Source organism: Thalia democratica, chromosome 7 (assembly GCF_965202585.1).
Source record: "Thalia democratica chromosome 7, ktThaDemo2.hap1.1, whole genome shotgun sequence".
Taxonomy (NCBI): Eukaryota; Metazoa; Chordata; class Thaliacea; order Salpida; family Salpidae; genus Thalia; species Thalia democratica.
In genome coordinates, this window is record NC_139171.1 from 49,799,292 (window position 1) to 49,868,805 (window position 69,514).

Genomic DNA, 69,514 nt, shown 5'->3' on the forward strand with positions numbered 1-69,514 from the left:
TTATGGTTTATGTAAGGGTTATACTTTAAGGTATTTTTATCCACCAACAAAAAACTTTTTCGGTTCAATTAATTAGCTCTAAAGTAGCATATTTTTGGTGCTAAATGCTTAATCTTATTAGGGTACTTTAATGTATTTAAATACAGTTTATGTATAATAATAGAGAAATTCTTGATTTACCATACTTTTTATAAGTGAAATATTAAAAAGCTAAACTAAAAACTGCTAAACTATTGTTTAAATGAGTATTATCATACTTACGTCTCACTACTAGTTTTACTGAAAAACATGCTTAACTTAGAAGTTAGTATCAGTTTTACATAAATTGTATTTATACATTTTTTTTCCAAAAGGACAATTTATTGCAAGTTAAGAGTTTCATTAAAATTTACATAATGTTTTTATAAAGAAAAAGGGAAATACGAAGTTATTTATTTTTTAGGTTTTTCTGCAACTTTTATAAATTTTCAATTGTTCAACCCACTCTAAATATAAAAATAAGTGGTACGCAAACAAATTCTAAACTTATAAAAACGACTTACTTCATAATTAAATATTAATTTAGTTAGAATTCGGAAAAATAATATATATGTGTAGGTATTTTTCAGAAATTGTTCAGTAACTTGTTTTTTGTTATTTAAAACGCCTATTGAATATGAAACGACATGAAATTATATTAAAACTGTACTTATAAATAAAACCAAAAATTCTATCAAAATAAATTTCGAACAAAACGATTTTTATAATAATACTTGTATCTATTTTTGAATAGAGATTTAAACACTTAAAAGCTTTAATATTTTTATTATAAAAATTGGTCAATAACTTACAGACTGATAAAAAAATAGAGTAGATTTGAAAGCATACTGGCAAACTTGGTTGATTTTATTTTATTTCAAGTTTTAAAAATAAAAAGCTGAATTATTAATTTAGTCACAAAACAAAAATTTGCTTTAAGTTAAGTTAGATAGTTTAATCATTAAACAATGAACCTGAAACGTACATAAATAACTGTTTGCTTTTATTTTAAATACAGATATGTCTTTTTTATTTCTAAAGCATCAAGCAATGTAATTGGCTACTTGGCGTTTTACACGCTTAAAAAACTTGTTTTAAATACCCCCACTTTGATTTTTCTAAATTTCTTAGCTGTGATTAAATAATTTTACATTAAGCTTTTAACAATTAAGACTTTTTTTGTATTAAATAGTAATAAAGCTCAACAGTTTAAGAAGGTTAAAGTATAAATATTTAAAAAACTTTTAGACATACACTTTTAAGCTTTTTGCCTTTTTTTTTCTTTAAAAAACTAGCTTTAAACTTTATCGTTATAAAATATGTATAAATCTAGGTTTTTAACACTAAACTTAAAATATTGTTTAAAACTATATTTCACATAGTTAAACTTTTGACCCTATCTTAATTTAATAGTTTTAACTAAACAATTTATGTTTACGAACTCTTTTAATAGATAGTTTAGAGAAAAACTTTATTTTTAAATTTTATTAACCACATAGTTTATTAACTTTAAAAACTTTATATTATTAGGTTGTCATAAAGTAAATAAAATTACTTATTTAGTTTTGTTTAAATCGACTGTATCTAAATTTTGTTTAATTTGGCTTATACTGATTTATTTTAAACCTCTTATTAAACAAAAATGGATATTAAAATATAACTTTGTTATGATTTATTTGGGTTAAAAATTTTTATTATTGTGATTTAATCTATTTGTTTCTAACTACTATATAGATTATATGCTAATTATTTTATATAACACCTATGTACGTAAACTATCGATGAAACTTGATAATTTATTTTTATACCAATAAGATGTTTTATATATACAGTAAATCTTTTTAAATGTATTTATATTAAGTTAGTTCAATATTAATAACGTTAAATCAAAAGTATTTGTAGAAACCCTATTTTAATACAATTTCTAATATTTTAAAGAATTTTAATTTTTCATGTGATAATAATCTTCTGTACCTTTGAAACGTCTTTAATTAAAAAACTGTAAGTAAGATAGATTTGTTACCTTAAATACTTACCGAAATACAAAATATTGCAAAAATCATAGAAGCAATGCTTTACTTGAACAAACATGTCGAACAAACTTACTTCTTTAATAAATAGTAATCAATTTTTTTAATGTATGTCGTAAACATTTTTTAATGTATGTACTATTTAATCAATTTGATTTCCTAATAATAGTAAATTTTTTGTATTACATAAAAGTACAGATTTATAATAAAAAACATCATAAACGACTAGTTTTAAGTAATCTTTACAAGAATGTTTTTATTCAGCTTGTAGTAAATTTTTAACTGTGATAAACAACAACAACTTATATGTTAAATATAAAACAATTAGAAAATAGTTATGACGTATGCTAATCGTAAGGTTGATAGAAAATGTTTAACAACTGAACTACAAAACTATATTTAACTTTTTTTTCACAACAGAAGTGCATAAGTAGTAAAAATAATCAAACGCATTTATTAGGAAGCTACACATTTTCGTTACCTTTTAAAAATATTTGTGAAGCAAATACGAGGTCAAAAGTTTATTTCAAGGGCAAAAAACGCCAGTATGTTGTAAAACGTGAATGTTTTGTAAATTATTAGCGTTTAAATTTCAATGGTTTCCATCCATTTCAAAACAACGTTATACTTAAAGTATATTTTTAAGTTGTAAAAAAGTTTAATAAGCCTTCATCTCTGTAGACTTTATAAACTTTTTATACTTTTTTTTTTTATAATTAATTACATACATTTATTGACTTTCTATTGGAAATATTAACTTTGTTGAAAAGTTTGCAACCTGTATAAGTTATTTTTATAAGAATTTAAGTAATAAAAGTTTAAATTGTGATTATACGAAAATCAAGTGTGTAACTTTGTTTTTTATTCTGCGTTTATAAGATTATATCTCAGTTACAACAATTTTTAACTTTTGATCTTTCTACGATTTCTCGAAATATAAAAAAATATATATTTCAAATTTCTTGCAACAAACAAGCTTTTGACAACGTTTGCATATTTAGTCAAACTTACATAAACTACAGTAAATTTCTACAATTACAAAAATAACTAAAGAAAATGTTTTTAAAATACCGACTAAAATTAAAAAAAAAATTTTTTTTGGTAAGGCAATATAGTTTATAAACACTCACAACAGTTTTTGTTAGTGCTAAATAAGCATTTTTAATTTTTTTGAAAATGTTAGAATTGTTAAATTTTCGGTAGTAATGTTTGTATGAACGCAAAAAAAAAATTTATATTAACTAAAATACAGTGCATCATTTTTTATCTTGCCCCTGCTTATCCGATCCCTCAGTTATTCGGCCGATTTCAGTCAAGTAGCAGGTTCAATTTATACAGCTACACTCAATGTTTTCACTTTATATTCGAAAGCAAATTATAAATACGGTTTGATTTGTTTTTGCTAAATTAATTTTAAACTTTATAAAGTTTTGTTTCGTTTATTTTTGTATGTTTTTAATTGTTTGGCTTGTTATCTAAACTAACAATAAAAATTAAATGCGTTTTGTTATATGCATTGCGTAATATAAAACAGACAGACTATTAAAAAAAAAAAGGTTTTTTATTATTTTGCCAAAGGCTTATCCGGTCACAGTTACGTGGCTGACATGTCCGGATTAGCGAGGACGCACTGTAGTTAGTTTAAAGCAGGGTTTCCCAAAGTGGGCCAAGTGGCCCCCTAGGGGGCCATGACAGATACTCAGGGGGCCAAGAGCAGCAAAGGGGGAAGAGGGGGGGCCATGAGCAGTAAAGGAGCCACAGGGGGGCCATGAGGCCATAACTTGAAACTTGCCCTAGATATTCTTGAGTTGCAGATGAAGAGTAAAAAAAAAAATTCCTATGTGTAATTTATGGTAGTTTAGAAACTTACACTAGATATTCTTGAGTTGCAGATGAAGAGCGAAAAAAAAAAGGTCTTTGGTGTTTTTTATTGTAGTTTATGAGTAATCTTGCTGAAGGGGGCCATTGCTTTTTCAATGTCTTTAAAGGGGTCCATTTGCAAAAAAGTTTGGGAAACCCTGGTTTAAAGTGTTTTACACATTTGATCAGTAGTAACAACCTTGTTTTTAGTCAATTTGTTAGACTTTAAGTTTTATGAGAATCAAATAACTTTGATACAATCGTTCATAACTTAGTAAATATATAAAGTAAAAACTAGCAAATTTGTAGCTAAATGGCTTAAGTAAGGTTTTATCAAACTAATATTGATATTAACATATTACAACTGAAAGTATAAATGAACTTTTTTTAACAAATATACTAACTCTTTAAAACCCAGCAACAAAACTAATAACCTATACTAAGTTAAATAAAATATTTTTTATTAAGATGCTATATGAAATAAAAATGTTTATATATAAGCTGTAATAAAAATTTCTTAGCTATGTTTGATGACTTCCTTTCAAAAATATTATTTTACTTCTTATTTCAATAGTTAAATTTCAAGAAAGGAATTGGACTTTGTTAGAATAAATACAAATTAAACATTAAGCTAGCATTGTAAGCTAGAAATCATAGGAGTTACTAATAGCAATATCAGCGTAAAAATGATCAATCAAAATAAAATAACAAAACCATTCAATATATGTTTTCGCTGTAAAAATTTTGCGGAAGCATAAGTAGGTGTAACCAAAACATATGTATTTATTCAATTAATTGAATTTTACTAACAACAATAGTCTGAAGCTTTTTTTTTGAGTATCATTAGCATTGAGAGACGTATAAAGTATTTTCTCAAAACAATTAGAGTTTTATTTAAATGTTACAAAAGCTATGCAAAGTAATTTCTTTTTATTTTACGTGAAATTTAACCACAAGAAAACTAAGCAAAGTTTGATAATTTTTATCTAATTTATTTTTTACATTTTTATAAATGTTTAAAAGAAAAGGTTAATACTTAAAAAAGACTAAAATCTAAAAATAAAATAACTAATTCTAAGGTTGTTAATGGCTTACATCGAAGTCTAAACATATTAAAAAAAGTCAAGTAAAACTTGAGTTAATACACTTCTGCTAGTTTTGGTGTGGCGAATTGCTGGAAGGTGAGCCACTAATTTGTACACGTTAAACTTCTGAAAAGATAGACTTTGACTGCAAAATATTTAACTATTAGTTGAACGTGAAGTAAAAAAAAACTGTTGTCATAAAGGATAAAACATAACAGTGCTTCTTAAAATATTCAAATTCTCAAAAAATTTAAAATTATATTAATAATAAACTAGAGTATAAGAGTACAAGTTTACACTATGTGACTTTTTTTTAGTTGCTTTTTTTTTAATTTGTTGTTGCTTTTTTATTCTATAACATAATATTTAAGTATTATTTCATTTAAAAATATACTATATTTAAAATAAAAGCAAACTATTGGAATTATTTATTAAATTTAGTTTAAGTCATCTAAAAGTTTTTGATGATCAAATACACTAATAAAATTTTTTAGTAATATATTTAATTTAATTCACTACGGTCCGCATTAGAACTTTTGTATACATAAGGCAGCCCGCGAGGTATTTGTGTTTAGAAAAATTGGCCCGTAATTTCTAAAGGCTGTCGACCTTATTAATAAGTGAATTTAAATATTTACGTTTAGAACTTTAGTCTCTGCTAATTAGCTTTTTATTGTTTTTTGTTGTAATAAAAAAATCTTTATTTTAACAAAAGCAGTAAGTTTTGCATATCTAAATTTTACTTTTGTTTTTTTAAGTAAATAAAATTAGATTCATCGTTTTAATAAAACCAAGTTATATATTTTAACCCTATTTATAGTTTATTCTTTTAGCAAGATGTTTCTACTGTTAGACTTGTTTACCTATTTAACGAGATCGATTTATTCCATCTAGTTTTTGTTTGACTTATTTATCTAGTAGTATGTGAAAATTTTTAATATTTTTTTTTTATTTAAAAATTTTCAGTTATGATAAAACTCTTTAAGCTTGTAAAAAATTTTCACGCAAAACAAACATACATAATGTTGTGTGAAGCTATCGAAATAAACTCAGTTTAATCTTTTTATTAAGTATTACTTAATATTAACGATTACAACACATCAACGTCATATTAATGTTCAATGTTATACTAATTAGTTTCATCTTTTACTATATAAAACTATTTTAAAAGATTCAGTTATAAAGTATAACATTTTTATGTAAGCATAGTAAAATACATGTAGTAAAGATAAATTTTTAGGAATTTTATAATTAAAATAAAATTGAACAGTTCAAAAATATAAAACATAGTTAAACTGCTCATTTTTTAAAATATTAAAAATGTATTTCATTTCAATATTTCATATATAGTTACATTTTAATTATGAAAAATATTTCAATAAGAGTTTTTAAAAGTATTAAAAGCAAAACTACTTTATTTGAAATTTGGATTTTATAAAAAAAAACTGTTTTTTAAACATTTAAATCTTGGTTAATTAAATATTTTTTAAATACTATATTAAATCTTTACCACTAAATTCAAATCTTTAAAACTTTTCTATACATGTTTTATAATTTGTATTTTTCGAAGTTCATTAAAATAGTTAAACTTCTAGAAACAACTTAGTTTAAATTGCTTTGAACATAATCTTGTTAAAAAAAATTAACGTTAAGCTTAGTATTGGTAGCGAAATTTATAGAAACAACTACATACTATCTATCTACAGAGTTGCCACCTACTCGGGGAATTTTCAAGTTATAGAAAATCTCAGGGAAACTCAAGGAATTTTGATACTTTTTATTAAACTCAGGTTAGTTTTGAATATTTTTATATAAATTTCAGGGAAATTTTAAGATTTTAAAAAAGTCCAGGAAAATTTATTTTTTAGATCTAGAATAAGATTTAGTTAATCCAGTTTTAAAATTTCGCTCATAACAGTTAATTATATTTATTTTCAAGTGCTTATTTAGAAATTTTCAAGCCTGCGGCTAGTTCTTCAATAAAGCCAGCCTAAATATTCTTAGAATTAATATTATAATTTTTCATTAAGTTGAAAAGTTTTTAAGGATTTGAAAGAACTCAGAGAAGATTAAATTTACGAAGTTTCTAGTCACTCAGGGAAGATTTTTTGACCCAAAGAGTGGCAACCCTGTATCTATATACATATATATATATCTATATTGGGTGCACGACTATTTAAGTTCTGACAGCTCCAACTTTGACAAGTCTGATTAATTATTTAGCTGTTTTAGTTATAACATTTAAAATAAAAACTAATAATAATCTTATTGACTAAACCTACATACGCTTTTTTTTTTTCTAGAAGGTTCATCAAATGTTTGAGATATGAATCATACAATTTTCAAACCTTAAGGAAATGAAGTAAATTTAATAATTTTCTGCTTTTATAAAAAAATTATAGATTTTTATTATCATGCTAATTTTATTACTTACACCTACACAAGTATTGTTTTTCAGATATACATTACTTTTGAGGTATTGTCCCTCAAACATGTTTTTAAGAATTTGAATTGTCATGTTAGCAGCGATAGTATAGATTAAAAAATATAAATAAAAAAACTATTCATCAATTATTAGTTATAAGAAAATACGTAAGCATTGAATTGAATAAGTATAATCAAAACAAACGTATTCATGTGTATAATTTGAGCGATGATAATGGATTAAGCGCAGTTTATGAATAACCTAAACAACAGTGAGACATATAAAATGTTTTCTCGGAAAATAAAAACTTTTTTAAAATTTAACAAAAGCTTTAGTACGCTAAATCATTTCAATCATTTTTATAAAAATTTTAACCACATTTTTTTAAGAAAAATAAGTAAATTTGAAGAAATATTATGCGATTTTCCTAAAAGTTTTGTTATTTTGAATATGTTTTCAAGTTTTTATTAAAGTTTTTTCACAATAACCATTGTTTTGCTATTATTCCTACCAACTGGAAATTAAACAGGCTATAGTGTTTCTAAAGTACTCTTTCTAAACACTAATATGAAGATTTTTTTTTAATGTTTCTGGTAAATATTTTTTATAAACTGTTAAGTATCGAACATATATTTTTATATAAATTTGTAGAAATTTCTTTGTTATGATAAATGTAAAAACCAATCTGTTTTATACAAAATGTTCTCGTTGAAATAGACTTAAACACACTAAGTTTAATGTAAAAATTATTAATCAAAACAATTTAATACTTTTAAAATGACCGAAATACACATTGAAAACTAAATTTAGAAACAATTTTTTTTAACATTAAACAGTGTCAATCAAGCACAAAACTTATTTGGTTTTAAGTTGTAGATTTTACGTATTTTAGTCTTTGAGTTTTTAAATCGTGAAGGGAGGTTAGTAATTGTACTTCTTGTATAATAATAATGATAACAGTAATAACAGTATTATAATAAAATAATGATTTTGTTAAACAAAAAATAATAAAATTCTTATAATATATTGTTGTATAAGAACCTGACCTGGGTTTTATAAAAAAAAACCTCTCGATTATCGAGTCGTACACCAAATAATTTTTTAATTTAATACAAACTTGATCTTATTGTATTTAGTAGTTTAACAGAACTTTTTAAATATTACGTTATAAAATTCTTCTTAACTATTTTATTTTAAATTACATCTTTTAAAATGTACATAAAACAAATAACTCTTCAGAGCATCAGTTTAAATTAAAGTTTAGAAGCTGCCCTGGTTTACTTAGCACCCGTCGTTTTGCTTCAATGGGCTAAGTTACGCGACCGCAACCTCAACTTATTTTTACTTAAACTTATCATTTATTAAAAATCTCTTGATCAAAATTGCTTTAAATTTATTCTAGTGTTTTTTTTAAACCAGAGCCGTTATAGAACAAGTTTTATTAAGTTTTGCTTTTTTAAAATTTATACTTTTTTGTTTTTGATTCGTCAAGATTAGACGCTTGACGAAGAATGTTTAAAATATTTTGTCATTTACAGACAGGGTGGATTTTGAACGTGTCCCTTTAGATCAGAAGTCGGCTACCATTTAAAAAGTTGTCTACTAAAAATAATCAGTCCTGTTTTTAACTAAAAAACTAGTGCAGAAAAATAAAGTTCAAGTACATATATAGTAAAATATTACACATGTACTTTTTATTGTGAACTGTGTAATATACTGTGCTGTGAAATTTTTATGTTATTTTTATTTAATATTTGGTCTTATGTTTATTAACTTTTATTTAAGATTGAAATTTTGTGTAAATGTATTTTTAGTTCTTAGGACTATCTTCTTGCAAAAATATGTTTTAGTTTTGAAAATTTAGAATAATTTTACTTTAGTTAATTTAGAAAAGTTTGTGGAGGATGAGGATAACATATTCGAAAGTACTATAGACTTTTACCTTAAAAACAAATTTGTAGATTTAAAAAAAACATAAATCCTTTGATTGATTATTCTGTTTATGACAGTGTAAAATATTCACAAAATTTGACCGTGACTGATTCAAAAACTTTATTTCATATATATATAGTCTTCCCTACTTCTTGTTTTAAAAGATAGTAATAATCAACTGGTGGCTTGATTAAAAACCTGTTTAAGAAGAAAAATATATGATAGAATCTGTTGCGCTTGCCTTTCATAAGTATAAAAAAAATTATTGCTATGTTATAGCCACTGAGTATAGCACTAAATTTGTTGGTAAGATCGTTGTTCTTGTTGCTTAAAAGTTGCACAGAAAATGAAAAAAAATAATAGTTAGTTATTAAAAAATAAAACTTTAAACTTGTTTGTTTAATAATAAATAAAAACAATTGTTGTAAAAGTATAAAACCTTCACTTATTTAGTTTGTAGACAAGCATTTTACAATGCAATGAAATACTAAAAGTTTATTAACTTATTAATATCAAGTTTTTATATATTTAAGGATAAGATTGTTGTGATTTTTTAAATTCTAAAAATTAATTGCTTAATTTTGTTTTTGTAATTTAGATTTTATAATACTTAGTAAACACTAGGTATTCATTATTTACTATAAAAATGATAATTTTAACTTTTATTGCAAAACACTAAATACTTTTAACTACATATGAAGATATTAAAGACGATAAACAAATTATACTAGTTTATTATTGTTATAAATTAGGATCCCAGATTTTTTTTTACAAAATTAATACTGATCCATATTTTAATAAAATTTATTAATTGAAGTAGAAATATCAATATTTTTTTCAATAGAGTAAATAGCCAGTTTGTAACATTTCACCGATACAAACTTACTCAGAGATAAATTTAATAGTCAACTTTTAGAAAATAAAACATCTAAAACTAAAATATATTTATCTACTCTTATTATGCTATTTATGCTTTAGACCAGGGGTTCCCAACCAGGGGTGCGAGATGGCTTTTAATTTTCGTATGATAAATAAGGAGATTTTTACTCTCTGATAAAATTTATAAAGTAAAAAAGTACATTTTGTTATAAAAAGAAGTCAGCGCTAATTTTCTAAATAAATTAATTTTATTAATACGTCATACAGCAAAAACGCCTTTCTAGAAGTAACTTAATTTTACTAACTTCATATAATAGCTGTTAGTTTAGAATTTACATTTTAGTAAAGCATTCTTAGAGTTTTACACCTGTGAATTTTAATCATATTTTCTTTAAATATTTTATTTTCTTAACTGGCCATTAATTGTTTAAAACAGTTTATGAGTGAGCATATATTTTAATTGAAATACTTAGATAAAAATTAGTATCTTCAGAAAGTTTTTTTAAGAATAGGTTCTGATAAGTATATTACATTTATAATCTAATCTTTTATTAAGCTTAGTTGTGCAGAAAGTGCTGCTTAAAGGTTTAACATTAGTAAATTGTAAAATTCACTTAATACCATTTACCTTGTTTTTAGCTTAAGTGAAACCAACTTTTATAGATCAGCAAATGTATTCAATGCTTCAACTTTATTTCTATTCATTCCTTATTTGAACTAAAACCATTTACCTTTTTCAATCTACTTTTTTCTATTTGTGTTGTAAGCATACAAACTTTTATTGTATTTGCTTTTATACATATCTTTTGACAATTTAAGACTAAATATCTTTTAACTTTTAAAAATCTTAACTCAGACTTTTATTATTTTGAAATCTCCTAGCTGCTAACAGTTTTGAAAATAATACATTACATAAGCTTAACTTTTAACAGCTGATTTTTATTTTCAAGTACATATATTCATTACAAAATGTATAAAAAGCTTAGTTTTAATTTTAAGCCTAATATTTTTTACTTTTCTAGTGCTTTATAGTTTATTATGTTTTGAAATTTTCAAGTTTTTTATTTTTGTTAATGTAGTACACTATCATAAAAATTAAAATCCAAATTGTTAATTAATGAAATCAATGATTTTATAATCAAATTATTAATAAATAATTATAGCATACAGTGTTAGGGGTGCGAGATCAAATTAAGAGACTTTAGGGGTTCGGGGCATCAAAAAGGTTGGGAACCACTGCTTTAGACCTTAAGTTTTTAAGAAATTTTCCTTGCATAACTATAAAACCTTCTATTATTACATTAAAAAAGAACTTGTTGGATATAAAAACAAAATGTAAAATTATTTTACTTTAAATACAAAAATTGCTACAATACAATTTTTATTTGTAATAAATACTAAACCAAGGTTTCACAAAATTATTTTTAAGATCGGCTCCTTGCCAAAAATTTAAATTTCAAAAAGTTTGTTTCCCTTAATAGATACCTCCCTTTATTAGTTAATTACCCATTTAATTTGTTTGCTTCCTTACTAGTTATTGACCCATCACAGGCAAATTTGTCCACTTTAAAAAACTTTGTAATAGACTGAAAAAGTGTATGTATAAAAATCTGTTTTACCTCAATTAATGTTTAAAATGTTATATTTAGTTTGTAACTAATATTAAAATAAACGAAAACATTGGCAAAAGTCTGCAGAGCAGAAGCCTGAACTTTTGTATGCCGTGAGACACGCTCAAGTTCAACAAAAGGGTTGATCACACTAATTCGATCATCAGACCCAGGCCTTTGGTAGACTGAGACCTTTTTAAGAAATATTTTCTTAATGTTTGAGCTCTTTAGCTCTAAAAATAACGTTTTCCAGTGAATATTTAAATTTCAGAAAAAATTGAGTATAAAAAAATACATTTCCACCGGGAGCAATGCGTAATAATGTCTTTGGTGGGTCTAGAGAAATTTTTAGCTGCCTATAATATTAATGTTACTTGCATGCAACTATGTTAAGGCTGCAAAACGATAATATATTTATCAAGATTATTTTTAAGAAGTGAAATAAACAACAGTCATAACTTAATGATTTTCTTTAAAAAAAATTCTAAATTAGAGTTCAATATACATTAAAAAACATGCTTCTTTTTATTATGTTCACTTTTTTATATATTAAAGTTTTATTTCAAGAAGTATTAATCTGAAACAACTAAATTTTTCATCAAAAAAAAATATGTTAAATGAAAATTAAATTTTATATACAAAATTAGCAAATCTATGAAAAATTGCTATATTTGAAAACTTGCAAAACTAAAGTTTGTAAAATAACCTATAAACATTAATATCTAATCATTAATAAAAGGGCATTCAGGAGACAAAGGTATTTTTAAAGTATAGGGGTCCACCTTGATTTTTACAAGTTGATCTTATTTTATAGAGTTTTATCTGAGCTATCAGACATTTTTAACCGCTTGAAAAATTGAAAGTGATTTTTGAAATATGAAGAATCGAAGTCAGTGACCTCAGTAGGTTCCTAGTGGAAGGTGCGAACTAAAAACGCGAAAAAGACCATTTTACTAAAAATCTATCTCCTCTTTCATTATTTAAGCAATTTTCTTCAAATTTTCACAGTATGTCTATTATTAAAAGATTGAACGCAAAATTGTTTGATTTTTAAAAAATAAAATTTTTATCTAAAAAAACCACTTAGTTTTTTTTTTGTCTAAAATTTTTATATTTAAATTGCAACATTCAAAGTCTTTTAAACTATAAAATAAAGGTTTCCTGAAAGTTTGAGGTCTCTAGCTCAAAACATGAAGGAGAAGATAGATTTTTAGCGATTTTTTCTACACAGGACGAGCAACAGGATTCTATTGATGAAGAAAATGAAGCAGAAATAAAGGGCCTTTTTTCTACAGATAACTTGAATGCAGAAACTGAAGAGGATAAAGTCTTAAGTTGGTGGAATTTGATCAAGACAAAATACCCACATCTTTTCAGCTTTGCTAGGAAATAATTTGCTGCACTATCATCTTCTGCGTATTCTGAAAGATTATTTTCTAAACATGGGAATCTTTATCAGACTTTATGTTAGACAAATGAATGACAAAAAATAAATATCAGCCACATCATTCGTAATTTTTTAACTTCTTGTTTAAAATCAACTAATTTAGTTTTTAATATCTCATCTTAAATATGAGTTATAAAGACATAATGTGTTATCAACGAAAATTGAATAGTTATAGTATGAAATATATATTATAATTACATATACAGCATCTAAGACAGGGTTGCCAAATGTTTTGGGCAAATTTTCTTCATGTTTTTATAAGTACAGTGCTTATTCACTTATCCGGACAGTTTCAGTTGGAAGAAAATTCAAAAAAAATTCAATATTATACACAAAAATTCATTCAAAAAGTTTCACAACTTTTTAAATTCCTTGAGTTTACTGCTGAAAAACTATTAAACAAACGTTTATTTTTTTCTTATTTTAGTAAAACATCTAATAAAAACTAGTTTGTTAGGAATGATATGTTTCCGTTAAATTGAGTTTAAACTTGGTCAAAGCTTCTCGTTTTAATTATCTCTGTTTTTTTTTTCTTTGTTTGAAAAGATTTTTTTTTTCATTTAAAGAGATGGGTTTACATTATTATTTTTTTAAGATAGATTTAATTCATTTTATCTCTTAAACAAAAACTAGTTTTTTTCAAATAAATAGTTAGGGCAGGAAGAATTGCAACTTGAAATAATGAATTTTACTTGCTTGACCCTTAAAAAAACGTATATAGTTGCAGAGGGTTAGTAAGTCTGATGTTTTTCTACCTTAGAAAAAATAAATTAATTAATCTTAAGTTTTGATTTATTGTTTATCATTTTCTTATATATAACTCACAATTACTATGTATTTATTTTTACCACAACACTTTTATTATGCATTGCATTATATGCAGCAGTTATATTATATGAAAAAATTGTTTTTTTACACTTATCCGGAATTTTGGTTATCCGGACATGTTTACAGAAAAATATTGCCCAACGTGTCCGGATAAGTGAATAAGCACTGTACACGTTTTTGGGTCTATTTTTAGTTCAAAGTGAAGTTTAAATTTAAAATATATGTTAAATAGTCTAAAAATATTGAAAAAATACTGTGAAGCTACTTCAAATGCGTTTTTTAATAAAAAAAATATTGAAAACAACAATTTTTCTTTATCTATATGTTAGATTTATTCTGTCAAACCCAAAGTTTTTCTACTTAACATGTAAAAATTGTGTAAAATTCCGGGTTTCTAAGTAATTTTTGTTCAAAAATTTTAGGTTTTTTAGCTTAAATGGTCATTTTCCAGGTTTCCAATATTTTTGGCGACCCTGCTAAGACCTAAGAATTTAATAAAATTTCTGGCTTAAGTGGTGTTTCTTGTTATCTTCCTACTGGCGTTGGTAGTGAACAGGTTAGAAGGTACTGTTTGTGATCTGCTTGTACTTATTGATTCTACGTTTAGTGCTCCTATGACTTCTATTCTTATTTGTGCTATCATTTTCCCTTGGAAATCATAACAAGTTCTTACCAAATACTTTTTTGCACTTTAATACTATAAATTTTTAGCATTTTTAAAGAATGTTTTTTATTAAGTTTTTTTTTACTTATTTATTGAATTATTTACAACAATTTTCAGATGATTCACACTGAATGATTTGACTAATATATTTTTATATAAAGTTTTAATAACAGGAAGACATTGGATTTCAAATTCAAAATAATAAAAATGAAAACTAGTAAACTTATCAAAACTCAATTTTTCAAACTAATAATGTAAACATATAAGGGTGAAGTCATCAGTTTTGTGATTGGTATATTTCTCAATGCGTGGATTACTATTAGTCAAAAAGTGTGGGGTAAAACTTATAAATATTTCAGTTATGAAAGTACAGCAGAAAAATACGAGCATAAAGTTAATTTTATTGGCAAATTTTTAAAAAAACATAAAACTTTAATGTCAATTATTTTCCTTATCTTAAAAGCTATCTAAATTTTTTATTTTAGAGAACGCACCTATGTCTTTAATTTAAAAAAAAATTGGTTTGGGGTTTGAATTATTTCATGGGGTCCCTCCAAAAATAAAGATTTTTTTTATTTTTTTTTTCATTAATATGATAATATAACCAAAAATAAATATTATTACTTTTTTTTCCCCTTAGTTTGCATGTTATTTAACCTAATAAGTGTTTATTTTATAAATAATGTTAATATCTTTTACGATTTGGCCTCAATCAAGGACCGGATTTGCTAAAACTTAAAAACATAATATAACAGAAAAAAAAAGTTAATTAAATTATTTTAGTTTAATTAAATTTGTTGTAATCCACACTACTATTATTTTTTTTATATAAATTCTTTTTTTTTCCTTAAACTTATGAAATAAGAGGAGCAAGCAAAATGATGTTTATTACACTATCATTTGCCTTGGCCATTTGCTAGATAAAAAATTGAAAAAAAAAATTAATAGTAGTGTGGATTACAACAAATTTAATTAACCTAAAATAACTTAATTAACTTTTTTTTTTCTTTTATATTATGTTTTTAAGTTTTAGCAAATCCGGCCCTTGATTGAGGCCAAATCGTAAAAGATATTAACATTATTTATAAAATAAACTTTTAGTAGGTTAAATAACATGCAAACTAGGGGAAAAAAAAATATTTATTTTTGGTTACATTATCATATTAATGAAAAAAAATAATAATAAAAATCTTTATTTTTGGAGGGACCCCATGAAATAATTCAAACCCCAAACCAATTTTTTTTAAATTAAAGATAAAGGTGCGTTCTCTAAAATAAAATAAAAATGTTTAGATAGCTCTTAAGATAAGGAAAATAATTGACCTTAAAGTTTTATGTTTTTTTTTAAATTAATAAATTTGCCTATAAAATTAACTTTATGCTCGTCAGAAAAATGTACTAATGTGGTACAAAGTAAAACAATTGAACCAGCTTCTGATACCCGTAAGTTTTTAACTAAATTAAATACTAGTGTTAAAACTTTACACAGTAAAGTTTTGTAAATTGAATGTATCTTGTAAATTAAGAAAATATCTATGCTCTGAAGGAGTTGTTCTTTTGTCCTTACTCTTAGCTATCAACCCCGATAAAGATTTTTTTAGCAGATAAATTAGTAAAATATTATACTCTGTTTAAAATTGGATATCGTATCTTTCTCAGGGTTTTTTTTATAGTGGTTTTGACGTGAAGATAACTCTTGGGTTTGATGCATATCAAGTAGTTCTGATCAACTGTATTCTCTAAAAAATTAAGAACGTTGATCTATAAACGGAAGTTTCAGAAAAGTACGTATTTATTAAGTTTTAATTTGTTTCTTTCATCCAAATTTTTTTAAAGTAAATAAAGTGTTTTGTTTATCTACGGTATGGACACTTTTTATAAAATATTAATTTAATCTGGTTTCTTTCACTTAAAAACAATACATTAATGTTTGAATATTTTGAATAAGAAAAAGACATAAGGACCTGAAAATAAGAATTAACTTTAACAATTATAAAAATCCAATTTATTTTAAAAAATCGGATACTTAAGAGAAAAAATTAAACGAGTTGATCAGAACTACTTATTACGCAACGAATACAAGACTTGTCTTCACGGGAAAACCACTAATATTACCAGGTGAGAATAATACTATACAAAACTTTAAACAGAGTATAATATCTTAAACTAGTACAGAAGTTTTCAGTGTTTCAGAATATAAAAGAACTTGTACTCGTTAAAACTAAATTGTAAGTTCTATATTATTTATTACTACTGTACTTAAAAAATACAATCTATATAACATAACAACAAACTTTATATAGTAATATATATTATTTATAAGGAGATTTATTTGTATTACTTTTTAAACTATAAAAAAAACGATAAATTTGAGTTATCAGTTAAAAAAATTGTAGATCTTTTTTGCTGATTCACTTAACCAAAATCCAATATCTTATTTAGAATTTATTGGATTTTTTTGTACAATGTTTTGTGCGCTTTTCTTTTCATTTTTAATTAGGAGTTGTATATTTGTTGTATTTAATTATAAACATTATTATGCTTAGCTTAATTTACAAAAGTTTCAAAAAAAAAATTTGTACGACAAGATTGGTCATAGAAATGAAAAGTGTTTGATACTGAATAAACGTTTGTTTTAACATAAAATGTAATATTGAAGTATTTGTACAGTAATCTGCTCATAGAAATCTGACAATATAGTATCTTAGGCTTGTCAAAAGATTTTTGATAAATTTTTTTAATGTTTTCGAAACAATTTTTAGTATTCTGTAAGTTCAAGGTAAGAAATGTCTTATTAGTATAATAACATTTACAAAAATATCAAGCTACAGTAACCTCTCGCTTATTTACGCACATTGTATCAATAGAAAAAATACGTAAAGATACGAGAGGTACCAAATATACTTACTATAATGGCTATTTTTTGATATTGCTTCTAGTTAAAAGCAGACTGGGGACTTTTTCACTTTTAACAGTTTGTTTACTTTATTTATAAATATAGAACAAAAGATAAAACTACATATATATTAAGAAAAGGATTTAAATTTATATAAAATGATAATACTTATGAGAACAATTACTAATTTTAATAATAAGTAGATTTTATCTTTATCTTTGTTTATTATGACTATTTGATACTTAACATTCATTTTCTATTCTACTTAGCAAATTCAATTTATAATTAAGCATTTGTTACAATTAAGAAATGGTGTGGTGTCTATATTAAGATTTGTTTCTATAGCCTTTTACAAAAATATGCATTTGGTGTTGTAATGGCTTTCTTCTTTTGAAGAAAAATATATTCAACGCTTGCTGTGCAAAGCAAAAATTTCAGAAGAAGAACTTAAACTAAAAAAAAAGTAAATGAAAATTAGTGATATGTTTACTAAAAAAAAACAATTGAGATTGTGTAAGTGTAAGATCTAAATTGATTTAGTATCGCTGCTACTTTTTGCTAGGAAGTTTTATTACATTTCTTTTTTAGATGTCTATTCATATATATAGGGCAAGAAAGCTGTATTATTTGATGTGTTTTAAACTCTCATTATTTCATAATAATTCTAAATTTAACACAGTCATATTTATTTCAGAATTTTAATTTAATCTTTAATTTTAAAAACATTTCTAATATACTGAGGTATAACTAAATGTTTTTTTAAAGGTAGAAAAACATCGAAAATACTCACTCTCCCCTCTGCAACGATAAACGTTTTCTGAAGGTCAAGCGAGTGAGTTTGAGCTTATCACATCTTATTCCGCCTGCCCTATCTTTAAATTTACTAAGAAAAAAACTTTTCAACTAAAAATAAAACTAAATCTCTCCATGTAATAAAAAAAAACTATTTAACTGTAATACTAATCCGAACCCTTTATTGAAAAAACCTCTATTGACACATCACTTTTTATTTAAGTTTAGCAATTAGTCAAGGAACATAAGTTAACAAAGTCTAAAGATATAGACAGGTGATTTAACATTTAAAAACTATTTTAAATTAAAACCATACAATAAACGTAATTTGTGCACTATAAAAAATTATTAAAATTTATATTTTTGTATTTTTTAAAATTTCATATGCGTAACTAAACGAGAGTGCGTAACGTCACGAGTGCGTAGGTTACAGTACATTAAATGTAATATAACTAAACACATTTTAATGATAATAAAAAAGAGCTTTATTTGTAAAAATTGTTTAAAAAACCTATTTTTTTAGTAATTTATGTCCAAAACTCAAGGTTCTTTGACAACCTTTAGTGGGAACGGGTCTAAATTGCATGAAGACAAAATTGCACGAGAACAAAATTGCAGAGTGCACAAAATAGCACGATGACGATTTTGCACCAAGGGTCAATTTTACACGAGTTACATTTTTGCACGAGAGTAAAGAAAAGACAGAAAAAAAATAAAAAACGTAATTTAATTTAAAAAAAGTTGCTGACCGAGGGTAAGGGGTACCAGTGATAATAAAAAAAAACTTAATTGAAAAATAAAAATAATAACTCGTGCAACTTTATTCCCTCGTGCTAAAGTATCTTCATACAATTTTGTCACCTAGTGCAATTTTGTACGCTCATACAATTTATACAGCTACCCACCTTGAGTATAGCAAAAGGTTTTTTCTTAACAAAGTTTTTTTTTATATTTAATGTTATGTAACAAACTATTTTTTTTATACTTTTGTTCTACACCATGGTATTAGTAGCTGCTTAATTGATCAATAATGATACTTTTTTTTGCAACTCTTTTAACTTGTTATATAATACTTGTGGTTTTTACCTTAAATTATATTTAACTATTTTTAAACTATTAAAAATAATATTCTAAAGAATACCAAAAATAAAAAGATGCAAACTTAAGTCTTTTTATTTAAACCTTTCATTTGTCCGTGAGAAAGTTTTCAGGTTTGGAGTTACTGCAAATTATGAAACTAAAAAAAATATCGCTTTAACCATAGAAGATTGTTTTAAGTTGAGTTATCACTATAAAATTCGAAAAAAATGCAACTATTGAAGAACTTAGAACAAGGACCAAAACAACATAGTTATAATTAGTGATGTACCGGACTCACTATCCGGGTCCGGATCCGGCCTGACATTGCCATTTTTGTCTGATATCCGGATCCGGCTGGATTCTAATTAGAAAAAAGTCCGGATCCGGGTCCGGCCGGATCCTAACAGAGATCCGGCCGATTCGGATCTAGTTAGTAAAAAAAGAGCATACAGAAAAACAAACCCTGTGTAATTAAAAAGAGTCATTTTCGTCAGAAAATACGTTCGAAAATTAAACACCTACCGTGATTGGCTCATTTTGAATACGTGACTAATTTACATTTGTTTTCATTTAAACTATGAAACAAACATTTCAGAAATGCAACTCTTTACCTATGTTGTAAAATTAAAAACTTTACTACCAAATTGTCAACCTTATGGCTAGCTGTTCTACTGATTATTAGATTAAAGTAATTTTAGAACCAGGCTAGTTTATACTCACTCTAGCTAGTTTTTTTTTTTTACTTAAACAGTGGCAAGCCTGCTAGTTTAAAAATTTTTGAAAATCTAAGGCTGCCTCAGGTTGGTTTAGTTTTTTATAAAAACTCAGACTAGTTTTAAGATTCTTTGAAAAGTTCAGGCTAGTTTTCTTTGAATGAGTTTGAGATTATCTAGTTTTCAATATTTTGTGATTTTCTAGTTAGTTTTGTTCAAGAACTTGATTTTAGATTGTTAAGTCTATAGGGGGGTCCACCTTAATTTTTGCAAGTATATTTGATAAAATTAGCTACCAGATACTTTTTACAGCTTCACAAAATTCAAAGTAGTTTTCGAGATACAAGGGGTCAAAGCCAGCCAGCTCAATAGCTTTCTTATAGAAGGTGCAAACTAAAAAGGCGAAAAAAAAACATTTCATTAAAAATCTATCTCCTCCTACAGTTTTTAAGCATCTTATTTAAGTTTTCACAGTTTACTCTTTAAGTGTTTTTTTTGAATTTTAGACCTTAAATTTGTAAATTTCAATTATTTTCCAACACTCAAAATTCCAACACTCAAAAGCTTTTAAATTATGCAAGGAAAACTTTTTTGAAAATTTGAGGTACCTAGCTTAAAAAACCTAGGAGGAAATAGATTTATAGTGAAACGGATATTTCCGCGTTTTTAGCTTGCGCCTTCCATTAGGTCCCTATTGAACTCTCCGGCTTTGACCGCTTATATCTCAAAAACTACTTTGAATTTTGTAAAGCTATAAAAAGCACCTGGTAGCTAAGATAGTATTCTATTAAATAAGATCAACTTGTAAAAAGTGTTTAACCCCCCTATAGCCTTAATTGTAAACATTACTTAAAATGTTCAACCTTGTGGCTAGCTGTTCTACTGATTAATAGCTTAAAGTGATTTTTTTTTCAGCTTTTCAAAACCTCAATCTGACTCATAAAAGTTTATAATCACTCAGGTTAGTTTTTTTGAATCAAAGAGTGGCAAACCTAATATTAGCTAAAATTAGGTGATATTCTGGTTGCCAAAAATCATGGAAAGTTTATTAGTTTAGCAAAAAAGATATTTTAGTGTTTTTTACCGTTCTTTCAATTGAATTTTTTTTACTGTTCTATCAATTTCAGGTTTTTCTTTTGTTCTTTCAATTTTAATAAAATTTAAATGTAAATATTGTTCAGAAAATTAGCAAACATACCAGCTACTATTTTCCGGTTCCGGATCCGGCCGGATCTTAATTGGAAAAAAATATCCGGGTACGGTTCCGGCCGGATCTTAATTTGAAAAAAATCCGGATCCGGTTCCGGCCGGGTTCTAATTTGAAAAAAAAAGTCCGGATCCGGGTCCGGCCGGATTCTAATTTGAAAAAAAAGTCCGGATCCGGTACACCACTAGCTATAATACACAACCTTATAAAAAGCTTTTATCATACTATGAGTTTGATAGGACTTAATTTCCAAGTAGGTGACTCTTACTCTAAAGAAAAGTTAAACAATAGCTTTTATCACGAACTTTTGTAAGGTAAATATAAACAAAATCTGAATAAAAACTAATAAAAATTAACAATGATAAAAATTCAATCTAAAAACACAAAGAAAAATAAAAAATAATATTATTGACACAAAAAAAAATTACTACCCAAAATAAATTTCACAAAAATATTTTAAAACATAATTTATATATAATAATTCAATGAACTCATTTTATGTGCAAGACTAATTATGTTACATATTAAAAGTAAATTACTTTTGAAATCAAAATTAAATTGCTTGCAACAATTAAAATTCATTCCATATATTTATTTAGAAACTTACTTAAAATTGTCAGACATAAAACATGATAACAATGAGAATTGTTTGACTAGTATTTAGCTTTATTTTTTTAAATATTGATGAGATTCGTTGAAACAATTTATCGTATGCTTTATAAGCGTAAAAGTATACTCACTAAATAACAAATTTTATGGTATAGCAATTAAAATAAGCTACACATTCAGTTCAATTTCTGTATATGATATCAATACTTACAGTATTTAAGGGATATTGTACTACTATTTTAACTTTGTTTTATTCTATTGCAACCTGTTCTAATTCTACTGCAACATTTGTAATTAATTTCTTCGAATTTTTCTCATACGACTGTTCCAAAGTTAATATACTACATGAATAGCTATACAACCTAGTTAAAAGTTGTTGTTGTTTTAATTTGTTTTTTTTATTATCAATTATCTAAATTGTAGCCTAACCTGTCAAATTCCAGGTTTTTTCAGGTTTTCAGATTTTTTGGCAACCCTGTACATACTTAGCATTCAAAACAATGAAAATAAATGTAGAAAAAGTAGCTTCATTTTTACATTAGAAATAATTAAACAAATAATTTATCAACTACTACAAACTACAACAAATAATTTAAAAAAATTTATAAGTCTAAAAATGCTACAATTTATAGTTGTTATCACATGAAGAAAGCTGAAAAAAATATCTTTTATAACTCCAGGTTTTATCTATTATATTTAATACAAAATTCCAGCTTTTTCAGTTTTTTTATTGTCTAAATTATCCTAATTCCAGGTTTTGTGCCAACCCTGATCAAATAAAAAGTACATTACTTGTATTGAAGTTAATAATATCTACTCATGATTTATTTTATACATTATGAGACATCTCAAGCATTTGCACTGACATCTTATCATATTTATTAGAAATTGTTTTAGAAATTCACAATCTCTAAAGCATTTGTAATACTAATACTAAATACTAACTTTTTGCCTAAAAAAAGAAACATTTTTTTAGAAATAAATTCATATTTTTATGTTATATTTAAAAAAAATATTCTCAAGTTTGTTTCTTAAATTTCATCAACTTTTAGTATTTCACGAAAAAGATTAATTTAAGTCAACTTAAGGCTACAAAACTCTAGACCTTTACTTTCAAAGAAAATTACACTTTTAATAAACCGGAAAAAAATATTGTTCTCAAGTTTAGACAAATTTCCAGAAAATTTTAAGCATGTCGACTGACAAAAACTGACATTTTGCTATTAAAAAAAAAAAACTGATTTAGCCTGTCTCTTAAAAACCCTGGATAAATTTTAAGTAAAATTATCTTTTTTGGCGTAATACAAGGAACCTATAGAGTATAGATGCATGAACTTTTAATCCTTAAACCTCAAAGTTATTAGGGAATTCGTTAAATTGTAAAAAAGTGTTCCTTTAGAATACCTTAAAATAAGACAAGCTAACCAAAATCAAGGTGAATCCCCTACAGCTTCAATATATATTTTTACCTTATCTACTTGTCTTACATTTTTGAAATATACAAATATAATATATAATATAATATATAAATATAATATATAATATAAATATAATATTTTATAATAACATAAAACTAGTAAACATAAGCTCATTTATATTCAATGAAAAACTATTTCTTTAGTTATCTACTTTTAGTACAAGTATTAAGTATATATGTATTCTATGATATTTTTTTTTACTTAACATACATATATTTTTGATTAAAAAATATTTAAACACGTATACTTCAAAAGTTAAATTAAAGTTCAAGCAACAAATAATATTTTATTATACCTACTTTTTCAATTATGTATATTCATAGTGAAAGAAAACTTTACAGTTACTTAAAGTTATACTTTATTTTAATAATATTATGATTGTACTAACTAACAACTATTTTTTCAAGTTCAACTAAACACTATCTTACCTGTATGTTCTTTTAATAAATCTCCTGTCGTGAATTGAAATGATGTTTGAAATTGCTTGTTCTAGTTACTCGCTAAATGTCTATGATTTTCTCACTCATCATTCTGAGTAGCTTCTGTTAAAACATTCACTTTTTATTGTATCGTGGAATTATGAAAAGTTACAGTCCAACTTTATACTGCTATAAATAGGTCAAGTAATACTCTTAAGTATTTAAAAATAGACATGAAATTAATTTTAGAACTTTAATTAAGAATTTGATGTCAACGTTAGGGGCATAAGTGAGTAAGTGCATTTTTTTACATACATATACTTTGCCTTTTGTATAAAAGTTTAAAACATCAGCTTAAAAACACATCTATCCAGAGATGAAAACTTTAAATAAATTTTAAGTAGTCTTTCTTTAAAAATCTTCTAATACAGATATATCAACTATTATTTCGCTATTGTGAATTTTCTTGAAAACTTAAAAAATAAATAACAATCTGTCTACTTTTTTTCACCTCAAATTTTCTAGGAAAATTTTCAAGAGTTAAAAAAAGTTAACATTTCTAAGCAATAAAATATTAAAACATGAGATTAAAAAAAAAGTTTTTGCAAAAATTAAGCCTTTTAAGTGAACTTTTCATATATTAGTAAAAGACTAACCGTAAAAATTTGAAGAAGTTTGATTAGATCATGAAGAAGATTCACTTGAGTGGATTTTATTTTCATTGCTATTGTGATTGGCCCTTTCATAGGAAACCTATTAAACTCCTAACTTTGATCCAATATATCTAAAAAGCTACATAAAAGTGTAGTAAAATTATTTAAATATCCTGATAGCAAAGATAAATTCTACAAAAGAAATCAGTTTGTAAAAAAACAATGTGGAACCTATTATTTTTTAATCCAAAAAAATGATCACAAACAGTTTTTTGGATTTTTATTACAACTCTAATTTGTTTTAACTATTACAGCTTTTTGTTTAGTTTAGTTTTAAAAACGCTTTTTTATTTGTGTTAAGTGTATTATTAATTCAACTGGTTTAAAATTTTTAAGTCTTTATCCTCAATCTAAATTCTTATATTTTATACAAACTACTGTGGCTACTTTAAATTAGTTTAAAACATTTTTATAATTTAAAACATAAATTCCTTTTAAATTATTTTTTTTCTTAATTAAGTCAGTTAATTTTGTTTTTAACTCTTGTTTAAAATGTTTACTACTACTACAGTACTAATTTATAAAAACGAATTTATACTCGTTAAGATATGTCACTCATCAACTTTTATTAATAATATTATTAAGTATTATTATACTATTATTATTATACTATTATCTTAGATGTATACAGTAGTAGTTTACAAGTTTATACTTTCATTCAACATAGAAATGTAAAAAAATTTAGTTTTATTTTATATAAAATGTTTATCAAAAAAATGTTTAGAAAGAAGCAATCAAAAATATTACCAATTCTAAAATTAAAAATACATATATAGCTAATGTGATTAATAATTTATCTTTAATTTACAATATATTCTAATCATCAGCTAAAAACTACCTTCATCATTTAAATTCTCTACACAGGAAAGGATACAATTAATTACAAGTATATCTTAGAATAATTATTGGAATAATATTTTACTAATACAAAACTAAACAACTGCTATAGCAACAAAACTTTGCAGAAACTAAATTTAATTACTTCTCCAAAAAACTGCTAAAATTGCATCATACACAAAAAACTTATGTCTAGACCATGACTAAAACAACTTTAAAAATTAAGTACAGCAGTCTTAGACTACATAACTAAATTTGTAAATATATAAACATAAAGTAACTAAAAATAAATCTAATAAACAAATATAAAAAAATGACAAATATAAAATATGTAAAAACAAATAGATAAAACATTAACTTTTAATTTAAAAAATAAATTTCTTTAGGTTAATAATAACTCTTTGTTTAAATTATTAAATTTAAAAAAGTTTAATATTTATAAAACTCTAGCTTTAATTAATTTGCTTTGTTACAATTATTTACTTTAAAAAATTCTTATTGTTTTAGAAATTTAGGAGTAAGAACTAATTTTGAAACTTCAATTTAAAATAAAAAGCTTCAAAAACAACATGTTTCATAACCGACAAACAATAAACAAAATGAAAACAAAAAGTAAATTTTTTAATATATAACATATCTGTTTGTCTAAATATGAATTGTTTATCTACATTGGTTACAACATAAAGTAAAAAACAAAAAAAAAAAACTAATTAAACATATTTAAACGAAGTAATCTAATGAATATAACAAACAGTGATCTTAGTTTTTGTAAAGAACTGGATTGCCTAAATGTTAGTCTGTTAGAGTGGTTTGTTGTCTAGAACAGATGTTGGTAGCCATTTATAAGTCTTGGGCCAATTCTCTAGAAAAAGTTACACTCAGGACTTCTGCACGCCAATATAATTGTAGTAACCAATAAAAATACAATATAAACCGAAATTGTGTTAGAATAACCTATAACAAAGCACTTGTAATTATTAGTTACTGTAGCCTAGTTGTAAGATTTCACCAAAGACCTTTTTCGAAATTTTTTTTTTGCATTGCAGACTGCATTTTCCCTATAGGCGACAGTTTGCTGACTACTGGTTTAGATGGTACTTTTTATTATTTACAAGCTTCTTACAAAACTTTTTAAAAGTTATCAATTGTAGATTCTCCATTTGTTACCAACAACAGCCTGCATTTTTGCTGCAGAAGCTCTCTTCAAACAATGACAGACTCCTTAACTGACATATTATGTAAAATCAGAGTAATCATTTTACAGCTAAACAAGGAAAACTATATGGTGAGCTTTTTTTTGTTGAATTTTGAATTATAATACAAACTCAAGAATTAGACTACTTTATTAAACAGATTTTTTATAAGAAAATTTAGTTGCAATTTTGAGCAATGAAAGAAAATGTTTGTGTAATATTTATAAAATGTTTGTTTTGAGATCAGTAATAAAACTAGAAATTTATTTTATTTTAAAATTATAAAAACAGGGTTGCCATTCTACGAAGCAAAAACACCAGTCTGAGTTTAAAAGAAAATTGAAAATGATTAAAAAAACTGTTAACAAAGCTTAAGTAAACAACAGTAAAAAAGGAATTGATTAAAAATAACAAATTAGAAAAAAAATTCAACCAAAAAAACTTGCCTGAAATTAATGAAAAAAAAATAGCTTGAGTTTTGCAAAAAAAAAAAGCCTGAATTAAAAAAATATCCTAAGTAAAATCTAAGTTATGCTGAGTGTGTAACAAGCATGTACTAAGTATAAATCTTTAAAATAAGTTTGATAAAAATCTAGTTCTTAGATATATACAAAACCAACATATAAAAAAGAAGCATGTTTTTCAATGTATGAAGAACCCTAGTTTTTGAAAAAAATGTTTTGTTTGCTTCTTAAAAATAATCTTAACTAATATATTTTCGTTTTGAAGATTCAACATAGCTGCATACAGGTGACATTAATATTATAGGCAGCTAAAAATTTCTCTAGGACATTGATACGCATTGATACTGGTGTGGAATGCAATCTTTTATTCTTAACTTTCTATGAAATTACTAATTTGCTAAAAATCCTTATTTTTGTTTTTAAGCTAGAGAGCTCAAACATAAAGGAAATATTCCTTAAAAAGTTTGAAAACAATAAGTCTAATGTGTCAGGTTTTGAAAATATTAATTTTTTTATCATTAGATAAAAGTAAAAAAAAAGGTAAAACAATTTAAAGACTATTTTTTTAAACTTAAATTTTCTTTAATATAATTAATGTTAATATTAGTTATACACTTAACATAAAGTTTTAAAGATTATTGATTTAAAATTGAAAGCTAAAATTAAGTTTTATTAATTACTTTTTCAGTCTAGATCAGAGTTTTTTAAACTGGACAAACTTGCAAATTAGACCGTGATGGATAAATAACTAGTAAGGAAGCAAAAAGGTAAATGGGTAATTAATTAGTGCATAAGAGCATTTTGGAAAGCTTGAAAGTCAAGTATTTTTTCTGAACATACCTTTATTACTTTTTAATACAACTATGACGTCATAAAAAACGTTAAAAAATTTAATAAATTTTGTTGTTACCATTGTATTTTCCTCAGAGTTATTAATGTTGAATTTTACAATTATGCTGCCCTGGTAAGCTGAACATTTTGCCCTTTAAAGAAGAAACGTTTTGGTTTTTTTTTAAATCCAGAAAAGACATTTTGGTATTTTAGTAGTTACATTCTTATAATCTTTAGTAACAAGTACAAAGTTTTTTACTAGGCTATAGTTTTGTAACTGCACCAGTAATTTGTTTAAGAATTTGATATTAGATGATAGTTTAGAAGATTTTTTTTTAGTAAATTTTACCAACAAATGCTTTTTTTTTTGTTTATATATCGGAGCATTACTTGCTAGTTATATAAACAAACTTGATTTTTTTTTATTGTTTTAAAGAACAAAATATACTTTTAAATAATTGAGTAAATTTTAAAAAACTGCTAAATAAGAGTAAGACTAAACATAAGCCCTACACCTTGAATATTTTGGAAAAAACTCCAGGATTAGAAAATGTTAAACTAAAAGGTTCTAAGATACCTACGCATAAACAAGTTTTGATGTGACTTTAAGCTAACATAAAGAATATACAATTGTCTCATTCAGGAAATCCTGTAATAAAAAATCTCAAAAACTATGCAATGAAAGAAGTTATCAGACAAATAGTTGACTTTTATAAAAAGGCAGGAATTCCCGTAATAGCTCAAAGTATTATTGTATACAGACTTGAGGAATTACACAAAAAGTATGATAAACTTAGGAAGAATGCAAAAAGACTTTATGAATCCCCAAGTTTTTTAGATGAAACAATGCCTTTTTGGCCAAAAGTTCATGAAGAATCTCTTACAAAACAGTTAAAATCAAAGTTTTTAAGCAATTTAGAAAGAAGTAGCATATAAGAAGTCCTAAAGTTTCTTAAAGTATGATGAATGATAGAATTGCTCCATTTCAAGTAAAGATGTACGTTTGCATAAAATAAGAAAAATAAGCAGTGAAAGAATTTCTAAAGAAAAACAAATTGGTCAAAAGCCTTCCAACTGAAAAAAATATTTCAGGCAGTTCAGATAACCAACTTAATGATCATAACGAAGATGAAAACTTTATGCCACAGGAGAAATCAAAAAGCCTGAAAAGACTGGAGGAAACTTAACAACTAGAAAGAATTTTATGGAAGATGAAGTAATAACTACTGTTGCTAAAAGACTTGGTAAATCTAAATTATCTTATATATTCGAAACTTTTATTTAAGTTGGTGAAGATAACCCTGCAGCTTACAACCTTAGCTATTCTTATGTTGATAAAGGGTAGGCGCCAGAATGGCACAGGGGATCACTTTTGCACGATGGGTCACTTTTGCAAGGTGGGTCAATTTTGCACTAACCCTTATTTTTGCAAAAACTAAAGCTTTTAAATAGAAGCACTTATGAAACTTTTTATTTAGCTGATGAAAAATAAATATTAACACTCTAAATTTTTATGAATTTCAAGCTTAAATTTGAAAAAAAAATATTTTTTTTTTTTCTTTTAACTAATTTTATATTATTTTCTACTTAGTAGATGAAATAGTAATAAAAAATTTAATACTATTTAATATCAAACCTAAAAATGTTTTGTTCATTACTCAATAATTATATACATTTTTAACTAAATGAAAAGTACGATAAGATAGTGATAATAATAACTAATCAATACAATGAATTTTTTTTTTAAATTAAAAGAAAGCTGAGACTTTATATTTTGAAAAAATTCAAAAATACAAAGTAGCAAAATTGTTTAAAAACTAATTAAAGTCTGCTTTTAGAGACTTTTAGTGTATTATTATTTACGAATTATGTAATCTAGGTATAATGTATTTTAATTTATTTTACTATATGTGAATTCAATAATCTTAATATTCTAAACTTTTCATTTTTATTTTTTTTAAGCTAGAAATTTAAGTAAAACTAAGAAAAGCATTCGAGTAGTAACCATATTTCATTAAACCATAAAAATTTGATTAAATTGACCAAAAAACTTGAACACTTTCTACAATACTTAATAAAAAACTATTTCTTTCAGTATTGAATTTAATTTTATACAACATAAACTTGTATATAATTAAATTTTACTTTGTACTATATTTAAAAAGTTATTAAATTAACTCCTAAATAAAGTTGTAAATCAAGTTTAAATTTTTACAAATCTAGTGAATTTTATGCAGGTTTACTTTTAATTTTTAACTTAGTTTTTAAACAAGTGCAGGGTTGCCAAATGTTTTTGGTAAATTTACTCCAGTATTTCAAAATTTCCTCCAGTTTTTAAAAGTACACATTTTTAGGTCTATTTTTAGTTTAAAGTTAAGTTTAAGGTAAGAAACTGTGTTAAACACTATAAAAACATTTAAAAGACACTGTAAAGCTACTTTATATGTGTATTAAAAAAAAAATATTTAGTGATGAGAAAAAAATTTTATCTATAGGATAGATTTTTTATGTCAAAAATTTTCCTACTTGACATGAAATTAAAAATTGCAGGTTTTTTTAGTGATTTTTGTTCAACATTCAAGGTTTTTCCAGGTTTTGTGACAACCCTGCATGTGTTTTATATATTATAGAGTTTAAATAGTTATAATTAAAAATGTATTATTGAGGAATTTTCAAATAAAGATTTTAAAAAGTTTGGTTTGTGCAAAACAATGCTCAGTCAAAAATAAATAATTTTAAAGACGCTTCATACAAAAATAGAAGAGAAAGAAATAGTGAAAAATGAAGAGCTCCGTGATAAGCTCAAATAGTTTCTTTTTGTTTTTTTATCATAAAATTTTTGTTTTTTTAAATTTTGTTCGACAGAATTTTCTAAATATTGCAAGGAACATTTCCTGAAATTTTGAGGTATTTATCTCAAAAAACATAGAAGATATATTTCTAGTTATTTGCCGTTTTAGTTTGCGCCCCCCATAAGGAACCTATTGTGGTCTCCGACTTTGACCTGCTATATCTCAAAAGTTATTTTGAATATAAAAATTTGTAAAAAGCAGCTTGTAGCTTATTTAAAACTCAATAAAATAAGACTAAATTGTGTAAAAGGTGATTAACCCCCTTATGCCCTTAATTCGTGAAGCTTTAAGTAAGCTACAAGTTGGTTTTTACAGATTTTTCATATTTAAACAAAACATTTGAAATACAGCCAGTTAAAGACAAGGAGTACAAAAGGTTTAACATGGGAGGAGACAATAAAACAGTGAATTATACCTTATAAGTTCTAATTAAGAAAAATCTATCTCCAACATTTTTGAGATAAATACCTCATTTTTTGTGAAATGTTTCTTGAAAATTTTAGAAAATGCTGTTGTCAAACTTTAAAAAATTTACATAGTAAAATTTGATAAAAGGAACTAAATATTTTTTTTTTGGATATGATGGTTATAGTTTTATAGTGAAATTTTTTTATTAATTTATGCATAGAAAAAACCTTTATTGATGTATTTAAACCAGAAACTATTTTTATTTCTATACAAGTGAAAAAACCATTGTTCTAAGCATTAACAGTTTAAAAAACCTTATAGTTAAGAAAATAAACAGAGTGAACATAGTTTAATAAATCATACATTAATTTGACATTAACAATTTACAAAACTTGAGTTATTTAACAAAAAAAAGACTATTACATTAATTTTTTGAGCTACATATCTAACCAGTAGTTAAAATAACATTTAAAACTAGAATATCTTACTTTATTTAAGCTCAAAGTAAAAAAATTATTAGCTAACAAACTACACTATTTTACCTTAATAATGAATTAACATTTTTATGATATTTAGAGTCAATCACACTGTAACTATCAAAAGTAGTGCACCATATCTTAAATTTCCTAAAATTACAAAAACAAAACAACTTAAAGACATAGGGGTAAGGCACTTTTATAAATGCTGATCTTGTTTAAAAGATCTTCTTCTTAGCTAATTGTTGGTTTTAACAGCTTCTTAATTTAAAATAAGTTTTTGAGATATAAGAAGTTGGAGAATAGAATAGAATTTTTATGGAAGGGCGAAGATAATTAGAAAAAAATGTATATCATTAAAATTTATCTTCTCCTACAGTTTTTAAGCTAACTTTGTTAAACTTCTCAGTTTAATTTAAACTTAATTCTGATCTGATTTTATCAATTTTTAAAAGTGAATTTTTTATTTCAAAAAAAAGATGTTTTTATTAATTTGGACGTTTTTATTTTCAAAATGTTTTAACAGATTTTTTTTTCTTGAACTTTTCCTGAAAACTTGAGGTCAATAGTTTGAAAAATGAAGGAGTTGATAGATTTTAAGTGATTTTCCAAGGAAATTTAGAGTAAAAAACTGTGGTCCATACATTTGTTTTAGAAACTTTTTTTTTATATATTTAAAAACTTAATTAGTTATTTTCTTATCTTTAAAAACTAACTTATATTTTTATACTCTAAGCTTTAATATAAAAGTAATGTTAATTTTTGTAAAAAAAAAGCCTTTTATCTCCTTATGCCTTTAACAATCTAAGTAAATTATTTTTTTAGTATGTATCAACACCTTGAATTTAATCTTGCAAAGTTCTACTCTGATCAACTTCAAGATCTTGCAAGAGTTTTTTCATACATTTTCATAGTTAGCATTAGACTTAAAAACAGTTATGGCTAAATTTTGTTTATGTATCAATGTTATTTCCAAAAATACAACTAATAATAAGTTGTTAAAGGCAAATTTGATACTTATCCAAAATAACATTGCTGACAAACATTGGTAAAAATTGATAACTAAAAGTAGAAAATTTCAGTTCCAACAACTATCCATAACTTTCAGCCTTAACCCACACATGGTTGCCACAGATCAAGCTGAGAAAAATTTTCAGACTCTTCCTGACTTTATACTAAAATTTTCCGGACTTTTCTAAATCAAACTCTTAATTTAAACTTAATATAAACCACACAATCAAACACCTGAAGTTATCCAAAGTTTTCAATATTATTTTTAGACAGGTTATAACAACATTTTTTCTTTGCTGAACTCAATCATCTAACTTCCATTACATCACCAGAACCAGCTGTGTATGATTGATGTATTTTCAGTAAACAGCTCTATCAGCAAAAGATAGTCAGACTTAGCATAAAAGTTGTAAAATAACCTAGAAGGTAATAATATCTAATAATAAATTTTTTTATCAAAACCATTGTAATACTGTGGATGTTCACTTAGTTTAATAAAGTACTACGTAATCCATCTAATATAAAATCCTTAAATTAAAAATCAACTATAAAAGAATATACTTTAGTAAATGTAAAAAATACATAAAAAAGTAAACTATATGTCTGTTATATAAAATATTTTCTCTTATTATCTAGTATAAAATTTGTAACAAATAAGTCTAATCTTATTTGTTTTAAAAACGAAAAAGATATTCTATAAAAGATTACAAATAAGTTTACTTACCATGGAATATACCTCTCTTATAACTTATTATTCAAGTTTAAACAACTTTAAAAAGTTATAAAGAGGTTTAGTATACACATAAACTTGTTATATAAAATACTAAACTTATAGCTTAATTATAGAGAACTTAATTATTTACTTAAACAAAAACACTTTGTTATAAAATTTTGCAAGATAAACTTTTGTGTATATATCACAGTTTCACTATGGAAGTTTCCTTGCCACAGATCATCAATACTAAAAAGCATACAAAAAATACTTTTTCAAGTAGGGTACTTGTTCAATATGTTTTGAAAAATTTTGCAGTTTTATAAAGGATATTTTATTAATTTATGCCAGATGAAAGCATTGGATATTAATTAATTTTGTAAATTTAAAGAAATTTTTGCAATTTTAGTCTTGATAAAAAAAAATTAATATATTTTTACCATTTGAAAGCTTAAGAAAATAAGGAATTTTGTAAATTTGAAGTGACAATATCTAACTTTTTATTTTGTCAAATTTCCTGACTTAACCTGATTTTTTTCAAAAATCCCTATTTTTGCCTGACTTTTGTCATTTTTTTCAGTTTTTCCTGACTTTTCCTGACCTTGTGGTAACCCTGCCCACAACTAACATGTATTAGCTATGGTACATATAATTTTTTATATTATAACTAAAAAAAATGTTTGTTTGATTTTAAACTTAAATTATTTATATTTTTTTGAATGGTTTTAAAGATAAATTTATTTAAATTTGTGAACTCAAATTTTCACCATAAAAATGTTACATAGTACATGTTTTACATACATGTTAGTGTAAAAAACTATTTTTGATAAACATAAAACTATTGCTAAATTAATAATTCTATACATAACATATACTTGTTATTTACAAAAGTTAACTAACCATTCTAGTTTGATTTGATTCTGTAGGAAGCAGAAACTCCAATGTTTTGATATACTACTGACTGTGGTAATTGAATATAATTCGAATATTTGAGTTGAATTATTACATCATTAAAACAAAAAATGTATGAAGTGCTTCAAGCAAAATAATCAAAGCACATTAGTTGTGTATCAGGACCATAGATGTCAGAATTTAAGTATGGCATAAATCTAGCGATTGTAAATGCTGTAGTTTGTCAAACATACTTTGTCAAGCATCTAATCTTGACAAATTTAAAACAAAAAAGTATATTAAACAGCAAAACGTAATAAAACTTTTTTATAACGGCTCTGGTTTACAAAAAACACAAGAAGAAATTTATAACAATTCTTTTAGGCAACTTTGATCAGAACACTTTTAATAGATGATAAGTTAAGTAACAGTAAGTTGAGGTGGCGGCTGCGAAACTTAGCCCATTAAACCAATTTCAAAACGACAGGTGTTAAGAAAATATCAGTGGTTTCTAAACTTTAATTTAAACTGATGTTCAAAAGATTTCTTTGTTTTTTTGATGTACAGATAGATATAACTTGAAGTTTAGAATAAACTGAACTGCACAATTTTTTAAAACTTAATACTTAAAAATTTTTGCTTAGCTACAAATTTTGAAAAAATTAATAAAACATCTTGTTTGTACTACATTAAAAAATATATTTTTGTATACGACTCGATGGCCGAAAGGTATTTTCGTAAACCAGGTCCTTATACCAAAATGTTTTTAAGAATATTGGAAAAACAACTTTGGTTCAATAAAACTAACATTTTATTACTACTTTTAGTATTTTTTTATTGTTGTTATTATAATTTTTATTCTTATTATTATCATTTTTATTATTATTTTTGTTTTTATTAATATTATTATTATTATTATCACTATTATTATTGTAATTATTATTTTTATTGCTATTGTTATTACTATTATTGATATTATTATTGCTATTGTTATTACTATTATTATTATCATTAAAGAAGTATCAATACTAACCTCAACTAATTGACAGGAAAATTCATGAGCCAACAAAACCTGATATCCAAAACTTAAAGCTGTATAAGTTTTGTGCTTGATACTATTTAATATTTTTTAAATGTTTTTTTTATAGTTTTCACTGGGTATTTCGATCTTCTAAAAAGTAATTAATTATTTTAATTAACAAGGTACACACAACTTTCGTGCGTAATATGTTTTCATTGAAACATACAAATCTTATGTATGTTTCAATGAAAACTTTTAATTGATAGTAGATTGATTTGTTTTTCATAATAAAGAAATACCAAAAAACGCACAAAAATAAAAACTTATGTTAAAAAGTATGTTCGATGCATAACATTTATAAGAAATATTGACTATATAAGCAGTAAACAAAAATGTTCTTATGATAAATTAGATAGAGCACTTCACATTTTGAAATTATAAGCCTGTTTGGATCCCAGTTGGTAGGAGTGATTGCAAAATGCTAAGTATATAATATATACTTTAATAAAAACTTTGAACCATATTAAAACAACAAGTCCTTTAGGAAAATAACATAACATTTCTAAAAATTTACTTATTATATTTTTAAAACTGTGATCAAATTTAAAAAAAAAATTGAAATGACTTTGCATACTTCAGTTTTTGTTAAAATTTATAAAGACTTCAATCTTCCGAGAAAACATTTTATATGTTTTACTGTTTAGGTTATTCATAAGCTGCGCTTAATCTATTATCATCTCTTGAGTTAAATAAATGAATACGTGTGTTTTGATTATACTTAATCAATGCTTACGTAATTTTTTTATAACTAGTAATTTATGGATAGTTTTGTTATTTTTTTTTTAGATTTATCATTTTACCCTATTCTAATTGTTGGTTACATGATAATTCCAATTCGTAAAATGTATGTGGGGCAATATCTCAAAAAGTAATGTATATTAGAAAAAAAAACACTTAAGTAGGTCTAAATAATAAAATTATGATGGTAATAAAAACCTGGGAAAAATTGTTTATAAAGCAAAAAAAGTATAATCACTAAAGTTTACAGAACTTCATTACGTTTTGAAAGTTATATAAACTAAATCTAAAAAATTCTATAAACTTTTAGAAAACAAAAATGATTGTGTATGTTTAATAAATAAGATTACGGTTGTAAAATATTTTTATTTTCTGATGTAATAATAAAAATAGATAGCTAAAATAACTCTTACTTATTAAAATTTTGATAATAGAACTTGAATATTCGTGCACCCAATATAGATATTAGTAACTCCTTTAAGTTCCAATTTTACTAATGTCGAGCTTAATGTTGTTTTCAAAACTAAGACAATATTCAATGCAGTTTATACTAAAATCTTTAAAAAGTTTTTATTTTATTTTAATGAAAATCTTAAAATTATAGAAATAATCAATTGTGTTTAAGAAAATTTTCAAGAATTTAAATGTATTATATAAAAAATACTAAACAAGTAAAGTATAAAAACTTAATTGTTTAAATCAGTATCTAAAAAAAAAATAATAATACTTAAGTTGTATTGCTTTAAAATGTTTTAATAAGCCTCGTTGAAATATTTTATATAATTAAAATGTAGTTATATAGGGAATATTAAAAGAAAGTAAGTTTAAAATATTAAAAAAACCAGTAGTTGAATTTTTTTTTGAATTTTTAAACTATTTAAATTTAATTTAATAATAGAAATCATAAAAACTTGTATTTACTGCATGTATTGTGATACGTTTACATAAAAACGTTATTCTTTTTTTATAGTTTCTTACAGTAAAACATGAAAATAATTAGTATAACATTGAACATTACTATAACGTTTATGTGCTGCAAAACTTATTAAGTCATTTGGTATCTTTTTAAAGGACCGATGTTTTAATGTAAATTAATTTGTTAATATTAATTAACACCTACTAAAAAGGTTAAAATGAGGTTTTTTCTATAGTTTCTCATAATAGTATTCGTTTTGAGTGTACATTTTTTACAAACTTAAAGGGATTTTAACATAATTTTAAATTCGAAACCGAGAAAAGATTTTCAAACAATTTTGAAAATTTTATCAAACTACTAGATGAAAAAAAAAAAAAACTAAAATAGAATAGATTGAACTAGCTAAATAAGTTAACAAGTCTAGCAGTAGAAACACCTTGGTATTACAAAAAAAATTAAACTGTTAATATGATTAGAATATATTATATGGTTTTATTATAACGACGAATCAAATTTTGTTTACTTTTAAGCATAAAAAAGAAAAGTTTAAAATGCAAAACTTACTGATTTGTTAAAATAAAGGTTATTATATTAAAACAAAAAATTTAAAAGCTCAATCACAGAAAACTTTATTTTATTCAAAAGTTTTATTTGAAAACTGCTTAATAACAATTCTATTAGTTTCAAAAGGTCGGTTCAATTCAACTTACCGAAATAAGGTAATAAAAATGACAATAATACATTTTTACTTTCTTAGGTTCACCATATGTATTAGTCCAGTGTATTGATTATTAAACGACAAAAAAAAGCACTCAATAAATTTAGTTATTACATTCAGTTATTACAGTTAATTAAATATAGTTAGTGTACGAAAAAACCTTTTGGTTATCGAGTCGTATACCACTTGGATACTGACTTGTCCAAGACGGTAATGTATAATTTTTTTAATTAAAAGCACATAAGCTTAATGTTTTTTAAAATTAATTAATATAAAGCAACAAACTTTAAAAATAAAACTTAATGTTAATGTTATAATGTAGATAATTTATTTAGATACATAAAAGGGAGAGATGCTATTTAAACGACTGAAAACCGGAAAATATTCAATTATAATAAGTTTTTTCGTTATTTAATAGGTTTTAATAAACAGCTGTGAATTAAAAGTGTAAATATTTAAATCCACTTATTACAGATGTCGAAAACTTTTCAGAAATTACAGGCCAATTTTTTCAAGAAAATTACCTCGTAGGCTGCCTTACATATAATAAACGTTCTCAGCGGGCAGCAATGATTTAAAATGATTCATTGATTTAAAATAATGTATTTTAGTTAGCAATCAAGGGTAGCAGTTTGCTGACGTCTAATTTATAAACAAAAATAAAGTTTCATTATTTTTATAACATTTGTATTTTTTACCCTATCTTTTAAGTTAAAAATTCGGTAGAATGTGTTGGGTCAACAATAGTTTTCAGCTGTTTTAAACCACATCTGGTATATAGTTCTAAAATTTACATTTATTTTAAATAGAAAGCAATTTTAAAATGAATAAATTACAAAATTATGTGGTAAAATAATAATGCTCAAACCAAAACAAAAATTAAGCAATAACAAAATTTTAAAGTAAAAACAACTAAAACGAAGTCACAAGTAGTGTAAACTTGTACTCTCATACCTAGTTTTTTTTTAAATAATTTTATTTTTATTAAAGATTTGCACTATCTTAAGAAACACTGATATGTTGTATTCTTTCTGACAATATAAATTTTTCTTGAGTTTACGTTCAAGTAAACAATTAAAAATTTTGCAGTCAAAGTCATATTTTCAGCAGTTTAAGGTCTACAAAATAGTGGCTATTCTTTTAGCAATTCGCCTCACCAACACTTACAGAAGTGTTTTAAAATTAAGGTATTTTTTTTTCATATTCAATAATACTAGTTTTAAAATTAAACCATAGTTTTATTGGATTTTCTTTATTAGGCTTGAACATTACAAAGTATAAAAGTGAATTAGTTAAAATGCTTAATTATTAAAAATATGTTAAAACAAATAACTTTTGTTTAAAATATTTTCTATTAAAAAGTAAGAAATTAAGAGCTTGGTGCGATAATTTTTAATTTTTTGAAACTCTGTTTTAAATTAATTCTTGACAGAAAATACTTGAATTCAACTTGACTGTTTTCAATATGTTTAGATTTCGATGTAAACCATTAACAATCTTATAATTAGTAAATTTATCTTTTTTGAAGGTTTTAGTTCTAATCAATTACTATTCCTTGCTTATAAACATCTCATAATGTAAAATGTTTTAGTAAAGTTATATAAAAGTATAAACTATCAAACTTTACTTAGTTTTCTTGTAGTTAAGATTCACGTATAATAAAAAGTTATGGCTTTGCATACTTAAGCTTTTGTAACGTTTAAATAAAACTCTAATCGTTTTGAGAAAGCACTTTATACGTCTCACAATGCTAATGATACTCAAAAAAAAAAGCTTCAGACTATTGTTGTTAGTAAAATTTAATTAACTGAATAAACATATTATGTTTTGGTTACACCTACTTATGCTTCCGCAAAATTTTTACAGCGAAAACATATATTGAATGGTTTTGTTATTTTATTTTGATTGATCAATTTTACGCTGTTATCGCCATTAGTAACTCCTATGATTTCTAGCTGACACTAAAAGATAAATGTTAAATTTTTATTTATTCTAACAAAGTCCAATTCATTTCCAAAAACATAACTATTGAAATAAGTATTAAAATAATATTTTCAAAGGAAGTCATCAAACATAGCTGAGAAACTTTTATTATAACTAGCTTATATGTAAGCATATTTATTTTAAATAACATCTTAACAAAATATAATTTTTATTTAACTTAGTTTAAGCTAGTAGTTTTGTTGCTGAGTTTTAAAGTAGTAGTGGATTATTTTCAAAAGCCAAACTATTTTTATTGTTTATATTTTCTATTTTTTATATATTAGTATCAATATTAATTTGATAATTCCTTATTTAGCTATAAATTTTCTAGTTTTTGTCCATATTATTATTAAGTTTGTAAGTTTTTTGTCAAAGTTATTTAATTCTCATAGTATTTCAAGTTCAAAAAATTGACTAAAAGGGCTTGCAAACAAGATAATTACTAATGATTAATTGTTTAAAACATTTTACATCAATTACAGTGCATCCTCGCTAATTCGGGCAAGATTTTTTTGTGATTATGGCCGGATTGACATTTGGCCGAATAATAACAAAACCTTTTTTTAGATGATCGATCTGTTTTATATTGAGCAATACATATAATAAAACCTTACAAACTTTTTGTTAATTTAATTTGTTTAAATTTCTTCCATCAATGAAAACAATTAAACAAAAAAAACGAAACAAAATTTTGACAAAGTTTAGAATTAGTTTAGCGAAAACGAACCAAATCGTATTTATTACTAGCTTGTTGTATTTATTACGGAATTTAAATTTTTGCTCTAAATACATGGAGTGTAGCTGAATTAATTAAACCTACTTCTCGACTGAAATCGGCCGGATTAGTGAGGAACCGGATAAGCAGGGGACAAGTAAGCGAGGATGTACTGTATTATAGTTTAATAAAAAAAAAGTCTGCATTCACCCAAGCATTACTACCGAAAACTTAACAATTGAAATTTTGGTAACAAAAAACTCTAATATTCTTGAAATTGTTTAAAAATGTTTACGATAGGACCAACAAGAAACTGTTGTGTTTATAAAATGTAATTGTCGTACAATTTTTTTTTAATAGTTCAGTTGGTAATTTGAAAACAATTTTTTTTTAACTTTTTTTATAATTGTAGAATGATGACTTTTACTAGAGAATATTTTTACAGTAGTTTATGTAATTTTGACTAATTTTCAACAGCTTGTCTATGGCAAGAAATACAATTTTCCTTCTTTTTTTTTAAAGAAATCATAAAAATAGCAAAAGTAACAAGGTATTATAACTGAAGTCTAATCTTATAAAAGCAGAAAATTGCACAATTGAATTCCTTATAGATATAAAGTATGATTTATTCAAATTCCCTTAAAGCTAACTTATACAAACCGCAAACTTTTCAACAAAATTTAGTATTTACAATAGAAAGTCAATAACATGTATGTAATTAATTATTTTTAAAAAAGTATAAAAAGTTTATAAAGTCTACAGAGATGAAGGCTTAGTAAACTGTTTTACAACTTAAAAGTATATTTGAAGTATTTCGTTATTTTGAAATGGATGGAAACCATTGAAATTTAAACGCTAATAATTTACAAAACATTCACGTTTTACAACATACTGGCGTTTTTTGCCCTTAAAATAAACTTTTGACCTCGTTTTGCTTCACAAATATTTTCAAAAGGTAACGAAAATGTGTAGCTTCCTAATAAATGCGTTTGATTATTTTTACTACTTATGCGCTTCTGTTGTGAAAAAAAAATTAGATATAGTTTTGTAGTTCAGTTGTTAAACATTTTCTACCAACCTTACAATTAGCATACGTCATAACTATTTTCTAATTGTTTTATATATAACATATAAGTTATTTTTGTTAAACACAGTTAAAAATTTACTACAAGTTGAATAAAAACATACTTGTGAAGATTACTTAAAACTAGTCGTTGATGATGTTTTTTATTATAAATCTATTCTTTTATGTAATACAAAAAAATTATTATCATTAGGAAATTAAATTGATCTAAAAAAAAGTACATTTAAGAAATGTTTCACAACATCCATTTTAAAAAGTTAATACCTGGTTTTTTATATTTCTTTATAAAAGACGAAAATTTCTTAAGAAATTTGTTAAAGTAAAACATTGTTTCTTTAACGTTTGCAATATTTTTATTTTCGGTAGATATTTAAGGTAGCAAAAAACATTATAACTTACAATGTTATTAATTGAAAACGTTTCAACCGTGTAGAATTTTAAATACCAATTAAAAAAACTTTATAAGTATTAAAAAGTTATAGTAAAAAAGGTTTTCTACAAATACTGTAAGTTAAACTTTATTAACAATGTACTAAACTAATATTTTTACATTTAAAAATATATACTGTATTTATAGTAAATATTTTATTATTACGAAAATAAAATTTATCAAGTTTCATCGATAGTTTACGTAAATTGGTCTTATATAAGTGCATTAGTATATAATCTATTTATTAATTAAAAACAAAAGTATTAAATCACTATAATAGCAATATTAAATCACAAAAATCATAATAAAATTATGTTTCAAAATTCTTTTTTTTAATTATACATTCAAAATATGTCTAAAAATAAGTCAGTATAAATCAAAATAAACAAAGTTTAAATACAGTCGATTTAAACAAGATTATAAGAAAACAGTTCGGAATGTATAATTTTACTTAATTTATGACAGCCTAAAAGTATAAAGTTTTTAAAACTAATAAACTATGTGGTTAATAAGGTTAAAAATTTTTTTCTCTAAATTATTTACTAAAAACGTATGTAAACAAAAACTGTTCAGTTAAAAGTATTTAATTAAGATTAGGTACAAAGTTTAACTGGTAAAATATATTTTTAAACAATATCTTAGGTTTAAATATCAAAAACATAGTTTTATACATGTTTTGTAACGATAAAGTTTAAAGCTAGTATTTTTTTAAGTTAGTTTTTCTATTAAAACTAAAAGCAAAAAGGTTAAAAACATGTTTTTAAAAGTATTGAAAGTATTTGTACTTTTAAATTATTGAGCTTTATTATTATTCAAAGCAAAAAAGTGTTTTTATTGTTAAAAGCTTAATGTAAAATCACATTTAATCACAGCTGAGAAACTAAAAAAATCAAAGTGGTGGTAATTAAAACAAAGTTTAAAAGCCTTTTAACTACAAAGTTAGCCAATTACATTGCTTGATGCTTTAGAAATAAACTAGACCAATCTGTATTAAAAATAAAAGCAAACAGTTATTTATGTACGTTTCTGGTTCATTGTTGAATGATTAAACTATCTAGATTAACTTAAAGCCAAATTTTTGCTTGGTGACTGAATTAATACACCAGCTTTTTCCCAGTTAAGACCTAAATAAAATAAAATCAACCAAATATTAATAGTTTAAAAGTTAAAGGCAGTATGCTTATAAACCTAGCTATAAAAGCTGTAATGTATCATCAGTCTGTAAGTTATTGATCAATTTTTATAGGAAAAATATCAATTTACTGAAAACTTAGTTTTGATTGTTAAAAAATTAAGCTTTTAAAATATTTAATCCTTATTCAAAATATAAACAAGTTTTATTCTAAAATTGTTTTGTTTAGATACTATTTTGGTAAGAATTTTTTGGTTTTAACTAGTGATGTACCGGACTCACTATCCGGGTCCGGGTCCGGCCGGATATTGCCATTTTTGTCTGATATCCGGATCCGGCCGGACTCTAATTTGAAAAAAAAGTCCGGATCCGGTTCCGGCCGGATTCTAATTTAAAAAAAAAGTCCGGGTCCGGTTCCGGCCGGATTCTAATTTGAAAAAAAAGTCCGGGTCCGGGTCCGGCCGGATCTCTGTTAGGATCCGGCCGGACCCGGATATAATTAGTAAAAAATAGCATACTGAAAAGTATTTTTTCAAAAACAAACCCTTTGTAAATTAATAAGAGTCATTTTCGTCAGTTAAAATTTAACACCTACCGTGATTGGCTCATTTTGTACACGGGACTAATTTACATTTGTTTACATTTAAACTACGAAATAAACATTTCATAAATGCAACATAAATTGAAAACTTTGGAATGAATACTTGCATTATTTATTGTTTAAAGTTGAGCTCAGAGAATATTTAGAGTTAATACGGTTGAATGTACGAGCCAATGAGAATCATATGACGAAAAGTTTCAAACTAAATACTGATGCAACAAAACATCAGAACATGACAGGCAGTTTGTTTGTAAGCAGTTAGTTAGTTTGGTGTGCAGCTTGAAGCAATAAAATATCTTGAACTTTTTTGTGAATGCTTATTAAAAGTAGTGTTTTGTTTTGAAAGTGAATATTTCAACTGGTGTTTAATTGTTTAAATATTTAAGCCAGGTTTATAGTTTAATAATCTATTAAAAATTTTACAGTTTCTTGTTTGCTAAAATTTTTATTTAATTTTTAGTTTATTGTTTCAAGTCTTTTGATATAGATTTAAATAGCTTCCAGTTTTTAAAGTGTTACCAAAGTAATTAATAATTTTGTATATGCTAGTATTTCTTGTTGTGTTTTATATAAAAGATTCATCACTCAAAACTGTCGTGTCTGATTATAGAAAGTAGTCTCAGTTAGAATTTAGTATTTGTTAGATGTAAATTATATAAGGTAGAATTTAATTATAATGGGTAGCACTAATAAGTTAAACGTACCACAATCAGTCCACAACTTTACTACCAAATTGTCAACCTTTGCTAGCTGTTCTACTGACTATTAGATTAAAATAATTTTTTCAGTTTTTAAAAACCTCATTCTGATTCAGGCTTGTTTATACTCACTCTAGCTAGTTTTATTGACTTAAACAGTGGCAACCCTGCTAGTTTGAAAATTTTTGGGAATTTTAGAAACTCTTGGACTGCCTCAGGCTAGTTTAGTTTTTTATAAAAACTCAGGCTAGTTTTCTTTTAAATTTTCAATGAGTTTGAGCTGTTCCAGATTTCAATATTTGGTAATTTTCTAGTGTATTTTGTTCAAGAACTTGATTTCAGATTTTTTATTGTAAATTACACCTAAATTTGTAAACCTTGTGGCTAGCTGTTCTACTTATTAATATATTAAAGTTCTTTTTTTCAGTTTTTAAAAACCTCATTCTGACTCAGGCTAGTTTATACTAGTGATGTAGCGGACTCACTATCCGGGTCCGGGTCCGGCCGGATATTGCCATTTTTGTCTGATATCCGGATCCGGCCGGATTCTAATTTGACAAAAAAGTCCGGGTCCGGATCCGGCCGGATTCTAATTTGAAAAAAAAGTCCGGGTCCGGTTCCGGCCGGATTCTAATTTGAAAAAAAAGTCCGGGTCCGGTTCCGGCCGGATTCTAACTTGAAAAAAAAAGTCCGGATCCGGGTCCGGCCGGACCCGAAATTGTGGGTCCGGTCATCACTAGTTTTAACTTTAAGTATATTTTAAATATTGTGTACTTTGTGTTGTTGTATATTCAAGAAGCATACTAAATAAATAAAAAAACAAGTTACTGAACAATTACTACACATATATATAGTTTTTCCGAGTTATAACTAGATTAATATATTTTGATGAGTGAGATCGTTTTAAATATTATGAATTTATTTGCGTACAACTTATTTTTATACGTAGAGTGGGTTGAATAATTGAAAACTTATAAATCTTACATAAAAAACAAAAAATTATAAAATGTTTTTATTTTAATTTTCATAATAAAAATATCTACCATGTAGATTTTAATGAAACTCTTAACTTGCAATAAATTATCCTTTAGGAAGAAAAAGAAAATTATAAATACAATTTATGTACCACTAATAAGTAAGTGCTTAATTAAATATGTTTTTCAGTAAAACGACGTAACTAAAACAACACTCAATTAAGCAATAAGGTTTAATAAAAGCACCCCCTAGTTCAGCTTTTTAATACTTTGTTTTATGAAAAATACGCTAAATTGAGAATTTCTCTATTTTTATACATAAACTGTATTTAAATACATTAAAGTACCATAACAAGATTAAGCATTTAGCACAAAAATATGCTACTTTAGAGCTAATTAATCGAACCGAAAAAGTTTTTGTTGGTGGATAAAAATACGTTCAAGTATTTCCATCACATAAACCATAAAATAGAAAATTTATTATTTTCTGCAATCATATTCAAAAAACAATGTGTCAGTTTTGCACAAGTGTCTCCTTCAACAGGTGTTACATTAATCCTGGCTTATAGTAAAGCTTATCGTGTTTATCTAAAACAATAACTAATTAACTAGCTCGTGCCGAGGTGTCGCCCGTGCAAAAGTCATTTGCTTCCGTTATAATATTTATATAACAACTTTTAAGCAGCTTTTTTAAAATTTAGAATACACCCAGAAAAACAGAGTAAAACTTTTTGGGAAGTGACGTTAGGTGCAAAAAGTTTACAAAATAATTTTATCCTATACTTTCAAAACAAAGCCTTAAATGAATCTTTTTATTGTTAACAAACTAAATACACAAGTTTAGTTTGAAAATAAAGACCCCTTTTTTTCTTTAATGGTTAAAACTAGAATTTTTGTTATATAATATCTTCTATTAAACACCGAACAAATTAATAAATTGTATATAAGTAGCACAAAATATACTTAATGGTTTTACAAAATCTTAGTTTTTTTGGAAACATTTTAATATATCTTTGTAAAGTAAAAATCTTGACAAGTTGCATACTTTTATCATAACAGCTCTATTTTTACATAATTTCTTTAAAAATTAAATATAGTGAAGAGTTATTGATAAGGTATTAGTTAAATTATTTGTAATAGATAACAACTATTTACTTTTTAAATATAGTAAAAGGGATAACTAAAAATTATATGTCTGGATTTTTATGTTGTCATCCATATTTAATAACACCGAAAAATTGAATAATAACTGAATAAACAATATTCTAAACGTTTTAAAATACTTTGTTTATATAATTTAACAGTGTTAAGACTATTAACTTAAAATATATACCCCACTATCAATTTCGTTTAGGAATATTCCTAAGTAACTCTTCTACGCATTGACTATGATTTAGTTTGCTAATTTTGTTTTTAAATATTTCAAAACAAACTAACAATTAAAACTTGATATAAACATTTTAGTTGTCAAAAAAGTATAACATTCTACTTAGGTTTAAGTAAGTTGGATATTTCAAACCAATAATCTTTAAGGCTTGAAACTTTGTTTTTTAAACTGTTCGACTTGTAGTTTTGTATGTGCAATACAGTGTTGTAAATAAAACTGTAGCTTTTTGCAATTAAATCTATTGGTTATTAATCTTTAACTCTCAGACGTTTTGGTACGAGAGCAGTCAGATAAGAGTGCGATCTCAAAAAGCGTGCATGAGTTAAGCAGCATTAAATCAGGTAGCAACTTATTTACATTTCTTCCGGTTCACATAGCTGAAGGCTTGTTGTGCTCGAGGTGACTATAAGCATTTACATGTTCCGGATGTACCAATTAAGTAATAACAAACACACGAGCGCTAGTTTTGCAAAATATTGATATAGAAAGAAAAAAATTAGAAGAAGGAAAGAAGGGGGCGCGCGGGCGAGAGAAGCAGTTATGAGCTTCGTATAAAGTCGCAATATTAAACATTTTTGTTGTTTTATACACTAACGAAAACTGTAGATGTTAGAAAATAGTTTGATAAAAAAAACTAACATAAAATGGCATATCATGTGCTATTTAAGTCCAACAAATAAGAGTACTTCTGTAGAATTCTTTTCAGCGTAGCAACAAACTTTGTTAACAAATATTTTTTTTTGCAGAATACCTTAAAAACAAACAATTAAAAATGCAAAACCTATTTTTCGTCGCAACGCTGGTCGTCCTGGCCCGCTCTGCCCCACACGGAGCCTACAAGCCATTCAAACCGGACGAGGACTTCCTGGAGTCGGTGAGCCACCTTCCCTTCGAAGTGGACGCCAACGAGGACGGGTACATCGACTTCGACGAGTACGAGGACTTGTTCGACGCCCTGTACCCGAGGGTTCACCCCACACCCTCCACCCCCTTCGTCGACTACTGGGACATGTTCTATTACGTCAAGGTAGGTTGTGTGTTTTCGTTTTTATGAAGGAATAAAGTGTTTTGACAAAATTTTGAAAAAAAAGTTATAGTAAGTTTTTTTTCGTCGAAAAGTTATGTTGCTCTAGTTTCACATTTTAATCGTTTTGTAAATGTTGAAATGCTTCTCATAAAAATTTAAAATGTTTATGCTTTATAGTTTAAAAAACACAAAAATTAAAGCTTAAAAAATAAGTAAAACATTTTTCAAAGTAAATACAGTTTTATAGTTTACATTTGAAAAAATCACAATCAACTTTTAATTTATACTCACAGAAACACATTCGAAACTTAGACTGTGGCAACAATACAGAAGAAAACTATTTTTCATCGTACTGCAACATTTTCAAGACAACCCCCTTTTCTAACATGACAATATATACAGCATACACTTTGCAATTTGATGACCTCAATGTTGTTAGTAGAGCTATTGCTTAGTTTAAATAATCTAAATTAAAGCAGTTTCAAAGTTGATTTCTTTATTTAAGAAAAAATGCATGTTGTCAATAAATATTCTGTATGTTATCAAAAATAAAATAATTAAACAAAGTAAAAAGCTGTGTTTCAACTTGGTAATTTTAACCATCAACAAACAGATTTTTCCCGACGGTAGGAAAAGTAAAGACACTTTTCATGCAGTTGTTGCTGTCGACGTGATGTCAGATAAGGGATTCGGTCATCCGTTGTTGATGATGTATCTGTTTAAAACTAGCAACAAAAGCGAATGCAGAAAGAACGGCGGTAAACCGATTGAAAGTAAGCCGGTTTTTGCAATCAGACTTTGTAAATTATAAACGAAAAAGTATTAAACTATAATATATCTAAGATAGTAAAAAATGGTAAAAATGTTTACAGAAGGTAGATTTTGCCTAAGGACTTCGTTAGACGGAAGCAAAAGCTGTAGGTTCAACGAAAAATGCGAAGAATACCACCTGCCATTGGTTTACTCAACTGAAACGTACGAAAAATGTAAGTTTTAGCGATTCTAAGTATTTCGAACATTTGCTAAAATTTTCTAGATTATTAATTAAAACAAATATAACAACTTTTCAATTTAATTAAATAACCATTATTTATTATTTTAAATATTACAGCCGGCGCAAAGACACAGATCCTGCGGTGCGATTTGATGAAGCCTTTTGCGTTTTGCCCCGAAGAAACGTGGACAGTTGACCTTGGACAGCCTTCCGACCCTTGCAAGGAAGGTCAGCCAATAGAAAAATGTTACAAGGTAAATGTTTTGTTTTGTTTAATATAGAATTAGATAAACTTTAAATATAAAAATTCAGTTTTATCTTTAAAAAAATCAGGTGTAGATGTTATCTTAAAGTTCAACATTGTTTTTCACTAATAATTAATGTATGTTTTTATTTCGTGTGTATAAAAATAATAAGATATTTTTCATTAGTATCGATTTATTTTTAATGTTATAGCTGTGAAAAACTATACAAGCTTTAATAGTTATAAAGAATGAAGTTTAAGTTTAGAATTTTATAAGATAATTACCTAAGTTTTTTTTATAATTTATAAATCATAAATAATTAATAAATTTATAATTTGAAAAATTAATTTTCTCTTAAATATATATGCTCTTTTTTTATTTCAAATTATTTTATTTTAAATTTGATCACTGATAGAGTGTCTAGTTTTATGCTAACAAAACAGAAGTTTTTTTAGCAAAAAATACTTCGTATCTTGTGCTTAAAATAAATATTATTATAATTCCTTAATTAACGAAAAAGTTTTAAATCAAGTTTTTAATCGTAATCATCCATAAAACATGTTTTCTAAATTCATATTAAGGATTAAAAGTAAAAATCAAAAAAAAAAAAAATCAATGCATCTGTTGTTCGACCGCAGAAAAATATTTATGACAAATTTGCACAGCCAATACAGTGCGAATCTGAAAGTAGGAAGAGCAACCAGGCAGTGACGTTGTTCGGAGGTTGGAACGAGAACGCCGCATTATCAAAACACGAGCTCAACTTGTACAATGTTTATAAGAAGCTGATGAAGGCATCCTTCAAAGAAGAAAACATCAAAGTTTTCTTTAATTCCACCATTTCAAGTAAGATTGATTTTATGTTGGTAATCTAAAACAAAAGAATAGAATAAGTTGCTTAAAATTTTTTTCTAGACATTCAAAACGTACGTTTTTTTTTAAATGTCTTTAAAGTTTAGTTTGAAGTACCTAAATCTTTTTATAGTTACTGTAAATACTGCAGGTAATATTGATACTTAATAAAAAGAAATATTTACAGTCGATAAACCGTACGTGCACAAACTTGAAATAGTAAAGAAAGGATACGTGAGATCGTATTTGAAAAATGTATGCCAAAGCTCTTGCGTCAAATCGTTTGTCGTTTATTTGAACGGTCCCACACTAGAAGACGGCAGCGTTTTAATGTGGGATGGAAACCATAACGGAATTGTAAGTTTTATTTATGATAGTAATAAATAAGTTATATAAGTATTGAAGTTTTGTAAGAAATAATTCTATACTTTTGAAATTGAGTTTGGTAGTAAATACAATTAAACTTTATCTGTTGTTTGAAACAGGCCGATAAGGAAGAGAAATACAGTCCTGAAGAGATATTCGATGATCTAAGCAGTTGCCAAGCAGACCACATTTTTATCATCGCCGACCAAAGCTTCTCTTACAAACTGACAGAAGAGTTTCAAAAGCGCAGATTACCGTCTAAGTACTCACTTTTGGCCATCGGAGACCGCAAAAACCCCTACAATTTTGGAAAACTCTCGACGAAAATTCTGAAAAGTCTTCGAAGAGAACCATTTTCCTTTTGGCCGAAGGTTAGATCGGTGTTTTGAATACAACATGGTTTGACTTATTAAAAGTTTTGAAGTTTTTACATATTTCGGTTCTCAGAAACAAAGTGTTTAAATGTTAAAATTCAGTAATTTAATCTTAGATTAACATTTAGATGATGGCTTTAGTTATAAAATTTTCAAGTAATACAAAACTCTGAATAAAAAAAATATTTTTTCCATTGAACTACTTTAATATAGAAATTTTAAACGTCACAGTTTTATAAAAAAGACATATGTGTAAGCTTAAATAATTTGAAATAAAACGAAGGTACTGGCCGCAAACAACATAGTCAGTCAACTGTCACAACACAAATCGGAAAAATTTTACTCCATATCAGGAAAAGTTAGAAAGCACTTCAATTTTGTTGTCGAACCAAGGCTGGTGACGGTTAATAAACAAAACGAAGATTGAACACTGTATTAATTATTTTCGAGTAAAAAAAATAAATCTGGACTGCTCAAACATTTACAACATAAAGAATGTTTTGTCTTCTAGAAAAATTAAAAAAATGTAGTTGTTTCAAGTAGAATGAGATTAAGTGCTTTAAACGTTTGTAACATTTATTTTCGCTTTCCTGAGAAATAATTTTATTGAATCCTATACAAATTTTAATGTTTTGTATATCCTCTTTTGCTTTTTAAACTAAAACTTCCATTTTATTTTATAAATAATTTTTAAATAAAGGTTTTTTAACACAAGCATAAAAACACTTTCTCAAATAGAAATTTGCTCTTATGAAAAAACACATCCTTAATGTATTTATACGTTATAAAACTTAGTTTATTAACTGCTAATCACTAATACAATTGAACAATGTCGAATACTTTACTATTTAATTTTATTTTTGTTACCTTGACGTCTTTTTTTTTTGAGTTTTGTTATATTTTGTTTTTAAATAAAACGTTTATGACGAACAGTTGTCGAAGTATTTTCAATATGTGCTATCAACACATAATAGCGTGAGTTTATAAATTTTACGAAAGATGATAACACGGGCCACGTGTCTAAATGATTAAACTACTTAACTGCTGCGGTGTTATAGTATTACCGCGCTGCACATATTTTTCCTAATTATATTACCACGCAAATTAAGAAACGATTTATAACTGATACATTACATCACACGAATTATAAATTTCTATACGTTGCCGTATTTATGAGCATAATGATGTGACATTGCGGTACATTTTAAATTTATGATTGTTTCCGATTTAACACCACGTTTCTAAACTTAGTTGCACTTTTACACTTTTGGTAAAAAAGAATTGGTTGCAGGACGTATTTTACATCAGTTGTTAGTATAGATAGCTTACGCAAAATTATTTAAGTTCTAGTGTTCGAATTTAAGTAGGTATAAATATTTAAACCTAAAACGTAAATGATAAAGTTAAAAAAAGATAAATTTTTGAATAAATAAATTAAAATATAAACTTTCGATTTGTCGTTATAAATTGCTAGAAATAAAAAGTTTTGATTTATAGTCTCGTTTAAAGGATTGTTTTAAATCAATTTAAGCAAGAATAAAATTTCTTTTATTTTTAATGCATTAAGGTTATTATAAACGCTTAAAAAATTTGTTTTTACAAAGCTAGACGTAAACAAAACCTTTTAAGAGAGAGTAAACTACATATGTATTTCTGGTATAAAATATTACAGTAGTTTGAAAATTAGTGTCTAGTTTGTTTAGTATTAAAAATTTTAAAACAATAAGATACTGTTGACAGTTTTTTATGTTTTAGAGTTTAGTTCGTGATTTATATAAACAATTTTATATTTTAGTTTAAGTAAAAATTTAAAATGGAAAATACATTTTAGTAAATGAAAAAGACACTTTAGGTTTCTAAGCAGTCTTTCAAAAGTTTGTAAATAACAAAAGTAAGTTTGTTTCTAGCTGCATTTAGCATTGTTCTAATGAAAAGATTATTATTAAGTATTATAAAATTTAAACACTTTGGTTTATGGTCTACTCAGCATTAAAAAGCAATAACAATTCAAGTAGGTTTAACTTTTTGTATTAATGTTTATAGAGTTTAAAATAACTAAATATTCTCAAAGCATGTTAGGATGGTCAAATACTTTAAGACACGTTTTGTATTGTCTTAGTCTTAATACTGACACAAACTTTTTTTTATGATTAAATTTCAATCATATTATAAGATTTTAAAAGTAATGAATAGTAAGTTTGTAACAAAAAAACGTTAACCTTTAGACAAAACAAATATAAAACTTAATCTTTTCATTGCTAAAATAGCGATTTAAACAACATTTTATTTTTATTTTTATAAGAGCTTATTTTGAAATAAACAAAAAATTTGATTAAAACAATAGAGTTATTGTTTTTAAATTTATCTTACATTAGTACAAACATACTTACAAATTAAGGTTTGACTACCGTAAGCTCTGAAAACGAGTCGTTTAAATTACTTACTTTTTTATTGATTGAAATTAAAAGCAAAAGGTAATATAACTGAACTGGATTGACCGGCAAAAATTTAGTTTTAACTACATCTTCACAAATGCATAGTTCTCAAATTCGTTACGCTGTACATTGAAAAAAGAAAGTTGCTATAATTGTAATTCGAATAATTGCAAGTAACTTAGACATTAGAAAAATAAATCAACTGCTTTTTATGCACTCGGGTTCATTAGTATTACAATACAAGATTAACTACACTCAGATGGCAAATAAAAACACTTTTAAAATTTTAACTACGTTGAAAATTTCTGTTTTAACTTTGAGAATTTTGTAAAAATTAGTTGGTCTGGAAGTTTTATTACCAAATGATAGTATTTCGTTTAGCTTAAAACTTTTTATGTTAACTATTTTACTGATTACTTATTTGCAAAATTGTATTCAATCATAAAAAGTATCTCACTAAACTCTAATTTTTCTAAGTCATAAAAAAGTCCAAAATATCTCGTTCAAGATTCATAAGTAATTCTTAAAAGTAATATGTTGTTCATATAACTTAATAATTAGTTTTAAATTTTCTGTTTAAAGGCTTTTGAAATTAATATATTAATATTAAACAGAAATAAAATTATAGCCATTTTTATTTTGATTGCAATAAGTTTGACCTCGAAAAAGTTGTATTCATAAGTAATTCTTAATAGTAATATGTTGTTCATATAACTTAATAATTAGTTTTAAATTTTCTGTTTAAAGGCTTTTGAAATTAATATATTAATATTAAACAGAAATAAAATTATAGCCATTTTTATTTTGATTGCAATAAGTTTGACCTAGAAAAAGTTGTATACGTATGCCTATGTATTTTTTTTGCGATATAAGACGAAACAGTTATATATATTTTTGTATTGCCAGTTCTAGTTAACTAAATGAACATAATTCATTCTTTATTTTTGTTCAGTAAGATAGAAGAGAACAAACTTTAAAACTAGTATAGCCTATATTATAACTAAAATAAAGCTTAAATGTATAGATTACATCATTGTCTATATGAAAAATCTAAATATGCAAGTAAAACTCATAAAAATTAATTCACATAGCTTAGGTTATATAAATTCATAACCTAGTATTGTTAAAACAATTACGCAGTTTAAAAAAATACTGTAGTTATAATGTTCAAGTTTACTAAAACTAGATAAAATTACTTTATTATATTTATTTCAACAAAAAGTATGTAGTGAACTACTAAAAATTTTTATTAATAAAAAGTACAAGTTTAGCTTTGTTTCTTTTAGGTAATATTTTTCAAATTGGTATCACAGCTATTAGATAAATTGTGGGTACCGGAAATTGCGGTAGAGAGTAGTGAAAAATAACATTTTGTATTAAAAGTCATACGATTTAGTGATGTAATGTGAAATCATGATGTAAGTTTTAAGATAAGACTACAAAGAAACACTTATGTTTGAATGTTTTTCAAAAAAAGCATCAATTAAGTTTGGTGAGCCATTGACAGTAATACTATTTGTCATTAAACCAAACTTACTGTAGCTGATATTTGTTAAAAAAAAGTAATAAATTTGTTTGTTATAAGCACTTTTTTAATGCATCAAAAAAAAAGTAAACTTTTGGGAATACTTTTTTAATTGTATACACTTAGTTATAAATTATACTTTTGACGTTTTAAATAATCAGAGATATGATTAATAGAAATAATTTAAACTTTGAAGATTTTAAGATTATCCATAATAATTCAAGGTTTAAAATAGAAAAATGACAAATAGCAGCTTCTAAAAAGTTGGAATGTCAAAAAAAAAAAAAAAAAAATAGATTTTAAACACTTTACCTTATGTAGCTAGAAATTTAAAGTATTTCATATTACATCATTGAAAAGTTTTTATAACATTTAGCGAGGCATCACAGAAAAAAAAAAACAGTTGCCTAACTAAATCATTAGCTGTATGAAACTTGTGAATAACAATTAAAAACTGTAGAAGATTTACTCGAAATAGCTGGTTTTACTTAGAATGGTATAAAAATATCATATAAGTTTTAATTGTTTAAAATAAAATTCTAGCTATACAAAAATGTACAAAGTTTTCTAAAAGCTGTTCCATCTATGCTATAAATTTGATGCTTAAAGTGCATTCAGTATTAGAAAACTTTATAATAACAAAAAGTAACAGCTATGCTTGTATTACAAATTTGAAGTTTAGTAAATATAAAAGTTAGAGTACTTTTGGTAAATACTTTAAATAAAACAGTGATAAATATAATTATTAAGTTTTTAAATAATATTAAATAAACTTAAAATACTCAAAGAACCTTACTACAAACAGAATTTGTTATAATAAATAAATTATTCGTAATTTTTTTTTTGTATAAAAAAGCTTAAACATTACCTTAAAAAAATGTATTTTGAAACACTAAAACTATCAAAACAGACAAAGAACAAAAATAATTTCCATTGAACAATTTAAGTTTTCAAACTTAAGTTTACTTTAAACTAAGTTTTTATAATAGAAGCTTTGAAATAAACAAAACCTAGCAAGTTTTTTGTCATATCAATACATAGCCCAAAAAAAGTTAGTAATATGGAAATGTTTTACCATTTGTTATACCTACAAGAAAAACTTTGTAAACTTAAGTAAATTTTAGATAACTAACAGCTTAGTTCAAGTTTAGCTTTGTAGTTTTTATTACCTCATTAGTCATTAATAGCATCTATTAAAAGGAATACGCAGTGTCAATTCGAAGTATTTGTTTCATATAAAGGTAATAGCTTGGCAGGCTGTTAAATTTAAATTCATCTAATTCTCTACATAATCTAAGCGAGCTTTAGACAATGGTGTTGAGCAATGAGTGGTAAGATCTCGCTTTAATCTAATTAAATCGGATAATGACCTAACAATGTAGTTGACAGATACCTCTTCCTTGCGGTTCGGGTGATAAAAAATATAAGTGTTAATACATCCGACAGTAAGCAAAAACGTAATTGTTCATAACAATGCCTTTGTTACATTTATCCATACAAACTTTGTGGCTTGCGATTACAGCATAACATTTTCAAGTTGCAAAAACAATCAATACTGATGTACAAATCATATTAAAGTTAAACAATTTTAAGAAAAAACTTAATAAATGTTACATCATGTTAGGGTTTATTGTCAATTAAGTATTAGTAAGTTGTATGTATAAAAAGTTATTAAATTGAAAAAAAAAAGTTAGCTTGTAGCAATAAATCATATCAGTATTAATTAGCCTAATTGTGAAATTTCAAATATTAGAAAATAGTCATCAAAAGCATTGTTTATACTAACATGTGCAGATACAAATATAAAATAAACTTAAATGATATTTTTACACGTTCAACAAAGCACAAGTGTTCATAAGCAGCTAAAAGTTATTTAAAACTTCTTAGAAGGAAATAAAATTATAAAGTTTATGGTAACAAAAAAAAATACTTTACTATTAAACATTAATTTGGAATGTTAATGATTGTACTGAAGTTTTTAATCCGTTAATTGTACCAAGCTTATACGCCTCTTGTAAGTATTTTTGATGATTTTCTATATCCTTTTAATCAAAGCTGAGATAGCAATTTAAAGAATATAGGCTAAACATAATGGTTAAAACTAAATTTTCCCTTAATTAAAAAAATTAGGTTTAAAATAAAAGTTTCTTTATTTTTGCTATTGTTTAAAAGTAAAAGATATATATTATATAGCTTGAATTGGAGAATTATGCGATTAATACTAAAAAATACTTGTTATAATTGATTTTTTTTTCGAAACCGCAAACATTTATAAGTATTTACACATATTACAATCTAAAAACCTGCAGTTTAAGTTTTGAACTGACCTTACTTAATTTTTTAAACTTTAACTACTAAGTTCTAAATGTAGGTAGTAAAAGCTAGTAAAACTTAAATTGTAGAAGATCTGCTCTTGTTTGGTCTAAATGTCTTTTTTTTATATAGTTCTTTAAAGTTTATCTAAACACAATAATAGTTTCTAAATTAAGTTGAATAATTAAAACTCAATAAAAATAATTAATAACAAATAGAACAAAACTTATTTTTAAGTCAAGTGAAGGTTTAGCTTTACTGGTTTAGGTAAGATATAAAATAATTTTTTCATAACTAAATTTTAATATACATTAATTTTACCATACGTTTTGGTTCTAAGAAAACAAATAAAGAGATCAGATAGAGAGATACTAGAAGAGAAATAGTGAATTTATTCTTTCAAAATAAAATTCTACTTGAATAAGATTTATTTAAGCACTGACGAGGTCTCTGACCGAAACTTGGTTTGTAAAACAAATTCTTGAAAGAATAAATTCATACATTAGTTTTAATTGATTTTTGGTTTAAGTTTTTGAAGCTAAATTAACATGAGAATAAATTATAAAACTACCAGCCAAAAAAAATCTATATAAGTCAAAAAATATTGATAACAGTTTGTTACAATTTTGAAGAGCTATTTAGTGTCAGTTTTTTATAATACTTTTTTATAAAACCGATTTTTTTATACTTTCATAGTTGTTTTATTAAAAAATGACAAGTAAAAACTTAACAAAACGAAGTCTACTAATTAATACACTACTATAACGTACTGCAACAGTAAAGACTAAAATTAATTAAACTTATAAAATTTTGCATGCCAAGCCTAAGTTAATAACCTTTTTTTAATCATTTTCATTTTAACTTGAGTTTACTAATCCTTCAGAAAAAAATTGAAAATACTGTAGGTGTATATTAATTTTCTCACAGCACACTCATTTTTTAATTTATGATTAAAATTTAATCTAGGCGTAATTTTTCTGAACTTTTGCCTCAGTTTAATTTCCCACTTCTATCTCTACGGATATCCTACGCAACTGAATGTAGAGGTCATTTTGAGATGACAGTTAATAAAGTGAGTGAGCAAATTGAACAAAATTTCAAACGTAGGGTGAGTCATGTTCGACATTTGTGAATATTAAATACGTCGAAAAGTTTTGAGGTTAATCGGTGTTGGGTGTATAAGCTCATTAACTTACTTAATCTACTTAATGCTTCCGAAATTAAACCACACAGTCATGATTATATTTATAGAAATGTTATAAATTGCTTATTTTTTGCGAAATGATGGGGTACATTTACTGCCGCTATGTTTTCGTTGGTTAAATGTGTACAAAACATAAATTAGCAGTGTTTTAAATTTAGAAACATACTTTAGGTGAAAGTTTTCTTGTTTTTACAAGTAAAAAATAATTTACAGATTTAATAAAAATGATGAAGAATATAAAAAAATAAATAGCTCTTGTTGTTTTTAATACTTTTTAAATATTACTAACTTTAACATTTTTTTAGACTCATAACTTTTACTTTAGACTTATAAAAACTAATAAATTTGATATTGTTAAATTAAAAAAAATAGTTTAGATTTATCCCGCCCGGGAATATCAGCCAATCTAAGGCTAGAAAAGAGATAGAAATATTTTTTGTAATTTATTAATAGAAAATTTAGAAATACTTATTGGTTAGAAATTACATAAGCTGGTTAATTTCAAATAATTTTAACTTCTGCCTGAGTTTTTTTTGTAAAGTTTTAGTTGAAAAAAGTAAGTTTTTGTTTTATACAATTTTTCAATTATTTGAAAAATAAACTTTAAAAAGTTTTAAGCAATGAACTGTAGTTCGTTAATTTTTTTACTACGGTTGTTATATTGTAAACTTACTGTTAACATATCATTAATTTAATACAGATACTAGCAAGGTAGATACTTTAAATAGAACTACTAAAGCTTTTTGAACTACACTTATTACCTACATTTTAAACACATAAAATTAGTAAAAACCAGCTGTTTTGTTGACTGTTAAATTATTTTGTAGAATTTTTAGTTGATTATAGTAAGTTTTTGTTTGGTATAATTTTTCAATTAATTGCAAAATGAACTTCTTTAGACTTTTAAAGCAATGAGTCGTTTAACTTGTTAAATTTTTCACAACTGTTTTTGTATATTAAAGATAATGTTAAAATATCATTAACTCGAGATACAAATTTTTAAAAGAAATACACTTTAAGTAGACCTACTAAAAAAATTCAAGTTACACTTATTATCTTTATTTTAAAAATTAAAAAAAAAAGTTAGTAAGAACCAACTGTTTTGTTGATTGAACTTAGAAGAAAGTATTCTATCATAAAAGTAGAGTTTTAAATCTAATTTTTTTTCGTTAAATAAGAAATATTCTTAATAAGTAATATTTAAAATTAAATAAAACTAAAGTTTAACAAACTAACGTTTTGCTTTTGATTATCTACTAGCATTTTAATATATTATTTAAAAAGTAATTTCAATTTATAAGCATTTAGGGTTTAAATTAAAGTTGTAATGTAAATAGAATTCCCGTAACTTTAATTTTTATTGAAGTTGTAACTTTTTTCCAAACTAAGTATATTAAGTTTTATCATAACAATAATTTTAGTTATACGCATTAAGTTTTTTTATAAAAAGATTAACTTAAACTATCATACAACTTTTCAAATATGCTCAAAAGCTTTAAAATGCTTAAATTGATGTGTTGCAAGTTATTCAAGTCCAGTTTTTATATTTTAACAATATACAAGTTAATAAGCAAAGAAACTAGCGGGTGTTTTAAGCACATCTTTTTTTAAGTAAAAAAAAAAAAGTTTTAGAATTAGTCTCTTTTTTATAAATATATCTATTTTACAACTACACTTAATTTACCTTAAAGATTTTTAAATATGTTATATAGTTGTTGTGACTTTCTCCATTTGAAAACAAAAACGTATTGTAAAAGTTGATTTTATTCTTTTTTTGCAGACAAAGTTAAAAAATAATATTGTAGTTAATACATAAGATTTTTAAACATTTCATAGATGAAATTATAGTAATCTTTAATTTCAAAGAAGATTCAAAAAAATACGACATAAGTTAACAAATTTGACTTTTTTTTCCTTATATTTAAAGAATAGTCTGTGTATAACAAATTAAATATATATAGTTTATTGAACGACAGAAAATACACTCAAAATACTTGGTCCTAGAACAGGGGTCGGCAAACTGCGGCCCGCGAGCATGTAAATTTGGCCTGCTAAACAAAACTATATTTTAAATTGACTTTTTCGAAAAAAAAACAGTATTTTTATTAGTTTTATTCTTAAGTTCCTGGATATCATTTAGAAACGATTTATTATCTTAACTGCTTAAGCTTAAGTATGTGAAAAAATACAGATGTAGTTCTAGCAGTTTTTCTTTTATAGTTTAGATTTTGCTTTTCCTTTCAAACAACAACATCTTAGAACGTATACAAAAGCTTACGTACTTGGATTGGAGTGTTTCTTAGATTCAATAAGTTTACAATGCAATAAGTAATTTTCTTTAGTATAAAGATTTTTATGTGTACAAACACTGTGCAAACATTACAGTGTTTTAGTAACATGTCAATTTTTTTAATTTGGGTCGTTGGTTTGACATGTGGTTATAAAAATGCTTCTTCTATAATTGTTTTATCACTATATTAAAATTTGCAAAGAAACATTTAAAAGAAATCGAAAACTATTTACTAAAATACTTTTTTTTAATTTGTAAATTATTTTGTTTAAACAGCAAAGTTTTTCAATCTTGGCTGTTTTACATTTTTTAGCTTTTAAAAACACTGACTGGCTTGATGTAACTGATTGTAACTTTTTGTTTCAAAAAGTTGCAACCAAGAAAACTTTGAATATATTATTAAAGTATTTAAGGGTTTTAAAAGAAAAACTTGCGCTGTTTAAAATGAAAATAATAATATATGCTTTGTTTATATTTTAGTTAACTTAACAAAATAACTAAGACTTTAAATATGTGCTGTGCAATGTATTAATATGTAAATATTATTTTTACCACTTAAAAGTAAATAGTAACTAAATAAATAGAAGTTGATTATATAAAAAGTGTACAAAGTGATCCACATCTGTTTTTTGGGGAGCGGGTCAGAATGACACAGCGACAAAATGACACGGTCGTCAAGTAGACACGGTGCGTCACTTTGGCACAGCGACAAAAAGACACGGTGCGTCACCTTGGCACGGTGCGTCAGTTTGGCACGGAGGGTCACTTTGGCACGGCGACAAAATGACACGGTGCGTCACTTTGGCACGGCGACAAAATGACACGGTGCGTCACCTTGGCACGGAGGGTCACTTTGGCACTGCGACAAAATGACACGGTGCGTCACTTTGGCACAGAGGGTCACTTTGGTACAGCGACAAAACGACGCGGTGCGTCACTTTGGCACAGAGGGTCACCTTGGCACAGCGACAAAACGACACGGTGCGTCACTTTGGCACGGAGGGTCACTTTCGCACAGCGACAAAACGACACGGTGCGTCACTTTGGCACGGAGGATCACTTTCGCACAGCGACAAAACGACACGGTGCGTCACTTTGGCACAGAGGGTCACTTTCGCACAGCGACAAAACGACACGGTGGGTCACTTTGGCACAGAAGGTCACTTTCGCACAGTGACAAAATGACACGGTGGTTAATAAGGGAGGGAACGATTTGTTGTGAAACTTCAATCTTCATTGGTATGGACAACGATCTTGTTTTTCTAGGAAACTTTTCGGTTTCCTGTCTTCTAACCGGTTTTGTAGAATCAGCACGAATCACATTGATTAACTTTAAAAACAAAGACCGCAGGAATTTTTGATTGTGAATTCATAAAATAAATTAAAACACGTAATGTTTATACCTCCTATTGTCCATCGTTGTACTTATAAACAATATACTCATTTTTAAGCAGTAGCAAGGTGTTAGGTGTGCTTAAAAGCTGTGCTTAATAAACGACAAATAATTATTTGTATCAAACAAAGTTTACAAAGATGCAAAAGCAGCAACCTTTTCAACAAAATACGACTGCCAAATTAAAGAGAATTTATTTTTGATTTCTTTCGAATGGAAAAACTTAAACACAGTTTTGTACTAGAACTTGAAACGAGTAATGAAAACTAGAAAATGACTTGCCATTTTACGACTAGAAAGATAAAAAATCAAATATAAACATATTTTTCTAACCTCAGCAACATTCTGATTTAAAAAAAACAATCTACATTTTAGATCAATCATTCAGCACATTAAAACAATAAACTAGTAGGTGTAAACACAGAGGAAATTTTGTTTTATAAACTAAAACTCAGGCGTTATCGAAAACAACTTTTCTGCTGTTGTAATTCTAAATTCTAATGCGGTTCTTATTTTTCGATTTTATGCTTAAAAAAAGTGATACTTGCGCTCTTTTGACGACTTAATAGGTTGCAATTTTGAACTAAAATTCTGCTTTCCCTGACGATTTACGTTAGTTTTAACATCTTCAAAAAATCTTTGTGCACTTGACTAAAAAGATCGAAATTTTGCGCCTCTATGCGACTTTTGTTAGTTGCAACATATATCGTGCACTTAGAAGTAGAAGTATAATGCTCTTTTGCAAATAAAATTGTGCATCTAAGCACTAAAATTGCATAGATAAAAGTATAAGTACAAATAACCGCAAATAAATTAGCTTTTTTAGCAAAACATTCCCTACATCAAGCATCTCTTTAAATAAAACTCAATAAACCACTATTACACACTTGTAGTAGACTATTGTAGATTTGCTTTAACAAAGTACAATTTTTCTTACTATTATAATACTAAAACTAATAGTATAAATGCTATTTAATTCCTTAAATGCAAAAAATACTATAACATCTGTCATACTCTAAGTTTAATTCTTTATATTTTAGGCTACAAAAGTTTGTAAAAATTGAAAAGACTTGTAGTATTAACTTTAATAGAATTAACTAAATTGACGATAAACTTAACATTTAACACACTATTTAAAAAAAAACTAATTTTGATTTATTAGGACTCAAGTTGTATAACCTCTAGTGCTTAATTTTCTTAAAAGTGATAAATATATAAACGCGCATGAATGGTTGCATCAGACTCTTAATTTTCTCTTAACTGTTCATAATACTATTTTCAACTTTTTCATAAATTTAGGGTCCAGGACCGTTTATTTTAATTATTTGCTTTTAGTCAAGTTTATTATACATTTTCAATAAAGAGTTTTAAGTAAACATCCTAGCTTATTAACTTTTGTTAAATATTTTTTTGTATGTTTTTGGAAATTTAGGACTTAACATTAAAAAAAAATATTTTTAACTGCACGTAATAGATTGTTAAAGCATGTGATTTACGACTTGATAACTGAAATGTTCTTTGGTATAACTTTTCGAGCGATAACCTTTTGTCGTTTAAAAAACAGTAATAATAAAACTTTTATGTTTAAACAAACCATTAGGTTAAAATATTAAACGTATTTAATAAAACTGGCTAGATACTACAAAAGCAGCTAAACTCTGTATTTTTAAAAACTAGAGTGAAAACACGCATGACTTATTCTTACAACGAAAAACTCTGTATAAAATTGAATCTTAGTTATTTTTTATAACAGTTCCTGATAATAAGTAATTAAACGTTTAACAAAAAGTACTAAATTTTATTCATTACATAAACATGAAAAGTCGTGAAGCGTAAAAAATAAAACTTAAGAATATTTTTGTTTTTATACTATGACTTAAATTTTAAAGCATTGTATCATATATAGTTTCAAATGTATGAAGCTACTATAGTTTGGAAAAAATATAATAAATCTTTTGTTTAATAATTACTATCAAAATTTTACAATTAAAAGTTAAATTACTGAAAAAGTTTAGTTTTGCTTATAAGTTTGTTTATCCATGCTATAGTAACGCACCGTGTCATTTTGTCGCTGTGTCAAAGTGACGTATCGTGTCATTTTGTCGCTGTGCCAAAGTGACGCACCGTGCCTAAGTGATGCACCGTGTCATTTTGTCGCTGTGCCAAAGTGACCCTCCGTGTCAAAGTGACGCACCGTGTCGTTTTGTCGCTGTGCCAAAGTGACGCACCGTGTCATTTTGTCGCTGTGCCAAAGTGACCCTCCGTGCCAAAGTGACGCACTGTGTCATTTTGTCGCTGTTCCAAAGTGACGCACCGTGTCATTTTGTCGCCGTGCCAAAGTGACGCATCGTGCCAAGGTGACGAACCGTGTCATTTTGTCGCCGTGCCAAAGTGACCCTCCGTGCCAAGGTGACGCACCGTGTCATTTTGTCGCTGTGCCAAAGTGACGCACCGTGTCATTTTTTCGCCGTGCCAAAGTGACCCTCCGTGCCAAAGTGACGCACCGTGCCAGAGTGACCCACCGTGTCATTTTGTCGCTGTGCCAAAGTGACGCACCGTGTCATTTTGTCGCCGTGCCAAAGTGACCCTCCGTGTCAAAGTGACGTACCGTGTCATTTTGTCGCTGTGTCATTCTGACACCCAACCGTTTTTTGAGCTTAGTTTTTTACAGGTGTTAGTGAGAGTTGCTTGTAAATGACTACGTGAAATGGCTATCTACAAAATGCAAAAGACTGGAAGAAAGAGAAAAAAATAACACTTTATGAAACCGAACTAAAAGAGGAAATTGATATCAAATTTAATTAATTGTTTTATTGCATCACTTTGTATGTAGTTGATCTTTTATTTTTGTGTATCGTGTAAATTTTTTTTAAACATGAAACGTCTGAAGATTGGATATTTCATTGTTAAATATTTAGGTAGTAATAAAAGGAACAAAAATATTATTTTATTTAAATAAATTTATATTTAATGATAGAAATAATATTAGGACATAAGTTTCTGTTAAATATTAGTTTTACACTCTAAACTAAAAAGACATTTTAAATTGGCCAGGCCAGACCCCTATAAGTAACTAAATGTGATTAAAACCGTTTTAAAAAAAATGATTAAAACTTAAACTGCGGCCCGCAGAAATTTTTGAAACTTGAAATTTAGCCCGCGAGAACCAATTACCTGCCAACCTCTGTCCTAGGACCTAGTGCACAAAAAAACCTTTCGGTCATCGAGTCGCACACCACGGATACCTTTTAATGTCTTGTCCAGGACAAAGCTTTTCATAAATTTACCACTTTTATTGTCAATTAACTTTAAAGCACTATACTAAGACAAATTTATTTAAGTTTTTAAATTTTGTAAAATTAGTTTTATTTACTTTTATTTCAAAAAAGTCCAGTTTAATTATGAAAAGTGTTTATTTTGTAGACCTAAAATGTTACTCTAAAGTTTATAAGTATTTAACAGCATACGTATAGAATTCTAAACATGAGTGCACGACAATTCAAATTCAGACAATTTAAAATCCGACAACTCAAACTCTTAAAAAAAATTGAAAGTGCCACAACTAAAAAAGTAATGTATATTTGTCAAATATAAAAAATACATACGTAGTTCTTGTTAATATTTACAAGCCAATTTTTTCTTCATGCAAAATATTAAATATTTTTTGAGATATGGCTTAAATAAAGTAAAAAACATAGTTATTTTTAGTAAATTTAAAATAGCTTAAAAAATATTTAAGATTTTGCAAAAAAGAAAAAGTGACTTGTAGATTACAATAAAATCTATATTTTTATAGATATATTTTATTTTTCAAATTTACATTTCTTAATGAGAAACAGACTTTAAATTTTTTTTTAAGAACTTGAACTGTCGGAATTTGAGTTGTCCGAATTTGAATTGTCATGTAACCCTTACAAAGTTCTGAACTTATATAAGATGTTGAAAGCAGAAACTAAAATTAGTTATAAATTAATGCTTTATTATTGCAGTAAAACTAGAATTTTTAACTGAGAAAAAGTTACTCAGTTCCGCCTATTTACATTTCTATTATAAAGTAGAAAACAAACTAAAATAAAAACATATTTAATTATCAAATAGTGACATTAGTGCTTAATAAAAAAATTAAAAATGTTAATCTTATTTAAAAAAAGTTTTTTTAAGTTTATTTTCAGTATTTTTAGAGCGTCAAAGCACACTTTAAAAATGCCAAAAAGTGATAAATGTTTTCAGGTAAACCTGGATCGGTAACTTATTTTATTCATTTAACTTTGTGTCTTGTTAAAATAGAAGAAAACACAGAACGGTATAAAAAAGTAATTGGTCTTTAGTAGTGATCTACCGACTCAAAAAATTTCGAATTCGGCCGAATCCGAGTCTTATTTTCAAATTAGGATTCGACCGAGTCCGAATCTCAAATTTGAAATTTGGATTCGCCCTAATCTGAGTCCAAATATTTTAATATTTTTCTACAAATTTCAATTGCTTTTGAATCCTTAATGTCCCAGAGTTTCATAGACTTGTAATCATCAAGGCTAGTTTGCCTGACAGCTTCAAGCTTTCTTTTCTTCGGAGGTTCGGGTGCAGTACAACTTCTACCTTTGTCTAAAGATTCACTTTGAGCCTTTTTGTAACTCTCGCTGTGTTGAGTTCTAAAATGCTCCTGCGTGGAAGAAGTAGTATAGGGCTTAGACTTGCAACTTCCTCTTTGTACCTCAGCTCCGCAGATATTGCATACTGCTATGAAGTAATCTTTCTAACTTATAGTAGTATATTACCAGACTCTTGAAGATATTGTTAACACTGTAAGAAAAATAACTATAGATTAACAGTATGATAGTATTATAAAATTAAAATGCACTAAATTTTAATTCTAAATAGTAATTTAATTTCTATGTTGTGTAAACTATACTTTGATAAAGCTGTTAATATTGGTCGTAAAAGTTTTGTTCTTACTTTATGTTTTCATTTAAATAAAACATTTTATGTATACAAAAAAACTGTATTTTAAACTACTATGCAAAACATGATACTACAAAATACAAACCAATATATCTTCAAATAATTATTAAGCTTATGCGATTAAAAAGCTCAAGCTTTATTTATACTGACCTAGTGAGTCAAACTTATTTCATGAAATTAACAATTTAATTACATCGTATTTTAGCATTTGTATGTATTTTTATTCATAACAGAATAAAAGTAGAAATAATAAAATACAAGCATAATTATACAGAGCTAAAAACTTGCGAAAATCTGCTTCAATATGATTTATTTTTTTCTTGTTTTAAGGATTAAATTTATTTATTTTTCTTGGCATTAATGTTTGACATTAAGTAAAAAACTTTAAATATAAATAAAACATTTCTAAAATCTACTAACACAATCTCCAAAATGGAAAAATGTATTTATAAAATTGTGAGAATATATATAAAATATATTTATCATAAACAAACTACCAACAACATTTACATTATTCAGGGTTGTCACTCAAGTCAAAAGATCCTCCCTTAGTGACCTTAAACTGTCCTGAATCACCTCGAGATTTTTAAATCCTTAGAAAAAACTTAACATCTTTTCGACATCAATAAAAGTTAAGTTTTTAACAAAATTGGTTGAAAAACAAAGTATTGAAACTAATTCAACTAAATCTCATTCAATATATATGAATACTAGCCTAAAATTTTGAAAGTCTTAAAACTACCCTGATGTATTTATTAAAAATTAAAACTTCCCTAAACTTCCCAGAACCTACAAGATATTTCTTAAACTTTTAGAATACCCTATGTTTCCCTGAGTGTTTGGCAACCCTTGATTGCTATAATTGATAAAAGATAACAAACAAATTATTTAAAAATATATGGTTTTTGTAAATTTACTTCTGCACTAAAAACAGTATAAAATTAGCCAAAATCATTTATTTAAAGCTGTTGTATTTTAAGATATACATCAAATAAAGGTCTTATTGCTAAAGACAGGGTTGCTAAATGTTTTTGGCAAATTTTCTCCAGGTTTTCAAAAATTCCTCCAGGTTAAAAAAAATTCTTTTAGGTTTTCGAAAGTACATATTTTTGCGTTTATTTTTAGTTCAAAGTTTATTTTGAGGTTAAAAACTGTGATAAATTGTATGAAAACGTTCAAAAGATACTGTAAAGCTAATTTAAAACTGATTTTTAATAAACAAATTGTGATGATGCTAAAAATAATATCTATATGATAGTTTTCATTGTGTCAAATCAAAATTTTACTTCTTGACATCTGATAATTGTCAAAATTCCAGGTTCAAAATTTTGTTCAAAATTCAAGATGTTTTCAGGTTTTTTAGCCTAAATTAGGGTTTCCCAAACTTTTTTGCAAATGGTGCCCTTTAAAAAATTTGAAAAAGCAATTTTTTTTTTTGCTTTTCATCTGCAACTCAAGAATATCTAGTGTAAGTTTTAAGTTATTGCCTCATGGCCCCCCCTCTTCCCCCTTTGCTGCTCGTGGACCCCTGAGTATCTGTCATGGCCCACTTTGGAAAACCCTGGTCTAAATTGTCAAATTCCAGGGTTTCAGGTTTTTTGGCAACCCTGTAAAGAGAATGATATAACTTTAATTATTTTATGATTTTGTTTTCATAACAATCTTTTACTCCAAAAAATAGAACATCAAACAAAAAAAAAATTAAAAAATTGTGAGCTATGGATGTTGGTGGATTAACATCTAAAGTCTTAGTTGGGTCTGGTTGACTTTCAGTGGGAAGATTGTTGTTCTTATTTTAGACCTGACCGTTTTGCCCATATTTTTCCTGCAGACGAGGTGACTTCCTAGCACGTTTATGCTTAGAACCCTCTGCGGGCAGTTTGGTATTTGTCTTATTTAAATAAGACATAGTAAAAATAAAATGCTTTTATACTAACTTATTATAATGTATCAGTGAATTTTATTTATCAGTACTAAAGACTATTCTAAACTGCTTTATATAAATTAGGTTAATATAGTATGGGTGAAATATCTGTTATACAAAAGAACTACGCAAAAATTTTATAAAACTATTATTCAAAAAATGTGAGCTGCTTTCAAAACTTTTATAAATCACTAGGCAAATGTTTTTTTAATGAAACGTTGCATCATTGATTTTAAGCCTTATTTCTCATAACTGCAGCAAGCTCTAAATATTCTCTAAATATCAGAGTTCATCAATGAATAATGAAGATAGTTGCAGCGGTTCATTGCAAATTAAATAAGATTTTGTTATTGAAAAATGTTTTACTTTTAGAACATTGTTATTAAAATAAATATTAAAATGTTTGAAGTGATAACATATATATCATAAATTAAAGTTATCAGTTAAATAAATAATAAATTGTTAACAAAAATTATATAGATAAAAACATCTGATTTAATGTTAAATATTTAAGTTGCACTTTTTTTCTTTGTTTAAATAGTGCAGCAGCTATAACAACGAGCAAACATAAAAAAACTAAACATATGATGAATAAATAAGAGCGGTTATCCAAAAAGTTGAAATTAATCGCCTTAACTATTTACTTAATTTTATTTGAGAGTCTAACAAAAATAATATATTATGATTCTTATACTGTGTGCAAAACTCTAAATCAAAATTGATAATGCTTACCATTTTTTATCCACTCAAGCGTGAAATTATTAACTAGTTATACATTTCATTTAACTTTTGACAA

The 69,514-nt window shown here is 25.6% G+C and overlaps 1 protein-coding gene across 1 annotated transcript; it reads left to right on the forward strand.

The window, feature by feature from the left end:
* Window positions 1-47,567: 47,567 nt before the first annotated feature.
* LOC145840648 (uncharacterized) lies at window positions 47,568-51,541 on the forward strand. Its single transcript, XM_082947968.1, has 9 exons — window positions 47,568-47,844; window positions 48,138-48,278; window positions 48,458-48,617; window positions 48,717-48,830; window positions 48,956-49,092; window positions 49,749-49,929; window positions 50,123-50,292; window positions 50,421-50,672; window positions 50,959-51,541. Exons 1-9 carry the CDS (start codon window positions 47,590-47,592, stop codon window positions 51,100-51,102), a joined length of 1,554 nt encoding a protein of 517 aa, XP_082804094.1. The 5' UTR covers window positions 47,568-47,589; the 3' UTR covers window positions 51,103-51,541.
* The last annotated feature ends 17,973 nt before the right edge of the window (window positions 51,542-69,514 follow it).

What these genes read in the sequence shown, in the direction of transcription:
- LOC145840648 (XM_082947968.1), top strand. Translation starts at nt 47,590, where the DNA reads ATGCAAAACCTATTTTTCGTCGCAACGCTGGTCGTCCTGGCCCGCTCT. An exon ending in CGGCGGTAAACCGATTGAAA is followed by an intron (nt 48,618 to 48,716) that starts GTAAGCCGGTTT and finishes AAATGTTTACAG; the next exon opens with AAGGTAGATTTTGCCTAAGG. An exon ending in ATGGAAACCATAACGGAATT is followed by an intron (nt 50,293 to 50,420) that starts GTAAGTTTTATT and finishes TGTTTGAAACAG; the next exon opens with GCCGATAAGGAAGAGAAATA.